The 72089-nt window shown below is 38.0% G+C and overlaps 1 protein-coding gene across 6 annotated transcripts; it reads right to left on the reverse strand.

Annotated features, from left to right (window-relative positions):
• Positions 1 to 40821: 40821 nt before the first annotated feature.
• On the reverse strand, positions 40822 to 56725 carry PEX2 (peroxisomal biogenesis factor 2). Of its 6 annotated transcripts, none has more exons than XM_045849395.1 (5): positions 56503 to 56725; positions 53705 to 53747; positions 44675 to 44840; positions 44196 to 44299; positions 40822 to 42724 (listed from the first exon to the last, which is right to left on the reverse strand). In XM_045849395.1, exon 5 carries the CDS (start codon positions 42705 to 42707, stop codon positions 41790 to 41792), a length of 918 nt encoding a protein of 305 aa, XP_045705351.1. In that variant the 5' UTR covers positions 42708 to 42724; positions 44196 to 44299; positions 44675 to 44840; positions 53705 to 53747; positions 56503 to 56725; the 3' UTR covers positions 40822 to 41789. The 6 variants fall into 6 exon arrangements, with proteins under 6 accessions (XP_045705351.1, XP_045705355.1, XP_045705353.1 ...); XM_045849399.1 differs by lacking the exon at positions 53705 to 53747 and adding an exon at positions 54435 to 54487; XM_045849397.1 differs by lacking the exon at positions 56503 to 56725 and adding an exon at positions 54435 to 54451.
• Between the last annotated feature and the right edge of the window lie 15364 nt (positions 56726 to 72089).

A 72089-nucleotide genomic window follows, 5' to 3' on the forward strand; every position in this document is an offset into this window, starting at 1 on the left:
TGGAGGAGGTGTATTCTTTGAGGCTTTTTTGTCTGGGAAGCTCCTGATTTGGCCTTCCATTTTAATTGAGAGTCTTGCTGGGTAGAGTAATCTTGGTTGCAGGCCTCTGGCTTTCATTACTTGTAATATTTCTTGCCATTCTCTTCTGGCTTGTAGTGTTTCTGTTGAGAAGTCAGCTGATAGCCTTATTGGGGGCTCCCTTTTATGTTTCTTCCTGTTTCTCCTTTGCTGCCTTTAAGATCCTCTCTTTGTCTTTGAACTGCACCATTTTAATTATGATGTGTCTTGAAGTGGGCCTCTTTGGGTGCCTCTTGATTGGGACCCTCTGTGCTTCCTGGACTTGTGTGACTTTTTCTCTCACCAAATTAGAGAAGTTTTCCATTATTACTTTTTCAAACAGGTTTTCTATTCCTTGCTCTTCTTATTCTCCTTCTGTTATCCTCCTTATATGGATATTGTTACATTTCATGTTGTCTTGTAGCTCCCTTACCACCTGATCGTTCTTTCTGAACCCCTTTTATTTTTCTTCCTCTTTATGGGTGTTTTTTCTACCATGTCTTCCAACTCACTGATTCAGTCCTCTGCTTCATCCAGCCTGCTTGTAATTCCTTCTAATGTGGTTTTTATTTCTGAGATTTTATTGTTCATTTCTTTCTGGTTTTTGTTTATAGTTTCTTTTTCATGCTGATGTAGTTCTCACTCAGGTCCTTGTAGTTGTCTGTGAGTTCCTTGAGCATCTTTATCACCCTTAATTTAAATTCTATATGTAATAGTTTGGTTACCTCCATTTTGATAGCTTTTTTTACTGGGGAGTCTTCTATTCCTTTTGATTGCATGTTCTTTTTTTTTTTTTGGTCTCCCCATTGTAGATGACTCTTTTTTTGTTTGTTTCTATGTGTTCTGATGTTTTGCTTTGCTAGTTGTCTTTGTAGGGTGAACTTCTATGGTAGCAATTCTATGAAGTTCAGTGGTTTGGTCTCTGATCTCCTTGTCTGGATACTCTAGTTTTGCCCTTTCTTCTGTTTGTGTGGGCTGTCTTGTTGTACTTTGGTTTTTATCTTTTGGTGGTTCCCTTGTTGGTGGTTTTTCTCCTCCAGCAGGTATACTGATGTTCACAGCTCCCACATGTTCTTGTGTGTGATCAGTAGCAGAGCACAGGCAAAATGGATTAAGACAGCAAGAGAGTAGTTTATGGGATTTGAAGTACCAGCAAGTAGAGAAGAGATAGGAGATTCTTTGGATAAGTATAGCATTAACTGTGATATTTCACCCAACTAGCCACTTTGTATAAGTGGTGAAAGAGAGTTAAGACTCTTGTTAGAGGGGAGGGTGATTTTGAGCTGAATCGAGAAAACAGAGTTGTGCAAGGTTAGATAATGAGATATAGTGAGATTAAACTATAGAGGGTAGGCGTAGTGCAAGAGAGAATAGAATTAACCACAATGATAATAATGCTCAGGATTAAAGTGAAGTGGGGTAAGATCAGGGAGGGTTGCTGTGTAGTATGTACAATTGTATGGAACAACAATTATTTACAATAGTACTGTAACAACAATAATATGACAAGAAATATATGATTTGAATAACCAGAATAGAAAGTATCTGATTGAGTTGTGTGTTATTGGAACACAGGTGAAGTGAAAGAAGGAAAATTAAAATATAATAAAGAGAGAATAAAGGAATCCAGTCAAACACCACAGTTAAACAAGGAAATAAAATGAGGAAAACTAAACATAAGGAAGAGAAATAAAAAAATACTAATAAAATAAAAGTGGTAAAAATTAATGACAAGATAATAATAATACACATACACAATAAAATTCCAGCTCTGTAGGATAGCAAAGTGACATTTGTCTCAGTTTCTCAGTTTTGGAGGTTAGCCTTGTGGCCCCCTTTTTGATCTGTCTCTGGACCCTTTGTAGCTCTGCATTTTATTGTCTCACTTTAGGGGGGGAGGAATAAAAAAAAAGAGGATCCAAAAAGAAAAAAGATAATAATAAGCCTCCTGCTGACTTTAAACCTGTTCAGTGAGTTCTGCTGGTCTTCCTGGATGCCACAGGAAGAGGGGGGCTGGGCTTCATTTTTCTCCCTTCCTTTGGTTCTGAAAGGATGGGGAACAGGTCTGGATCACAATATTCTCACTTTCCTGCAAGTCTTCTGTGAACTGCCAGGCTCAAATCAGTCACTCAGCTGCTCACAGCATGGGTCATTCTCTAGCCTGAGACAAGCAGGGCGCCACATAGTACTGCCCAGCCCCTCACTCTGAGCGTGCAGAGAGAGACAGGTGGGGTGCACGTTTCTGCTCCGCTACTGTTTCTGGGTTTGCAGTGTCAGACAGGCGGGGAGCACCGTATCCCTCAGCCACTCATTGTGGGCTCCTGCAGCTGAACCGCCCCCCACCCCTGGGGGTGTGCCAGCTGCTGCGTGAGAGTTCCTTACAAAGCAGCTGCCCTCAGTTCTCAACAAGGGCATGGCTTTTCACACAGCCCCATTTTCCAACCAGTCCAGAGGCTATCCGAGTCAGGGTCCTACATGGCCCAACTCCTCCCTTCTCCAGGTGTTGCCCGGCACCCCAATTTCTCTGGTGCCAGCGTCCACAGTCCCAGCAGATGTGTACCACCTATGTGAGTCTCCCACTTTGTCTGTATTCCTCCCAGTGACTTCAAGCATCTTGGTCCCTCCTGGTATCAGGCTGCCCTCCCTGGTCTGGCAGGGGAGGGATGTGATGATCTAACTCTCCTCCCCATATCTTGTGGCATGCACTGGGCTGAGGGCTGCAGCAGCCTTAGTCCTGATGCAGATCCCAGTTACCTTACCATCCCAGTGTAATCTCCTCGCTATAGGATTTCCAATGTCCTCTGCAATTTTTTGCCTCCAAACTTCCTCTAAGCTGGAATTCTGTAGGCTCTTCACTCTGTTCCTCAGAAGATCAGTTAGGTGTACCAGCTGGGTACAGGGAGAACTGGGTTCTGCTCCCACTTACCTCACTGCCACCTTCCAGTCATCCTGTTGACAATTTTAATACAATGATATTTATGTATCTAAACATATCAAAATAGAGAAAGAGGAAATCCTTCTATTTTTAACTTCTCTGGATAAAGGAGTTTTTTTAGTGAGGAAGAATATAAAGTTATTATTAGAATTAAATCTGGTCTTTATAGGTTATTTGTATATCATTTTGCCTCCATATATTAAAATAAATTCTCTTTTTGCACTTTTTAAAAACATTTTATTTATTTATTTTTAGTGTGAGGGTGGGGGAAGGAGAAATAGAGGGAAAGAAACATCTGTGTGAGAGAGAAATATCGATCATTTTCCTCTCATACATACCCTGCCTGGTGACGGAACCCACAACCTAGGTATGTGCCCTGGCCAGGAGCTGAACCAGCAACCTTTATCACTTTGCAGGTGACACCCAACCAACTGAGCCACACCTGTCAGGGCCCATTTTGCTCATTCTATAATATTCCAGTGATAAAAGCCCCAAGTTCAGTTATAAATATAGCAAGATATAGGGTCTTGATCATTTTCCATGACATTAAACCAGGTAGGCATCATGAGAGTGAGAAAAACAGGCAAGTAGTGCCTCTTTGGGGGCACTGATAGTTACCAGATTAGTTTCAGAGTGGGTGGAAATATATCTCTTAAGACCAAGAGTTCTTTTACCTGAAACCAGGGATCCAGTTGGACTCTATGCAGACCATATTTTTACCAATATTCTTAACTTGCTGAATATTTCTCTTGCATATGCAATTCTGACCTGGGTTCATTTAACTACCTACTTTTATTCTAGCAGTATCCCCCAAAAAGATGTTGTTTATCCTCTCACTTTCTCTTACTCCCCACAAGTAATTAAGGTCCAGCTACATTCAAATGTTTACTCTTCTTCAGTTACGTATATTCACCTAGTCTTCCCCAAAAGCAGATGCACACTTTCTGCTGGAAGCATGATGGTCTCCCAAGCCTAGATAAATGCTCACCAGGTGTGTTATTCCTAACAGGGTGCTTATTACATTGTATAAGCATGTATTTGTCTTCCCCTCTAACTAGACAGTAAGTTTATATGTCCAGGAACCAAGTTTGTATTATTCATCTTTTTATCTCAGAACTGAATACCAAGCCTCACTCATATTAACTACTCTATAAATACACACTGAATAAAATGAGTACTCATGATCTTTAATTTTTCTCATACTAATGATTAAGTGAAAGGGCTAAGAAAACAGAATCTTAGTGTAGCTAAACTATTTGTATATTGCTTAAGAGTTTTCTTAATCACTATTCACTATAGTCTGATTCTATTTTTAGTTTTGTACTAGTTAAGTACAAAGTTAAGTAAGGAATAAGACCAGACAGGAATATAATATATTCTCAGGATTTCTTTTAACCTCCCACTAGGAAACTAATAAGCTGAAGCAGAGGAAGTGGTAGGTAGAAAAAAAAAAGAATAAAATATCTTCTGAACAATAGCTCTGCTTAAATATTTCCTTAATAAATGCCACAGCATTTGAGAATTTGTTAAAGGAAAGAACACTCTTTTCTATATGTTAACTGCAGCTTCAGCAGTAAGAGACATAATTAAGAGAGTCTTCGAACAGAACCCAAATTTCTCAGCAGCAGACTAATAGCTTGATTTTCCCAAAAAAGGACTTTCCTAATAATGTATAAGCTTTCCTAATCCATAGTTAGGGCCTGTTTTCTGTCTATAAATAAATGTAAATAGTTCTAAAATCCAACCCTAAAGTGCTTAAAATTTAGAATCTTGAAAGAGAAGACAGATTAGCTAATATCTTCACTTGATGAATATTGTCCCTCTTGCTCCCATATCTAACCTATGCAGGGCTAGAAATTTCTAGCAATATGCATACATAATGTTTACCTTAAAATTGGGGTATATTTTAAGAAAGTTATATAATTTAGTTTTAAAATATTATTTGCTAACTAGTATTTGAAAGAAAGAAGATTTCAGATCAATAGAGTAGACTATAAAATAAACACACAATACTTGAAAAGTCTTTAGACCCTAGACTTATATAAGATCTTGTCAATATTGGGAAAATATTATGAAAATAATAAAATATAAAATAATAATATAAAATAAAATAATATTGGGAAAATATTTGGTTACAACACTATTAGCATTACATGATTCTATAGAATGTCCTAAGTATAGAAAATGAAACACAGAATTGGCAAGATGGTGGAGGAGTGAATAGAAGTCATACTAACCTCCTTGTAGGACCAATCTTGAATTACAACTAAGTTGTGGAAAAATCACCCAAAACAAACAACTGAACAATAATGAGAGAGAAGTCTTATAACCTTAGAAGGAAAGAAGAATCAGCTCCAGCACAACCTGACTGATAAGGGATATGGTGAAGACTCTCAAAGGCTGGCTAGACACCCACATGTGGCAGCACTGGGGGGATAATTAAGCAGCTGGTTGGATCTCTCTGAGAAAAAATGGGGTCTAAACGTTAAGCTGGGATCCCCAGCCTAGAGCACCAGATCCCCAAAAGTACACAGATAACAACCAGCAGCGAGAAGCAGCAAGGCTGCTCTCTACCAGAGAGAGATGGCTGGAGATGCAGAGCTTTTTAAAGGGCCAACATGCAAATTTTCATTTGTAGCCACTTACCCTGGGCTTCAGCAAAGGTGGGAGTAGAGTAGGCTAGAGATGCCTAAGGAGAGACTGAGAGTGGAAGCTTTGGGGAGACAGCAGAGAGAGTAGCCACAGGGATCCTGGTGCTAAGTCATCCCCAATAAGGCAGCAGCCATCCTACTTAGGCAGACCACTCCCCTCCGAACAGCAGCAGCCTGAGGTAAAACAATACCCCTGCTCCCAGGAGGGACTCTGCCCTGGCTCTGTGGTGCATAAGCCTGACTGCTGAGTGCAGAGTGACTAGATTAACAACTGAAGGAGTCAGCCACAGACAGTAGATCCCTGGCAAAGGTCGGGGTGAAGGGGATAGAATGGACTAGAGATGCTGGAGAAGACACTGGGGCAGAGGCTTTGGGGAGAAAACTGAGAGAGTAGCCACCAGGATTCCAGTGCTGAGTCATCCCCTATAAGGCAGCAGCCATCCGGCTCAGGCAGACCACTCCCCTCAGAGCAGCAGCAACCTAAGGGGGAACAATAGCTTCAGTCTCAGGAGGGATTCTGCTCTGCCCTATGGTGCTTAAGCATGACTGCTGAGTGCAGAGTGACTACATTAACAACTGAAGGAGACAGCAACAGACAGTAAATCCCTTGAAGTATCCAACTGGCTGCCTAAGGTCAGATGGGTCAACATCTGACATCACCAGAGGCAGATCCAGAAAGAAAAAATAGTGGTAAATACTACAGGCTACCAAGATGGAATCCACTGTGGTCTTCTCCATGATTTTCAGTGTTTTCTTTCTTGCATAGTTTTTAACATTCATTTCTTGGCCATCAAGTTTGTGCATATTTAGTCACTAGATTTTATACTATAGTTTATTTCTCTCTTTTCTTATAAAGTGTTAATCTCTTTACACCCTTACTAATACTGGTTCATTTGCTATTGATACTGAAATTGTGGGGGTGGGAGGAGAGATATTTTTGCAGATGTGGGTTTGTTTCCTAGGCTTTGTGGTTCTCCTCTGGTAGCACCTGCACAACTGCATATAAGATGCAGTGGGTGGAGTGACCCTCAGTCAACCAGCTGGAGGGAAGGACCCACCAAAAAATGACACAACAATCAGAACCCAATTATATCCAGAGAACCAACATAAACAGCATAAAGGGTATCCCAAGAGCATCAAGTTCAGAAGGTCAAGGAGGCAGCACCACTGAATCTCACGGGTCTTCTACCATAGAAGTTCACATCACAAAGTCAGGGAGTCAAAACAGATCAGTTTAAGAAGCATAAGCAAACAAGAAGAGTCTCACAAAGAATGGGAAGACAAAGAAACAACCCCCAATTGAAAGGAAAGGAGGGAATCCCCAGAAAGAGTGCTAAATGAAATAGAGGCAAGTAAACTATCAGATATTGAGTTCAAAACAATTGTTATAAGGAAGCTCAATGAGCTCACAGAGAATTGCAAAAACTACAGGGAAGCTATGAGGAACTTACTGCAAACTATATCAGCATGAAAAAGGACATAGAAAATATCAATAAGAGCCAAGAAGAAATGAAGAATACAATTTTTAAACTGAAGAACACAGTAGAAGGAATCAAAAGAAGGCTAGATGAAGCAGAGGATCAAATCAGCAAGCTGGAGGACAAGGTGGGAAAAAAAACTCGCAGAAAGAGCAAGACAAGGAAAAAAAGACTCAAAAAGAATGAAGAGGGATTAAGGTAACTACAGGACAACATGAAACATAATAATATACATATAATAGGGATACCAGAAGGAGAAGAAGAGCAAGGGATAGAAAACCTGTTTGAAAAAGTAATAATGGAAAACTTCTCTAATTTGGTGAGAGAAAAAGTCACACAAGTCCAGGAAGCACAGAGGGTCCCAATCAAGAGGCACCCAAAGAGGCCCACTTCAAGACACATCATAATTAAAATGGTGCAGTTCAAAGACAAAGAGAGGATCTTAAAGGCAGCAAAGGAGAAACAGGAAGAAACATAAAAGGGAGCCCCAATAAGGCTATCAGCTGACTTCTCAACAGAAACACTACAAGCCAGAAGAGAATGGCAAGAAATATTACAAGTAATGAAAGCCAGAGGCCTGCAACCAAGATTACTCTACCCAGCAAGACTCTCAATTAAAATGGAAGGCCAAATCAGGAGCTTCCCAGACAAAAAAGCCTCAAAGAATACACCTCCTCCAAACCAGCTCTGCAAGAGATACTAAAGGGACTCCTTTAAGAAAGGAAGGAAAAGAGTGTGAGAGAGAGAGGAACACAAGTATGAAGGAAGTAAAATGGCAATGAATAAGTACCTATCAATAATAAGCTTAAACATAAATGAATTAAATGATCCAATCAAAAGACATAGAGTAGCTGAATGGATAAGAAAACATGAACTGCACATATGTTGCCTACTCACCTCAGAACAAAAGACCTACACAGACTGAGAGTGAAGGGATGGAAAAAAATATTCCAAGCAAATGGACAGGAAAATAAGCTGAGGTAGCAATACTTATATCAGACATAACAGACTTCAAGAAAAGGTGATAAAAGGAGACACAGAGGGACACTTCATAATACTCAAGGGAAAAATTCAACAAGAAGGCATAAATACAGTAAACATATATGTACCCAACATAAGAGCACCCAAATATACATGAAAAAATCTTTGAGGATTTCAAGAAAGATATAGACAGCAACACAATTATAGTAGGGAATTTCCACACCCCACTGTAAAAAATGGATTGATTTTCCAAACAAAATATCAACAAAGATATTGCTGCATTGAACAATGTCCTAGATATAATGGACTTAACTGATATGTATAGAACCTTTGATCCCAACGAAACAAAATACACATTCTTTTCAAATGCACATGGAACATTTTCAAAGATAGGCCAGGTGATAGACACAAAACAAGCCTCAACAAATTCAAGAAAATTGAAATCATATCAAGCATTTTCTCGACCACAAGGGACTGAAACTAGAAACCAACCTCAAGGAGAAAACTCAAAAACACTCAAATTCATAGATACTGAATAGCATGTTAAATAATGAATGGTTAATAATTAGATCAAGGAAGAAATCAGAAAGTTTGGAAACAACTGAAACACAACAGTCCAAAGCCTATGGGACACAGTGAAGGCAGTCCTGAGAGGGAAGTTCATAGTGATACAGGACTACCTAAAAAAGATAGAAACATTTCAAATAAACAACCTAACCGTACATCTACAAGAACTGGAGAAACAAGAACAAAGACAGCCCAGAGCAAGTAGAAGGAAGGAAATAATGAAGACCAGAGCAAAATTAAATGACATTCAACATACTTTAACAAGTAGCCAGTTGTTGAAAAGCCTTTGTATGACTTTGAACAAGTCATTTAAATTCTTTGTTCTTCAGTTTTTTCATCTGTGCAATGAGGATTATTATATAAGGGTTAAATGAATTATTATGCAGCAAATATTTAAGCAAATGTCTGACAGAATACAACATAAATACTATATGGGTATTTATTTTTCAAAACATAAGCAATATATATATATACTGTGGAGGAGGGAAAGAAAGTGCATCTATATGCAAATAAGAAAACTTGATACAATCCTACAATCCTACAATCCTGGGATAATTATGTATATGTAGTACATATTATTCAGCATAATATTTATATTTATATATACAATTATAGTGTCTGGAGTCAGACAGACCTGTTTTGAATTCTAGCCCTATCCCATTCTTGTTTTGTGAACTTAGGCAAGTCATGTGAGCTATTGATAATTTCCTTGGTATTCTATCATTTGACTTTCTTCCTTTATGTGTGACCATGTTTATTCTTGGTTCCCCACTGTAGAATGTGAAAGCTTCCTAGAAGCTCACCCACACCTACCACCAGTGCCTGGACACATATGTAAAACTCTGCCTGGGCACATGGGAGTTTTTTGATAAATATTTGTTGAATGAATAAATGGTTAGACTAGACAGGCTTTCCTCAACCTTTAGGATGATATTATTCTTTATCTATAATTTTTTCACTTAAAGTCTATCAAAAATAATTTTTTCAATTATAAGCCAGTTGTTCCAATGTCACTTATTGAATAGAATTGTGGCTATTCCATTTGAATTACCACCTTATCATATTCTATATTGTTATGTATATTTGGTTCTGAGTTTTGTATTCTATTGTACTGACTTTTTTGACCTGACTTAATTGACCATAACAATATACTGTCTTCTCATTTCAGTTAGAGCAAATTTCCCTTTCTGCTTTTCTTCAGAATGGTGCTGCTTATTCTTATGTTTCATGTTCCACATGACCTTTGCAATAATTTAGCCAAGTTTAAATACAACTTGTTTTAGTATGTTGGGGAAAAACAAAATATTGACTCTTATACCTTACAAAAATAATAATTCAAAATGGATCACAGAACTACATATAAAAGCTAAAAACATAAGAGCTAGAAACCATATGCTAAGAGAGAATATAAGAGAAAATCTTCAGACAATATACCCTAAATCATAGAAGTAAAAAATGATAAATTACATTTATCAATATTTGACCTGTGTTCATCAAAAGATATAATTAAGAAAATATATGAAAAATCAAGTTACAAACTGAGGGAAATTATTTGCAAATCACATATGTGACCAAGGGCTTGTATCCAGAAATCCTAAAGTACTCTTACATTTGATATTACGAAGACAAAGAAAGGGACAAAAAATATAAGCACTTCAAAAAAGATATTCAAGCAATCAGTAGTACAGAAAAAGATATTCAACAGGTTTGGTCATTAGGGAAATGCAAATTAAATCTACAATGAAATAACAGCACATCCACTGGAAAGGCTAAAATTAAAGAGACTGTTTATGGACGGGAGCAAAAGAAAATCTCGTATTTTTGGTGAAATCTTATACACAAGTTAGTGGAAGCTCAAAATCATTGAGTCACTTCGGATAACAGAAGAAATTTGGGTCTCTGATATCTTCTGAGATCCATAAACCAACCCTTGATATTCACTTCTGTAATTTTGTTAAATGAGAGAAAAATGAACTTACCACCATTGCCCTATTGTCACCATAACACTTTCTATTTTAAAGACAAAATGAGATTATAACCCTTCTTTGTCCTAGGCACTATTAGTTGTCTTGAAATCTATGTTGTTATTGGTAGTGTTTTCTGGGTTTTTGGGTTTTGGGTTTTTTTTTTCCAGTTAGTATTATACACTGGTTACTAATATCTTTGGCTACACTTTTTTTTTTAACTTAAATCCTTGAAACAATAATAGATTTTGTTATAAGATACCAGGAATACTCTTGTCACCATTTTGCAGATGGGGAACTGAGGCTACAAAATGAAATGATTTGTCGAAGATAAAACATCCGCTAAAAAGCAGAGAAAACATTTGGGTCCAGATGTCTCTGAGTCCCAAGACTTGCTCTGCTGTCCCAGAGAGCTCATGACTTGAACACAGGTACTGTGGAAAGTACTCTTTTGTTAGTATGTGTGATTATCTTGTGCAATATTTTATTTATTTATTTATTTATTTATTTAACATTTGCTTTGCTCAAGTTTTCTTTTAATCTCTCTAATGAGATTCATATCCTGAGGACTGAACTGATAGAGACAGTCTAAGATTGTCAGAAAGAGTAAGATTGTTCATTTCTAGACCAAAACAGCTTGGGATAATAATCTTGTCAAGATGTTTGCTATTTAATGTAGGAAAAAAACCAATGAGCCATTCAAGTCTTATAAAATGAAATATAAGCAAAATATGAGTGGAAACCTTTAATTATTGTTTAATTTGTTGCCAGTGATTTAAGGTCAACATTCACTATTAAAATCCCTATTTTCTTCAGAAGATGTGCCACAGAAGGTGAAACTAGAGTAATTTCTTGTTTCCTTTGTTAAAATTTATTGTAATTAAATGATATTCTAACACTCACACAGTGAGTCCCTAGCCAAAACATTAAAATGTGCATGCAATGAGGACACTGGCTACCTTTAGTGACTTAAAAATATAAGAAGTGTATGTCAATGGGATAAAGAACACAGACAAATTCTCAGAGACTGAATTTTTAAAATCCAATTGTTTTTGCAAATAAGCACTTATTCATTAGACTCAGGTGATTATCAATTTTTGCTAGGGATATAATAATAAATGCTGATTTTATTTATTAATGATATAATTTGGGAACAGAAAACTGTTAAACTTGAAAGCAAATGTACATGATTTACATTTTTCTACATATATGATCAAGAATTACCAAAGAAAAGGAAAGTTTCAGCCCTACTCAAAAAGCGTATAATGTTACTCACAATCTTTGGCATCAACAGAATATTTTGCAAAGTATTATTCATGTCTTTCTGCTTCAGAGATTGCAAATAGGCACCTCCCTTTGCTTATAATTTTGCTACTGGAGGAAGGAGTAAGAAAAAATAGAATTAGAAATAGGGAAGAAAACATATTAAGATTAGCATTTGAAAATTGTGAAAGGACACTAAGGTGACAAGAGAATATTTTAAGTATAAATTATTAATTTCAAAGCTTATTTTCCTAGATTTATCTTAATGTGCAGGTAGTGTCCCCACAGCTAGACAATTTCTATTTATTTGAAAAAAATGACATAATGTGAGTGCACGAACTAACCTATTCAAGCTTAGAACACTTTATTATTGAAAATGTTTAAAATGATTACCTTTCAGAGTTATTTTGGATTGGAATTGACCTAAAATGAAGTTTATGACTTTTGGAAAATTAATCTTTTTAGATTTTCACCATGTTTTTAGTTTATGATAGTTCAAATTTTGGCAAAAGCCACATTAAAAACCAGTACAGAAAACAGCTTTTTGCTTGTGGAAAAAAAAAAAAAGGAAAGGCATTACTTTATGAGGAGGAGAATAAAGATAAGGTCATATCTTTAAGGATAAAGTCATAAGATAATAAAGTCATAAGATATGACCTTATCTTTATTCTCTTATGAATAGGATAAAAAGTATAACTTTTATTTTGGAAGTAATTATTCTATACTGTAGCCCAAGAAGTTTTGAATTAAGGTGAAAAACATTAAGTGAATACAAATAATTCCAAATTTGAAAACTTTCCACATGAAGAGAATAATGACTGTCAAAGAATCACCAGCATTCAAACCTAATATCCTATTATAAACACAGTATCCCTAGATACTGAGAGATTATAAAATATGCTCTCTATCTTCAAGGAACTTTCCATTGGGAAACATACAGAGTATAAAGTACAAATGGAATCATAAAAATTTCCCAGGCTCATTTGCAGGTGCATCCCCTGCGTGCCAGTCTCCTCCCTTGCCCACAAAAACTCACAACTTAGAGATTTTTCTATGTTGATATCCTTCAATGATTGGGTCCTTGGCTCTTATGCTATATATTCCCTGCACAATCTTTAGGCCAACAAGTTTTACATTTACATCATTCACAGACTTTTCCTTTGATCTTACATAAACCTTTTTAAAATTATTTAATTAATTTATTTAATTTTTTTTATTGTTGTTCAAGTACAGTTGTGTCCATTTTCCCACCACTCTCCCCCATTCCCACCACCCCCATGTAAACCTCAAACACAAGTTTCCCAAAACTGAAAGAATCTTTTTCCCTAGACCTGATCTCTTTCCAATGTTTGTAGTCTTGGTCAGATGACACCACCACTTGTGAGGCACAGTCCTGGAACACTGACAGCATATCAAACCATCACTATGTCCAGATAACTTTATGAGCTAAGTATTTCTCAATTCTGTGCTCTTCTCTTTATTACCACTGACACCACCATAACCCAATCTACCAATTTACACCTGAACTACTGCAATGGTCTTAATTACTGGTTAATCTGCTTCTACTTTTCTTATACTTAGATAATTTCCTGTACTACAACCAGAAAGTCCTTTATGAAACTATGTCACCTAGCCTGCTTAAAACTAATCAGAGGTATTCCATTTCTCTTTGAATAAAGACAAAATCTGCACACTCTTTATCACAACAGATACTATCATATTATTTGGACTCTGATTTCTGCTGAATTATTAATAGTATCCTTTTATAGAGAAGTTAAACTGCATGAGAATTGGGATGTAACCAATAGATTCTAAATGACCTTTTAAATTATTATCGCAATGATATTGCAATCAGTCATATGATTCAGTCAAGGGATTAAGAATGAAATGAGATATGAGAAAATAAAGTTTGTAAGTAATTAATATTTTCCTGAAAAAAATTTAGTAGTGATGGAAATAAAAGAAACGAATGACAAAGTTTTTTAATTAGATTTAGGAAACAACCAGACTCATAGCCAATGGTGTAAAAAACATGAAAGTTTCAAGAGAGAATAGGTAATTGATGAAAAAAATATCAAGACACTTGGGAAGCAGCAATGTCCTTAAAGTGGGTTAAAGTGGGTGGCAGAGTTTGCCAAAAACATAGGGACTGCCATTATAAGGAAGTTTGGAAGGGAATGAGTGATAACAATTGGGAGAGCTTGCATCTTGTGATCCTCATTTCTGCTGTGATGCACAGGTATATCTCAGGGATACTGTGGGTTTCATTTTACACCACAGCAATAAAGCAAATATTGCAATAAAGTGAGTCACATGGATTTTATTTTTGATTTCCCAGTGCATATAAAAGTTATGTTTACACTATACTGTAGCCCATTAAGTGTAAAATAGCATTATGCCTAAATGATGTAAATACCTTAGTTAAAAATATTTTATTGCTGCTCTGTCTGAGTCACTCAATTGGTTGGAGCTAAGGGTTGTCCAAACTTTTGGCGTCTCTGGGCCACACTGGAAGAATAGTTGTCTTAGGCCACGCATTAAATACATTGTAACATGTAATCACAAAAAAAATCTCATGTTTTAAGTAAATTTACAATTTTGTGATGGGCTTCATTCACAGCTATCCTGGGACCCATATGGTCTGTGGGCCACAGGTTCTGGGTTTGATCCCTGGTCGAGATGCATAAAGGAGGCAACTGATTAATGTTTCTCTCTTTCTTTCTCCCTCTCTCTCCTCTACCCCCTTCTTCTTTCTGTAAAATCAGTAAACATATCCTCTGGTGACAATAAAAAGAAATATATATGTATATTATTATTACTAAAAAATTCTAACCATCAACTGAGCCTTCAGCAAGTCATCAACTCTTTGCTGGTGGGGGGTCCTGCCTTGATGCTGATGGTTCTTGACTGACCAGTGGTGGTTCCTGAAGGCTGGGGTGGCTGTAGTAATTTCTTAAAATAAAAAAGTGTGCTGCATTGATTGACTCCTCCTTTAACAAAACATTTCTGTCTAGCACTCGCTGCCATTTGGTAGCATTTTACGCATAGAACTTCTTTCAACACAGCAGTCAATCCCCTCAAATTCTGTTGCTTTGCTGCTTCATCAACAAAGTTTATGTAATATTCTAAGCCCTTTGTTGTCATTTCAACAATCTCCACTGTACCTTCACCAGGAAGCTTCCAGCTCAAGAATCTGCTTCCTTTGCTCATCAGAAAGAAGCAACTTCTCATCCATTAAAGTTTTATCATGAGAGTGCAGCAATTTAGTCCCATCATGCAGCTCCACATCTAATTCTGTTTTAGGTCTCTTGTCATTTCCACCACACCTGCAGTTACTTCCTCCACTGAAGTCTTGAAACGCTCAAAGTCATCCATGAGAATTTAAGCAACTTCTAAAATCCTGTTAGTATAGATATTTTGACCTCTTCCCATTAATGATGGATGTTCTTAATAATATCTGGAAAGATGAATCCTTTCCAGAAGATTTTCAATGGAAAATCTTTGCCCAAATCAATCAGAAGAATCACTATAATGGGATGAATTTGCATTGTTATAGGAGATTGACAAACAAAATAAGATTGGCTCCTGGCTTCTACTACTTAATTCTATAAAGAGTCTAGAAATGATAGTCTTAGGCCTGGACCATAGTCCAGCTCATATAAAATTGCTCCAGAAAAAGGAAGGAAACCACCCCCACACCCAACACTGCATCTGAACCTTTCTTGATTTCATGGCAAAGATGATTTTCGATTCATCTTGTTTTCATTTTAATGCTACATGCCCCACTGGACTAGGGAAAGTGCCCCTGACAGGGATGAAAATAAGTGGGAGCATGCCTGCATTTTGCTTATAGGCAGTCAAGATCTTTCCCAGAATTTCCTTCTGGCAAAAGTAGATCTTTCAATTTACATAAAAGTGACTGTGTTTTTCCTTTTACTCATAAGCTTTTGATTTATATTCTTCCTTATTGACTCACTTCTTCCTGGCATGTTAAAAATCATTCCTCAAGTCTAGAGTGACTAAGAGTCTTTTTTGGTTCTTCTGCAGGCTACCCTTCTTCATGAGCACACTTTCTTTTGAAGATTTTATTTATTTATTTTTAGAGAGAGGGAAGGGAGGGAGAAAAAGAGGGAGAGAAACATTAATTGGTTGCCTGTTGCACAACCCCAGCTGGGGACCTGGCCTGCTGCCTATGCATGTACCCTGACCAGGAATCAAACTGGTCCGGGCACATGCACAGGTAGGATGCTGGAGTTCAGTCCACTGAGCAACACAAGCCAGAGCTTCATGAGCATACTTTGTAATCCCAGCTCTTTCACCCTGTGACTGGCCTGAAGAGTGGGGCTCACTCTCGGCTGGTCCCTGCAAACATAGTCCCTCTTGTGTTGGGGAAGTAAAAACACATTTATGACATAAGATTTAGTATAGTATTTTAGTGCCTACAATGTTTTAAAGTAGTATTATTTCTATTAGAGAATCAAATATATCAAACCTTTAACATACTAGGCCATAAAATGTCAATTTTTAAGAATAATGAATAAGGTTGGTTTGAGAAGTATGGCTGTGTTCCAATAAAACTTTATCTACAAAAGCAGATTTTAGGCAGGCCATCACTTGTCTGTCTCAGGTATAAGTAACTATATGATAGAGATTTGCACATGTGTAATGTTGAATATATATTGCTTAACTCTATTTCTCTTTTTTCATGTAGAGTACTTAGTTGAAACATACTCCACTAATCTTATATTTATATAACATTTATTTTTTCTAATAGAAAAATATGGTAATGTCATCGTCAATTAAAGAACTTAATAGAGAAAACAGAAGTATTAAATGTTGAAATACATTTAGTGACAAGAGAAATAGGAATATATCTGTGTATTATAATTTGTTAATAAATAAAAATACATGAATAATTCACATCAATAAAAATAATGGTTTGAGGAATACTTACAAAATAAATTCAGTAAATCTTTGTACATTTAATCCGACGAAAAGAAGCAGAACACATTAGTAAATGGATCACAGATTTTGAGACTAGATAGAACTGTTTGATGAGAATACAAATTCTATAACATATTAGCTCTTGAACCCTGGACTTAATACTTAACCTTTTTTGGGACTCAAGTTTATTTTATCTGTTTTGTCCATCTATAAATGGGGATGGTGATACCTACCCTACAAGGCAGTTGTGGAAAGGAATAAGACACAATAATCCCTGGCACACTGAACAACAGTTTGTGAAACTGTATGCCTGTTGAGGGTGAGAACTACATCTTGTCATTTTGTTTTTTCCATGCTAAACAGAGCAGCCATCTGGCAGACATGCAAATGATACACACTGAATGACTGAACAAGGGGAGCAGTGTGAGTAATCTAGAATAATGTCATGAAATGAATGTATTTCTAGTGAGAGTAGTTTACGTGTGGTTTTCCAGGGCATGAGATTTACACAATTCATGGACAGCAATATTTACAATTAGATTCCATTCCTTGGGAAGACACAAGTTGAGCAGAAAGCCATCCAAAACGTTGCTGAGCAATTAGGGGGCAATTGGCCTGGGATTAACAACCCTTATCAAAGTAAATAGAAGTCAATAATAATGCTAGTCCCTTTACATTCACTCCCCATTGCCCACACCTCTGGAATCAATGGATCTAGGCTGCCATCACTTAATATTATACTGCCATTAGGAGGTTATCTTACATCATGAAACTCTTCTTTTGGCATATCCAAATACAGTATATATATTTGGTAGAACAGTTTGGCAATTTTAAGGTTTTGGTCTTTTTTTTTCTCTTGAAACCACTGATCCCAGAATCAGGAATAAATTAAAAGCTAGAATTAATCAAAGATTGATTGGAATGGTGGCTTCAATTTATACCATCTAATTCCCATGGTTCTTATAACAGGATATTAACTTATTGGGAACCCTGTGGTGAGAACATCTTTGAGCTAAAACATGGAGATATTTTAAGAAATAAAGATGGTAACTCAAAGAGTTAAGACAAACAATGTTACCAGTGATCAGGAGAAGACAATCTTGAAAATAGTATTATAGGTATTACTAGTACTAGTTTTAATGTACTTTTTACAGTCAATATGCTTTGCTGTGGGTTTCATTCAACCAAAATGACTCAAATATTTTAAGGCCACATGCTTTGAGGACAGCTAATCAAATTTAAATACAGCAATTGTTTTAAAATGGCACATTTAAGCCTTCAGCTACAAGGGCTTCTTTTAAACAGTTACACAGGAAATACATATGAATCACTCTTAATTTTATTAATTTATTTGTTTCTCATTATTTGAATCAAAAATATGATGATGATCAAACTTTTAAGAAGCCTGCTGCTTCTCTCTTTTTATTTTTTGCAATAGTTTAAGAAATTCATAGCACATATGATTTGTGGCCACCTCCTATGATTCAAAGAAGTGATTAAAGACTTGTGATGACAAACATCTTTATATTTGAAAACATATAAGCTCAGTGGATTTAAGTGATGTAGCAAAGAACTTAGCGTATTATTTTATAGCAATAAATATGAAGAGAATCAGATTACAGTTTTTAAAAAGGAAAACAGAACAAACTTATTTATAACTAATTCAATTGATCCATTAGCTGTTTTATAACTAGCACACTAAGAAAAATATTGTTAAATAATTAAATATAGAGGCACTCAATATCACAATATTACACTGTTTTAATCAAGGTGTCAGCTCCAATAATGTCGATGAGGGTTAAAGATCTGGGACAAAGAAAGCTGAAGGGATTTAAGGGGCAGAAATGGTAGAAAGACAGAGAAATAAGTAATAAAGGTATGATTCAGTGGTGAAAGCTGAGTCAGTCTTCTGGAACCAAAACCAAATGCCTAGCAAGATAGGGGGACAGGGAAGAGAGGAAGTTTTTAACTTAAAAGGAAATATTCCTTGGTGATCTACATACATGGGTTCAAATCTTAGTTCCACTAATTACTTACAGCATGACCTTAGGGTCATATAAGAGCCAGTTTGCTTTTTTTTTTTCATTTGCAAATGGAGATAATACTTGCCTCTTATGGTTATTTCATGTGCATCCACCACTGGGCATCTTTGCACTGATTGCTTCTCTCCAGGAACTTGCATTTTAGCAGATAAGAAAATTTGTACACAAATAATGACAATAAAGTGTGATATAGTCAGTATGTTTAGGCAAGGTCCTCTAGTGACAGAAAAATTGGAGTCATGAACTCAGTTTGGACAGTGAAGGGGACCTGTGCAGAGAAAGGATCATTTAACACTTACATACTATTATTGATTATCCAGGGTAGGCACACCCATCTTAGCCCACTTGGGCTGCCATAATAAAATATGATAGGCTGGCGACTTAAACAACAGAATTGTATTTTCTTACAGTTCTAGATGTTGGAAGTTCGAGATCAGGATGCCAGCCAGGATGGTCAGGTCCTGGTGACAGCTTTCTCCATGGCTTAAAGATTGTTGCCTTCTCCCAGTGTGCTCACATGGTCTTCGTGTGTGTGTGTGTGTGTGTGTGTGTGTGTGTGTGTACACTCAGAGAGAGAACTCTCTGGTGTGTCTTCCTCTTCTTTAAGGCTACCAGTCCTATCAGATTAGGACCCCCCCAAGACCTCATTTAACCATAATTACTCCCTAAACTCCCTATCTCCAAATTTAATAACTTTGGAGGGTAAGGCTCCAACCTATGAATTGGGGGGGATTGATACATACAGTACACATCAGCATCTAGTTACAAGCAGGTGCTGAGACTATAAGAGTAAAGGACAATGGATACAGAATCCATAGAGAAGGCTGTATAAAAGGAATCAGTTGTAATACAGATTTCATTTCCATTTCATCTTCTGTTTACACAAGAAAACTGCATTGTGTATCCTTCCTTAGACTGGAACCACATGACCAAAGCTGCTCATGGGATGTGGGCAGAGGTAATATAAGCCACTTCCTGGTTGGGCCCTTAAATATGCCTTGTGTGGCTCTCAAACTCTCTCTCCACTGCTGCAGTAGCCCCCTGAGTTAGAGACCTCATGTTGTGCTTTCTGAAGTTGTAAGAAAGAGGATGCTTACCTAACATTAACTGGCTCTGTGTGAGTGTGAAAGAATTTTTTTGTATTGTGTTAAAGCCACTTAGATAACAATAATAGGTTAGTTCATCTTGACACCTTTCCATGTGTGAGGAAATTTGTTTTCTGTTCTGCTTAATTCTATTTTACTTTAGTTTTCTAAAATGCTGGTTCTAACCTATTAAACTGATTTAATGACCCTTAATAGGTCCTGATCCATAATTTGAAAAACACCCTTTCAAACAATGTGAGAAATTGCATAAGGTAATAGGATGCTTACCATTAAAACAGATGAATTGAATTACATTCTTAAAGACCTTGAAGCTCTGGTGCAGACTCATCACAACTAGGTGGTCCCACTGTCTTCTTAGGTAGCTAAAATCCTACCAGTCTTCCCATCACTGGTAACAATGGTAACCAACTCTGGAGACCTGTCTCTAGACAAAATAAGGCAAATATTATTCAAACAATGTAAATAACAAACTCCATAAAAGGACAAAAAGGTAATGAGATACTAATTTTGAAATTACTGTTTCTTTTCTTATTGATGGATGGTGGCCCGCACTGCCTTACTGGGTTTCATTTTCATGAAAAGTCTTCCTCATTCCAGGGTTCCCAACCTGTCACTTCACATCCATGGCTTCTTGGAGCTGTCTGGCTGTGGCACATCCTCACTATCTAAGACCTGTCCTGTTGCTCTTCCTCTGTGAGGCTGAAATCCTCAGGGATATACATGAAACCAGTTAGGTCCTGCCTTTTTAATTAACTCAACTACTTAAGCTCTCCCTGAGAAAGTTTATTCACTCCCTAGGCATGTGTTACCGTGTAGCTAAAACTTTCCATCCTGGGATCCTGGTACCCAGGCGTGCAACTGTTTCATGAAACTCTGAAACTGTTCTCAGGAAGAATATTGTCAGTGTAGTAGCCTCATCCCCTTTTCCTTGTTTTCAATCCTTTTTTTTTCTTCTTCAGGAACATACTGGTCAAGAGAAGGTACTAGGCTTAGAGACTGCAGATTTCCATCACTCCTAAAACACGCAGGAAGTATGGATACCCTCGTGCATTCTAGGTTTGGATCTGACTCAGCACACCCTCCAATCTGTGGGTTTCAAATTAGATGAAACTATAGGGAGATTTTTTGTTTTCCCTTTCTCTGCTTGAACTGTTAGGAGGTGTGATGACAGGAGCCAAGTATGCTATCTGCTGATAAGAATTTTTATTGTTAAATTTTTTTCATTAAACCATTGTCATATTTCTACATAACATATTAGGAGCAAATTTAAAACAGATTCAGACCTAATTTCTTCGCAGGTTAAAATCCTCTAATGTTACTTAGTTCCAGGAAAACATGACTCGTTAATGTTTTTGCTAACATAGTTAAAAGCCCTTGTATGAAGATTCTGTATTCTGTAGTCTTGCAGCCGAGGAAGAGGAATGTCCTTGCAGTGAGAAAGCATATAAACATCACCAAAGCACTAGAGGACAAGTAGAGGTACAAACAATTAAGACAGCTATTTCAGTGCTATTTATAAGGCAGAGTATATTGAGAGTAGAGTGATACAGTTATGTAAGACATTTAAAGAAAAAATACAGAGAAATCATGGGAAATTTTAAAGTATCATTCTGAGGGGATTTATTCTAGACACAATAACTTAATTCCTACTCTTGTTTCTCACCTTGATTGTGAAGTCTGATTATTGCTTACGGCCACTGATAACTGCTGTGGGCCACTGATAACTGCCGTGGACTAGAAACAAAGATAATTACATTATTGTGTTAATGACAGCTGCTGACTTTTGGGAAGAAGTAAGAATCACGAGTTATAAAGGTGTGGGAGTCATTTGATGTGCACAGGCATGGAAGTCAATGGTGTGTCCACTGTGGAGAGCAAAAGGGGGAACAGAATCCAAGACTCTTGAATTCTGTGCTAATGAATTAGACATGTTTCCTTTTACACATAAATGGAAAGCCATCATAGAGGCTTTATTGCAGTGGAGAAATTTTTATCATTTTTTCTTTATTTTTTATTATTGACATTATTACAGATATCCTCATTTGTACCTCCCCCTTTCCCTCCTCCACCCAGTCCCCACTCCCCATCCATCTGGCCATCACCACACTGCTGTTTGTGTCAATGGGTTATACATATATGTTCTTTGGCTAATCCCTCCCCCTTCTTTCAAGTAGTCCCTCTCCTGTCCCTCCTTCCCTCTGAGATCTGTTAGTCTGTTCCATGTGCCCATGCCTCAGTTTCTGTTTTGTTTGTCAGTTTATTCTATTTATCAGATTCCACATATAAGTGAAATAATGTGGTACTTGTCTTTCACCAACTGACTTATTTCATTTAGCATAATATTCTCCAGGTCCATTCATGATGTTGCAAAGGGTAAGAGTTTCTTATTGTTTATGGTCATGCAGTCTCCATTGTGTAGGTGTACCACAGGTTTTTTATGTATTCATCTACTAATAGGCACTTAGACTGTTTCCAGATCTTGACTATTATGAATAATGCTGCTATGAACATAGGAGTGTATACATTCTTTATGACTGGTGTTTTGAGATTCTTAGCATATATTCCCAGATGTGGGATTTCTGGGTCAAAAGGCAGTTCTCTTTTTAATTTTTGAGGAAACTCTATATTGTTTTCCACAGTGGTTGCATACCTTAAAATTTAGATGGCAATCCTCATTGTAAAAGTTGGATTGGAAGGCTGGTCTGGAAGCAAGAAAGTCAGAGATGACAGTCTAAATTCAGGCAGGGAAGTAGAAATGGAGAACAGTGGGTAGAAAGGATGTGACACAATGTACATGCAGAGGTCCCAGGGCTCAGAGACGATCAGCTGAACACGAGAGAGGGAGAGGTGGGAATCAAGAAATGATCCCAAGTTATTGCATCATTGTAATACAATGAAGAGAAAAGAAATGCATTGGGAACAAATGACAATCAGTTCAGTTTTAATCTGTTGAGTTAAATTTTCAGTTTTAGACCCAATTTATGATGGTCTTTGAAAACCAGGTCAAAGAGTTCAACTTTGATGCAGATATTAGGCAAGATCTATTGAAGACCTAAATTATGGTGTCATAAAGATGGTGTTAAAGTATCATTTATGGTATATACATATATAACTTTTAAGGAAAAATTTAGATTAAGAAAAATCCATCTTTGAGAAGTTAGTGATATAAGCATGGTGAGAGCAACAGAAAACTTCAGGAAAGTACTACAGAGGGGAGATTTCACATCATGCTGTGTAAGGAAAACAGATCCCCATGCCTATATAATATATATATGGGTGTGTATGTGACTATTCCTATATAATATAGATACACATGTGTGTGTGTGTGTGTGTGTGTGTGTGTGTGTGTGTGTGTGACTTTTTCAGATAATATGTCTTGCAGGTGGGAAGCTTGGTGAGTGGACTTAATAGGAGGTGCCTTTGTGAAAAAGGATAAAAAGGATAAAAGACACCTCCTTCAAGGTGTGGTGTGTGGCCTAATCCTGTTCCCATTCATCCCTCTGACTCCGCCTCTATTTACCTTGTGGGTACTCTAGGGAGGGTAGACAGGCCTGGGAGCCTTTGACTAGATAAGAGGAAAGGAAAAGAAGCAGATTTTGTTAATCATCTTAAGAAGATAAAGGATTCTCTGGAGGAAGGAAGCTCAGACTTTTTTAAGGGATTTACAGGGTAGAATTATGACCATCAGAGAACTATTTTGAAATGGCAGGTAAATGTCTTAAATAAATAAAACTGCTCAAAAGCATGACTGACTTTCTTGGGAGGTAGTGAATTCAGTCACTGAGAATAATAAAATTCAGTCTGGACATCTAATTGATAAGGATGATTCTTTCAACTCTGTGATTTGATGATTACTTGCCCAATGAGTGTTATGGCCAGTAAATCTATGACCACAGAGGAGAGCTGGCTTTGACTGGCATGAAAGAGGAAAAACTTGGTTTGGTTTTTATAACAACAATATTTCCTCAAATACCAAGATTTGAGGGAACATAGAAAAGCCTCCCCCCAGCCTCAAACACTTCATTTTTAATTACATAATTGTATAACATTTGCTACAGTTGCCTGTGACTTTATTAGAGATACCAAATCAGCTTTAACCTAAAAGTTGTACTTGAGTTGGTGGATTATTCTAGTAGTAATTATGGATGAAATTCTGATGGCTAGATTACGAGTCTGCTTTCCCCAGATTCTCTAGTAGACATAATTAGATAGCCAGTGATTGATTGTGTTTCTGAATTCAATGACTTTGATTTAGTATACTTTACAACTAGGACATCAATTTTATTTCAAAATGGAAGTCTTTAGTATGACCTAACCATGAATAAGTATACAGGTATGAGTATTTATACTTAACTGAAGTAAGAATAAATATCAAAGATGTCATCTTCATGTAATGTTAAATTCACCGGTTAACTAATTTAAAGAAAATAAAAATTTTCGACAAAAATAAGTTGATTAAAAATCAAGTTTTGTTCAAATACTTTAGCAGGGGAGAATATGGAAAGAAAATGCAAAAGGAAAAAGAAAACAGCTTACTAAGAAGAACGAAGAGGAACCTGAGCCAGCAGGTTAATCATACAGCAATGTCTCTTTTGTCTCTTTAAAGGATAAATAGAAGGTGGGGAAGATAAAAAACTAGTTTCCTGGTTCAGAAGGCTGCTGAATATCTTGGAACATATTCCACCTTCCAACTCATGAACCTCACTGGAGAGTAGATACAGGTTTTAAGAGATAAGACTGTCTAAAAGTTAACGTTCTTAGCAAGGTAAGTACACTGGGTCAAGCAATCATGTATACCAATACCCACTTCTAATGAAAGCAATGTCATCAGAATTATAAAAAATAGAGGAAAATAAACATTAGGAAGATCAGGGGTGCAGTAAACCTTTGAACTCAGTGAAACTCAGACTTTATCAGTTGAAACAAATGCATTTTAATTTAATTTATGGGAAATCCATTCATCAGTATCCATTCATAGAAGGTCTACTATGTGATCAGGCACTTACAATGAAAATAGGACCAGTAGTAATAAGCCCCAATGTCTATTTTTCTATTAATCGTTGTTGGCTTGATGTAACTATATAGCTAACTAAATCCATATTTCCATTCAAGTAGCTTTACTAATTTACTAGAAATGGGCATTTTCTAGTATACCAACTATTTATTCAATCTAGAATACTGTACTTTATCAGAAGTACTTTAGGTCAACATGCAGAAGAAAAACCAAAATAATGTTTCTTCTGTCTTATTTGTCAACCTTTCATAGTTAATTGCTACTTGGCATGAGTATAGGCTAAAATCAGCTTCAATATTGTAAGATATTAGTGTATGAGTTACCTATTGGTGCATAACAAATTACCACTTGAACATGGGTTCTTGTTTGCTAATTTCCAGAGCTGCAAATGCTTGAGGTATCAAAATAGTGTTGACTCATTAAATACTCATAGCATCAACTCTAACTATGTTTCCCTTAAAGATGAGAAGAAAACCTTTCTCTCCACTCTGGTCAGGTTTTGTCCCTCAGGTACCAGATCGACATTGCATATGCCAACATTGCACATCCCTGTTGCCTAACAGGGATGTCCTGAGAATATTTCCTTTGTCTTCTTCTGGCAGCCCCTCTATCATAGGGTGTGTTGGTTAATTTTATGTGCCAATTTGACTGGCACCATGGGGCAACCAGATATTGGGTCAAGCATTCTAGTGCTTCTGGGACAATGTTTTAGATGAGATCAGCAATAAAATTGGTGGGCTTTGAGTAAAGCAAATTGCCCTCCTAGTGTAGTGGGTCTCATGTGATCGGTTGAAGGCCTCAATAGGAGAAAAAAACCAGCCTTTCCCAAGCAAGAGGGAGTTCTTCAGCTGGCTCTCAGACTGGAATGGCAGCATTAGCTCTCCTGTGTCTCCAGCAGACACATGACTAGACACTATGCCATTCTCTCCATCACCCCTGTCTTTGACCCAGGACATAAATCCTCTTTTAGCTTCAGTCAAAACCCTTAAGTGAGTCAATATACATGTCCCTAAAGTTGATTCTATAAATTTATCTAATATATACATATGTGAATCCTTAGGACTACATATAACCTGGTGATGTACATACTTGTACAAAAATCATTGTTCCTATTTTGGACTGCTTTCCTAAAAAAGATTCTGAGCAGTGAAATTCCTGGGTCAAAGCTATAAGTTCTCTAAGGTTCTTCACTAATTCTGGAAAATTCTTTCCTGTAATATTTCATTATTGGGCTTCATCAACAATGAATATTCAAGTACATAATAGTGCATTGCATTTTTATGTTATTTATTTTTTTTAGTTTTTTTTTAAAGATTTGATTTATTTACTTATTTTAGACAGAGGGGAAGGGATGGAGAAAGAGAGGAAGAGAAACATCAATGTGTAGTTCCCTCTTGCATGCCACCTACTGGGGACCTGGCCTGCAACCCAGGCATGTGCCCTGACTGGGAATCAAACCAGTGACCCTTTGGGTAGAACACCAGTGCTCAATCCACTGAGCCATACCAGCCAGGGTATGCAATGTATTTTTAATTAGCATTTCTTTGATTGCTGGTTGAGTAGAACATATTTTAAATAAATTTATTAGACATTATTATTTCCTTTCCTGAGAATTGTATTTTTATGTCCTTTTAGTTATTCTTTTTTTTGGAGGGAGAAAGAATGGGGATTAAGAATATTAACCATTAGCAGGTCAACTTTTTCCTGGTGAAGTGCTCATGGCTTAAGAAACTGTTGGTCATTTAAAGGACTTTTAGTTTTGATTGATTAACAAGACTTGCTCCTCATGAAAGCCCTTAGGGGAAAGAGTTTTAAAAAAAAACAACACCTTTTTCCCATAGGCATAGTTGGATTTATCGGGCACACCTAAAATGTGCTCACAGCCAGATCATTTTTTCTCATTCCAGATTGCTGCCTTTGACATTTCCCACTGCTATATGTTACTTCTCTCTCTGTCTATTTTTTCCTTAGAACCTCTTGAAACTTGCCGAGATGATTAAATATAAATATTCTAGAAAATAATTTTGCTTTCCATTCAGTATGCTAGTTCTTGAGAACTGTGGTCAGAGGGTATTTGGTTATGAGTATCCTTTGTTTATAGTACTGAAAATTTGTGGATGTAACTTGCTGGACAAAACGTAATAGAAGCTTTTCATATCCCTTTATTCTTTTTTTAAAATATTTTATTTATTTATTTATTTTTAGAGAGGGAAGGGAGGGAGAAAGAGAGAGAAATATCAATGTGCAGTTGCTAGGGGTCATGGCCTCCAGCCCAGACATGTACCCTGACTGGGAATTGAACCTGTGACACTTTGGTTCACAGCCCACGCTCAATCCATCTTTATTTTTTTTACAGTATTCTTTCTACATGATCCTTTTTTTTCTGTACATCCAAGAATATTCTGATTACATAAAATAAGCCTGCTGATTTTGCTACTTTTTAAAAAATATATTTTATTGATTATGTTATTAGAGTTGTCCCACTTTTTTCTCCCCTTTATTCTCTTCCACCCTGTACTTCCCCTCCCACTGCTATTCCCCACCTCAGTTTATGTCCATGGGTTATATATTTACAGTTATATTAATTAATTAATTAATTACTATATATATATAAAGTTCTTTGGCTTGTCCATTCCCCATACTATTCTTAACCTCCCCCTATTTTGTACATACCATTTATGCTTCTTATTCCCTGTAACTTTTCCCCCATTCTACCCTTTAGCTTCCCCACCGATAACCCTCCACGTGATCTCTATTTCTGTGAATCTGTTCCTGTTCTAGTTGTTTGCTTTGTTCATTTTTTTTGTTTGTTTTTGTTTTTGTGTTGTTTTTTTTTTGGTTCGGCTATTGATAGTTGTGAGTTTGTTGTCATTTTACTGTTTGCATTTTGGATATTATTTTTTCTTAGATAAGTCCCTTTAACATTTCATATAATAAGGGCTTGGTGATAATGAACTCCTTTAACTTGACCTTATCTAGGAAGCACTTTATCTGCCCTTCCATTCTAAATGATAGCTTTGCTGGATAGAGTAATCTTGAATGTAGGTGCTTGCCTCTTACAACTTTGAATGCTTCTTTAAAGCCCCTTCTTGCCTACATGATTTCTTTTGAGAAATCAGCTGATAGTCTTACAGGAACTCCTTTGTAGATAACTCTCTCCTTTTCTCTTGCTGCTTTTAAGATTCTCTCCTTATCTTTAATCTTGGGCAATGAGCTTCCTGGACTTCCTGGAAGTCTATTTCCTTTGCCAGATTAGGCAAGTTCTCCTTCATTGTGTTTTCAAATAAGTTTTCAATTTCTTGCTCTTCTTCTTCTTCTTCTGGCACTCCTATGACTCAGTTGTTGGAATGTTTAAAGTTGTCCTGGAGGTTCCTAAACCTCTCCTCATTTTTCTGAATTCTTGTTTTTTTATTCTGTTCTGGTTGCATGTTTATTTCTTCCTTCTGCACCAAACTATTGATTTGAGTCCCACATTTCCTCCCTTCACTGTTGGTTCCCTGTACATTTTCCTTTATTTCACTTGTCATAGCCTTCCCTTTTTCCTCTGTTTTGTGACCATACTCAAGCATTTCGGTGAGCATCCTGATGACCAGTGTTTTGAACTGTGCATCTGATAGGTTGGCTATTTTTTCATTGCTTAGTTGCATTTTTTTTCTGGAGCTTTGATCTTTTCTTTCGTTTGGGCCATGTTTTTTTGTTTTGGCGTGCCAGTTACATAGTAAAGGGCAGAGAGTTAGGTATTTGCCAGGGTGGAACAAATCATGTTGCTATGTTACTGTGCTATATGTGTAGGAGGGGCCCAAAAGGGAACTTGCTCAGCTCTTGGTCTGCTTTCAGTCACTTTCTCCACTACACACAAGCAAATTGGGCCCCTCTGGTGCTGATTCCCGGGTAGGTGGTTTTGTGTACATTCTAGGACCCTGTGGGCTTCTCCAATGAATTCTCTTGTGAGGCTGGGAGTTTCTCCCCCTGCCTGAACCCCCACAGAGGTTTTGAGGCTTTATTCCCCCACCCTGGGGCCCTGGGTTGCATGGTCTGTCTTGCTCCCCTTTTGTTCCTCCCGGTTCATCTGCATGCAAATGTGGGACCTACTGGTATGCCAGTGTTACAGAACAGACAAGGGGGGCCTGGGACAATATACTATTATTGAAAGAAGGCCCCGGGTCCGTTATGTCCGCCGCCCTAGGAAAGACGTCTCTCAATGCCAGAGATTCGTGAAAAGGAAAGGAAATGTTTATTTAATGCTATACAGACTTCAAGTAGTGACCTAATGTCTTCATCAAAAATCCTAAAGTCCCTTAAAAAACCCACAGACAGTCCTTCCTTCCTTCCCCCTTTGCCCAGTCCAGAGTACCGTATCTCAGGAAAGGAAACAGAAGTCCACGGCTCAGGCAGTCCTCTGGTTCTTCCCAGTTAGTCCTCCATCTCGACTGGAGGACCTCCCTGGGTTCCCAGCACCCTCCGCTGAGTCACCGGGATCTCTGCTAAAACCAGGTGGTGGTTCCCCCTTCTAAAGCTGTGCATGGCTCTCCTTCTCAGGGCTGTGCATGGCTCTCCTTCTCAGGGCTGCGCATGGTTCTCTCTCCTAATGGTCGCCAAGTCTGGGTTTTACATCCCCGCGGCCAATCTTCCTCTGCAGCCTCATTTCCGACTCCTCCCACACTTGGCTTCACATGCCAGAATTCATATCCTTCCAGCTTTATTGGGCTGCCATCTTGAGTCTGAGCAGGCGTGGCCCCATGTCCTGGAGCCAATCTTCTCTGAGCTCTCACGCAGGCGCTGTAGCTTGGGGGATCTGCCCCCAGTCATTTCTTGGTGGGGAAGTTACTTCCATTCCCCTGGCTCAGGGAATGGCCACAGCTATTTAACATATCTAAGCGACCAGCCAAAGGCTATAGATATGTTAAATGACCACACCAGAGGGTAGCTGCAAGGCTGTTGCTATGCAAAACATCTCAATGGCCCTGCTCCATTTGTCCCTTCCCCCAACCCACACCCTGGGCGGAGGGGGTGGTTGGAGACATCTTAAAATCTCCTGGACACCTTAAGTTCTGGACCCCATTTCAAATGCCCATTTGGGGTCCCCCCTCTTGGCTGCACCCTGTAACACCAGCTGCTACCTTGCCCTGTCTGCCTGCCATGGTCCTGCTGCAAGTCCTCTCCACCCAGTTACCTGTCTCTACCTCCCCTACTGGTCTGGATGAATATTTCTTTTTAAACACCTTGGTTGTCAGACTTCCATACAGTTTGATTTTCTGGCAGTTCTGGTTGTTTTTTATTTTTAAATTTGTTTTTGTCCTTCTTTTGTTTGTGTGAGGAGGCACAGTGTATCAACCTATGCCTCCACCTTGTTTAGAAGTCTCTGATTGCTACTTTTTAAAATGGGTCTTCAAGTAAGTAAAAAAATATACATTATAGCTAAAGGAAAATGAACCTTAAGTTTGTATCTTCCCCCTAACAACCAAGCTGTAAACAGTTGACATATTTTATCTTAAAACACTTGGTTCAATATCTGCTGATTTGTTTTAAAACCTGTATCATCAAACTCTCATTAGATTTAAAATGCTGTTGAATATAAAACTTTTGAGGAGAGTGTACTCAGAACTCAAGTAGGATGCAGTAGGTCCAGTATGCTAAGTGTACAATAGACTTTCTAATTTTACACTGAAGACAAGGAAATATGGTCACTGAAAAATAAAAATACATATGCAGGTCTTATGTACTCCTGCTTTGTCAAGCTGTTTACTATAGCTTTCAAGATCATAATGTTACTCTAACTCAGAATAATGATGTAATCTGATAGTGATGTATTAGTTCAAATAAAGACATTTACATAAAAAACAAAATGAAAGAGGATATTAACCATTTATCTTTCTTTTTAAGGTTTTTTAAATGTATTTTTAGAGAGAGGGGAAGGGAGGGACAAAGAGAGGGAGAGAAACACTGAAGGAGGATCAGTTGCCTCGGCCCACACCATCCCATTCTCCCAGATGGGGACCTGGACTGCAACTCAGGTATGTACTCTGACTGGGAATCAAACTGACAACTTTTCAGCTTGCAGGCTGGCAATCAATCCACTGAGCTATATCAGCCAGGACTTAACCATTTATTTTTCATATAATAGAAAAATATTTTCCTAATTTTGTTGCTTGTGTTTACATTTTTATGAGTTGTTTGTTTTTATAAAAGAAATAATGTTTACTGTAGAAAAATTGAAAAATATAGAAATATAAAATATAAAATATAGAAAACCCATTTGAGAAATTTGGGTCATTTTTGTTTTCTTTTATTACCAATATTTTGCCACAAATTCCTCTAAGCTTTTGTTGTGATATATACATATGAATACAGTAGTGTCCCTTATCTACAGGGACATGTTCTTAGACCCCCAGTGGATTCCTGACACCACAGAGAATACTGAACCCTATATGTGCTATTTTTCTATACATATGTACCTATAATGAAGTTTAAGTTATAAAACAGGCATTGTGAAAAATTAACAATAAGCAATGACATAAGTTTTTATCTCTCAAAATATCTTATGTACTGTACTCCCCTTTCACTTAAAGCCATTTACAGCTTCTCTTCAGCATATATGAATTGCCAACATCTTATGCTTTGGGAACATCTAAAGTAAAATAAAGGTTATTTAAATACAAGCCTTGCCATACTGGGACAACTGATCTGATGACCCAGATGGCTACTTGGTGACTAACAGGTGAGGAGTGCCCACAGCATGGAGATACTGGACAAATGGGTGGTTCATGTCCCAGGTGGGATGGAACAGGATGTGAGATTTCATCATGCTACTCAGAATGGTGGGCAGTTTAAAACTTTTAACTGTTTATTTCTATAATTTTCCACTTAATATTTTCAAACCAATGTTGACTGTGGGTAACTGAAACCACAGGAAGCAAAATCATGGATAAGGCAGCATTACTGTATATACACATAAATATTTTGTTTCTAGGGAAATATAACATTACATATTCTGCCTGTAACATTTTCAGTTTTTACTCTAATACAATGAATCTTATCATGCTATTAAATATTTTTTCACAACATGATTTATCTAACCTATTTCCTGTTGAAGGTTTTTGGTTGTTGCCTACTTTTACCATAGTAAATATGGATGAACATCCTGATAAATAAATCTGTTTACATATCAGCAGTATTAAATTATAGATTTATACTTTCTTATAAATAATATTTTAAAACTTCTCATATAACAAATTTGTTCTCCAAAACAATTTCTACTTTTACAGTCATACCAGAAGATGCTCATTATCCTATACTCTCAACAATCTTTATCATGCCTATTGAAACAGCACCACCAGAAAATAACTTTGACAATATATAGGTTAAAATGACCATCTCTGAGGTTTTACCTTTTCCTTGACATTCAATTTTTTATTCATTCAACTAATAATTATTGAGTACAATCACAGACCAGGCACAATATGGAGTTCTGAGAAAACAATAATAACCATCTACATGTTTGGGTCAAATAAATTCTTGACATCAGCTTTTCCTCTCAAGCATCCAAGTATATGCAAAATACATGGTACCTCCCCTATTTCTCAGTTGCTTTACATATATGGTAGTTACTCAATTATTTTACATATACAGTAGTTACTCAAACAGGACATTCTAATCACTCTGTCCTATTATGGCTAATATTCTATTTGGTAGTTGTGTCTAACTTTTTTTCCTTGATATATTTCTGATTTATGTTGAGATCAATGCAATGCAGAGGGTGTAGACAAGCCAGTTGAACAGTGAGACTCTGGGAGAAAATGTGAAATAAAATTGAAAGGTTGTTAGGTATTGTAAAAAGGGGAATTTTGAGCCAGAAAGATCTTAGTTCTCACATCTGCAATGTAACCTTAAGCTGATTACTCAGTTGACTCTTTTGTGAAGTGTGGTTTATATAACATTTTTCTCACTGAATAAAAAATTCTAGAAGAGTATCAGCCACTGACAGCTTTGTTACTTGGTCTCTCACCTTTCCCCCATCTTATGCTTGGTTTTGCTGCCCAGTTTCTTCCCAGGCATCTTTAGCCTAACCCGCTGGCCCAAGAAGGCATGGATCTCCATTTGACATGACTAACTACAATTTCTTCTATAAATGACGGCTTGTATTTTGACCCTGCATTTGCCCTGTTTATGCACAAACCACTGTTCTGACTGAACCCTGTTTTCCACAGTGATAACTAGTTTTCAGGAAAACTGTGAGCTCCTTAAAGGCATGCTTACCTAGCACTGTATGGTACCCTGTAAGTTCTTAATGATCATCCATTGAATGATCATCCATTCACCTGAACTTGGATGTTAAGGGCTCATGTGTGAAATCTTAAGGGTATTTTTTCTCATTTTAATGTCCTTTTGTTTTACCTTAGGATATCCTACATAGCTACCAAGACTGAACCCAAATATCACCTTCCCAGGGAGGGTTTCTACATATCCCTTACAGAATACTTTACTCACTTCTCCATTTATCTATTTGCTCTCACCATCTTCTCCTTTGGTAGAGTCTAATCTCTTATTTCCTTTGATCCCCTGTGATCCACACACTAAAAAAGTGTTCATTAATTGTTTATCTGAAGTGAGGGGGCAGGGATGCTATGTTTAACCATTCCTATGACTTTAAAATTCAGTTTGCATAAGGAGAAGCCAATTAAAAAGTATTTGAAGGAATACTTTTCAGTACAACTAGGCAATGTGCAATAATTGGGGTGTGCAGAGGATGGGTAGATGGAATAGGTTTTAATTGGTGGTTCCACAGTTCATGTGTGCATTTCTAGGAGCCAAGTCTGTCCTTCCTCTGGCTGCTTCTAGTCTCTGCCTAGTGCCAGCAGGAAACCCACTATAGGTGACTCCACATTCCATGTAATTTCACATAGTAGAGATAAGGCTGTGCTTTTAGAGACATACTACTCTCCATTGAGGATGGAATTCTAGGTACCATGGCAGACTCATGGGCAGATAATACTACTTCTCAAAACATACTTGGGGCCTTGGCATCAGACGAGTCCTGATGAGACAAGTCCACAGGCCCTCCTTATGTAACTCATTAGAGGAAATGCGTGGGTAACCACAGCAAGGGCTGGCAGAAGGGCAAATAAGGATCAGTTTCACATTCTAATTGTTTTCATGAAAATCTGTCACATCACCCTTGCAATACCTCATAATTTTGTGTTAATAAATTCAATTATCATGCTTTTGATTCAACCTCTCAATCCAAAAATTTAGGTGTTTTGGAAAAGACTGGACTTAAACCTCCTAAGGCTTTTAGGAGACGTTTAACCTTTTCCTTGTTGTCATTTCTGAGAAAATTTCATTTATCATAGATGGCCTCAGACCATCACTGTATCTACATGCATTTCTTTTCTCTTAACTTCATATTTTATACTGGAATGCCCATTCCATCAGTCAACTTTGAAATACAGGAGAAAACTAAGCTCAAGTGTTGGTGGAAGTAATTTTCCCAGGGATCACTCTCAGGGGTTCCCTTGTTGACAGAAAGGTGAATGTGCTCTGTTTTCCACAGCCCCTTTACTCCTCCTTAACCATTGGGAAGAAATGAGGAAAAGGAAACAGTGAAAAGAAAGGATCTCAATTTGGGAAAATTTTTCTCTTAATGTTTTTAGTTTGACTTGGGGAAAAGAAGTGAATGTTATGTTTTCAGACATCAAGTGGCCTGGGGTCTTTGAATTTTCTACCAGCTATCTGTCCATGTGTGGAAACAACATATACAAAAAAGGAGACTGATTACTTAATTTTTAAAAATAAAACTAATGAGACAGCAAATGATACTCAATCCCATTAAAGGGACTAAACACAGACCTTAAAAAGAAAAAAAAATCCTTCCATTCCATATGCTAGGATTGTGTGATATGGTTTCACAATTCAGGGAGATTGGAAATTACGGAACATCTGCAATGAAATTGGTTTTCTGTGGAAAACTGATGAATCATTTACTGCCAATGACTAGAAAGAAAAGCACTTGTTTATACCCTTATGTAATGAATTTTTATGAGGTGAAGTTTGCTGTTTATAAAAAATATACTTTAAGCTGCTGTAGATGTAAAATAATAGAATTCAGAGTTCAGAGCAATGCATTACTGCAAAGACAGTTACTAGCAGAATATTATCTGCTTACAAAACACCAAAACAGGGCTATTACTTCTATAATGGAATTAAAAAAAATCTCATCTACCCAGTTGGATTCTAGAAGAAAAAGTATTTAAAGAGACATAGCTGAAATTGACAGCTCCAAAATTGCATGTATTTTCAAAGAGAAGTTATTAATTCTCTTGTTGTGCTCCTGAATTCCAACTGTTTTCCCTCAAAGCAAGAATGCCACAGAATGTTTTAAATTAAAAACGGCACTCCCAAGATATACTACAAAGACAAAATGGGACTGTTGGCCTCTCTACACTGCTACAGAAATGCATATGGAAGCATTCCCACAATACCATCAGTTGCTCTGTTCAGTTATTAGAGAGGGCCGTCATGCTCAAATCCCAAACTCCCTTGTCTTCTTCAACATTTACTGAGCATCTGATTTGTGCCAGTCAGTTTTTGGCTGTAGGAACACACACAACCCAGAAAGAAGAGAAGAAAGAGATACAACCTCTGCCCTCACTGAGCTCACAATCTATTCTAGTTGAAACCAAGGCATATTTTGGTTGATCTTAAAAGTGCATTAAGAAATAGTGCATGCAATACTGGATGGGGGTTCTTGCTTTCAAATTTATTTGCCCTTTGTATTTGGTCTGGAGCTAACCATTTTTAAAGCAATTAACCATACTGCAATATTTTATAATTTTTGTTTAAAAAGACACTCTTACAAATTGATGTGAATTTAAGTAAAGAGGCTTTTAGGAGAGGATGCTAAACATTTCTGAATGTTTAGTGAGATCTGTTTAACAGGGAACCATCCCAGACACCTCTCAGAACAGTAAAGGCCCTGGCTCCACTAATTCAGATTTATGACTATTTAAATAGTCTCAGCTGAAGTTCAAGTTTGCATTATGTCCTATTGGTGCAACTGAACCATAAAAATACCTCAGAAAAGTCAGCATTCTTGTGTCCACATTTGGCAGGCATACAAAATCCTGGGTCAAACCAAAGCCTATGTCTTGATTCTTAGTTGAGGAAATATTGTAATTTTATAGGCCAGGCAAAGTATTCATGTCAATTGTTTTGATGTGGTATACTAGTTTTAGATATTTTAAAGTAACTAAAACACACTTATAAATACTGCACTTTTATTTATACTTTACAAATACTTTTGGAAGATGGAGTGGGAACTTTTTACCTTTTCATTGCCTTAAGTGGTTAAAAATGTATATATTATATGGAATCAGACTTAATATATAACTTAGAATGTATGAGATAATTCATAATTTTTCAAGTTATGAGGGGCCATAAAGGCAGGCTCTATTGTAATACAAATAGGAATTAAAGGGTTTTTAGGATTTTCTGTGTCCTAAATTCACATATTTAAAAGACTTGTTTGTAAGCTATGCAGATTTTTCTTTCAGCTGAAACAAAATTGGCCCTCAGATTTTAAAATAAATAACTTGTTTTGGTGTAATTAAAAAGTATGGCATGCTTATTGCAGAAAATTTGGGAAATATAGAAAATGTAAAGAAAAAATCAAGACATTTATTATAAACATATGTATGTGCCTGTATATCTCATAGCTGAGATCATAGAGCACTTAATATCCCACTTCTCACTTTGACATTATATTGTACTTTCCCATCTTATTAAAAGTATTCATATATATTTTTATGTAACATTATTTCCCATAGTATTTTGACGACTTTTTTTAGTCCATTAAATAGCTATACTATTTTTGTTCATTCCCCTGTGGTTGAGCACTTGTATTGTGTCTCATCTTTATTTATTATTGTTACTAATTTCTTTATTATGAATGGTGCCATGCTGAACAGCATTTCAATAAATCTACATCCAAATTCTTATCAGTTCCTTGAGGTAAATTCTTAAGGTCAATGTATATAAACATGTCCACAAACATCTAACTTTAAAATCAGCTTAACTACATAAATTAATTAAGGTTCTAGGATTTCAGCAAAGGAATGAGTTGAATCTGTTGATGACAAGGTTACTCTACTGTTAAGGAGAGTCATTCATTGACACCTACCTATTAGGTACTGTATTTTGGATTTCCTGCCTTGGGAGGGACTTGGTTCAACCTTGTTTGACTTGTTTTAACTGGCAGAATAACAACTCAAGGCAGGATCCCATGAAGGCCATGTATAAAATAATGCTTTTTTTAAAATGAGTTTTAAATCATAGGCTTTTTCTTTTCTTTTTTAGAAGATTTTATTTATTTATTTTTAGAGAGGGAATGGAGGGAGAAAGAGAGAGGGAGAAACAATCAATGAGCGGTTGCTGGGGGTTATGGCCTGCAACCCAGGCATGTGCCCTGACTGGGAATCGAACCTGCGATACTTTGGTTCGCAGCCCACGCTCACTCCACTGAGCTATGCCAGCCAGGGTTTAGCTTTTTATAAGCTTTTCCTTGAAAATTTGAAATAAAAGACAACCTGGAAACCTGTAGGCATATTTTCTCATTTCAGCATTTATGTATTTTTTCACAAAAAAAACAAAACAGATGAACAAGTAAAATACTTGTTTATATTCACTTGTGGTGAATATAAACACACACTACACATTAGCTTCAATTTCAAAAAACCATTGAGCATCGGTTCCACGGACAAGATGGTTGATTGGTTTGGCTAAAAAGTATGTTTGGAATTGTTGTTACTGGAAATGTATTTTCTTCATATAGCAACACTTCATGTATCGAGTGCTGTTAAAACAAACAGCTTTTTGTCAAAAGCAAATGTCCCAGATGAATCACATTTTTGCCAACACATTTTGAAGGTTTCCTCAAATACAGCACTACTCATATCCCTGCCTTCTTACTCAAATGATACAGAATATAAAAGGTTACTTTTATTGGTGATGCAAGGTCATTTTTTAAGCCACAATTACTATTCTGTTAGTACTCAGATCCCATGTGTCATTAAATGTTATCAGATTATAGGTTTTTAAAAGTTATTTTTAGTTGATACAAGGTTTTCTAATAGTTTTTATTATAAACATACCTGCTTTTACTAGTTTTCTCCCTCTATCTTTTAACTTCTTGGTGAAAGTTCACTAGAATTCTGTTCAAAGTGAAGAATCGTCCAAGTGAAAACTTGAGGAACATCATCAGTAGAGCTTTGGTATATGGAATTTATACACATCTATTCTGGTTTCTCAAGGCTTGGCTAACTTCCAGGTTTCTGACCATGTCAGAGAGTGACGTTGTTAACGTACCACAATCTGAATAGCAGCAACAGTCATGGCTCAAACCAACTATTTGCTGTAGCCTTTGACCTGATTTTCTTGCTCTTACTCATTTCTCTCCACTATCACCCAGTCACTCTTTAAAAATGAAAATATGTCATTTTTCTGTTTAGATCTTCTAGTGGCTTCCTCATACTTAGAATAAATCTAGGCATGGTCTCAGCCTGGCCTGCAGGGCCTGGCCCTGGCCCCTCTCCTTACCCACTTCATTTCCTCCCAACCCCCCTCTCACCCCCTCTTGTTCACTCTTGATTTCTTGCTGTTCCAACAGGCAACGGGCTCATCTCAGTGTTGGGGCACCTGCCATTTTCTCATCCTGGCACTCTTCCCTACCTGGCTTTCTCCCTTGTTGCTTTCAGATTTCTTTTATCCTCATCTGAGGACATTTCTTCATTGCTTTTAGAGAGAAAGGAAGAGAGGAAGGGAGAGAAACATTGATGTGAAACAGAAGCATCAATCGGTTGCCTTCGGTGTCAGACTGGGGATCAAATCTACAACCTAGGCACATGCACTGAATGGGAATTGAACCCACAACCCTCTGGTTACTGGATGACAATCCAACAGAGCCACACAGGCCAGGGTGCATTTGTATCTCTCTTCAAATTTTGGGTCCTCAGAGACCTTCCAAGGGCATGCTCCAAATTCAAAACAGAATCCCTTGTCACTTTCCAATCTCCTAGTCAGTTATATTTTCTTCAGAATGTCTTCAGAGTACCTCCATCTGAAATGATCTTTTTTTTAAAAGATTTTATTTATTTACTTTTAGAGAGGGGAAGGGAGGGAGAGAGAAATATCAATGTGTGGTTGCCTCTCATGTGGTCCCCACTGGGGATGTGGCCTGCAACCCAGGCATGTGCCCTGACTGGGAATCAAACCTGCAATGCTTTGGTTCGAAGCCCGTGCTCAATCCACTGAGCTACACCAGCCAGGGCTGTGAAATGATCTTAATGTGGGTTTGTTGTCCATTACCTCTCCAAGAATGTAAACTCCATGAGAGCAGGCATTTTGTTTTTTTTTCCATGAATGCATCTGAGTACAGAAAATGCCTCTGTGGGCTAAAAAAGTAATTTTTGAAAGAATGAAAACTAATTTTTGAACTTTGAAAGTTATTTAATTCCCACTATAGTCCTAACACATCTGTGTAATACCCACTTCATAGGCTGTTCAAAGTGAATCTCTGAGAAGTTAAACAAACTTGTCTGAAACCCACAGTCACATAGTACTGAAGGTGGGAGAGTTGGGAGCTGGACAGGCCTGTATTAGCTTTGATGGATAGACTAGTATTTTAGATACGATCCCTGAAGCACTTGGATACACAAAAGACACTAGTAGCAAACCTGACTTGAGAACAAGTTGTATATAAGACAAAAGATAGATGTTAGTGTACTTCTTGTTTTCCTAAGGGATGTGTGCATAGCTGATGGTGAGGTTCTTGAGGCTAAAGTGAAAACAGATCATGTGGCTAAATATGACCCAGTTATCCTGAACCGTGAGCACCAAGACCACTGGGAAATGGGGACAGAAGCAAGTCTCCAGGAATTGCACAGGAGGGTGGGGATGAAGAAGTCGGGGCTGTCACAGCAAGCTGGCCTGCAGGCCTGGGTCTCTTGTAGTGAGGTGGAGTTCCTGGAGGCAGCACTCGAATAAACAATACCAGTCATAACCGTCCATTCTAAGTTGAACACTACTTACTACCAGTATGTTGTTTGCCAGATATACTTATAAAAAAGACAAACAAAAAAGGGAAACTGGAAAGAAAAACAATGAAGAGGGAATATTGATACATGTGAAAATAGCCATCCACCTTGCCCTTCAAGGATGGACTGTGGCACAGCTGTGGGGAGGGGTCACACCCATACCCGGTGCCTGAGAAAATAGGTAAAAAGGCCTGATGACTTGGGCCCAAACCAGGATAATCAATCTAGGACAATCCGGGACAGACAGCTCTCCTCCGGGTTCACCAAGGCTGTCAGGCTTGCACCATAGTTCTTTCCTTTCTACTTACTCCTGCTTCTTTGTCTTTTCCTTTCACAGGTGAGGATCCCTAAAGGCTGTCTTGCACTTCAAACACCTTTACACCCACTCCTACAGAACCCAATCTGCGATGTTGGGGTTAGTCATTTGGCTAATGAAGTGTCTGTACTGGTACACTGGAACTAAGGATAGGCTCTGGTTCTCCAGTGATGAGCAAAAGGCAGTCCCTGTCACAGAGGTTAAATTTGTGACATTTAACCTGCTAGGGTGGCGGTAGTTAAATAAAAATAAAAAAGTAAAAAAATATATATTGAACCATTAGGATCTGTAGGAAAAAAGCTCCCTTAGACAACTGTTAGCACACATGTCAAGTACAGTGTTTTCATGTTAAAAGTATGACAACATGGGCACCATCTCAGAATTCACTCTACTATCAAAATAATACTAACAAAATTGTTAGTGTAACAAAATCTCGTTGACTTTATTTAATCCTTTCATATCTGCAATGGAAGACCACCATTTGGTCACTCATTCATGTCTTTATCAGAATAGATCACTGATAAAATATTAAGAATGCACATAGACTTTGGGTATTAAGAAGGGTAACAGTGACTCTAGGAGGGACCTATCATGTCTACCAGACCATAACCCACTGTTCTTGTACCATCACCTCAGCTTCCTATGCTTTGCCTCCTCCTCTCCAACTTTAGGTTCACATGGTTTATATCAGGGCATGTCATCCATATTTGAATCATCAGGAGCAGAAATTTTCCTTCCTGGCTCAGGAATGTGCACACAATCCCAGGCAGACAAATGACAGCTGACTTCTGGATTTTGCTGAGCTTTGAGGCAAGAAGCTCTGATTCTAGCGGGATCAGAAAGCATATAGGATGTAAATCTTCAGCTTCTAGTGGCCATCATTCTGCCTGAGAAGGGAGTCAACTGAACCCTTTAAAAACTGGCTTCAGGGAAAAGCTTAAAATTACAACTGGGCCATCAGATCAGAAGATTCAAAGCAACAGGGTCGTACCACTGTCAGATTATGATGTTATAATACCATCTCTGAAAATAAATGCATGATCATCCCAAGGTCTTCAAAACCTTTTATTTTTAGAATCTAACCTTTTTCTAGGAAGTAGCAAAGTGAAGGAACATTGTTAGTAGTCATCTGACAAAAACTGTCCATTATTCCTGACATTAAAAATTGAATGCAATCATTAAAGAAAATACTACATTACCATCTACAGAATATATTTTGAATCCTGTGAATTCCAGTGATTAGATTTTAGACATGCTTGGCAAGGGCAGAAAGGTGGCTAAGAAGCACATGCTCTCATTAAAGACACCTAATTGGTATATTAGGGTGAATAATACTATAGATTTAAACATAATACAGTTTTCCTCAAAGGAAATAATTTTAGTTTCTAAAGAGCATTCACTTCTAACATCTCAATTCCTGATTTCAGTGGCTGCACACTGTGTACTTCAGTGCCACACTTAGGACAAGTAAAGTACATGTCAAACAAGAAACTGCTCTTAACACAGTAATAGCAGAAGATGTGCTCACAGCCTATAGTGTGGGGCATGGTGGGCCACTCTCCACACAGAGCACACTGTTTTCCGCTACTGGCTAATGAGCTGTCACCATCAGGAGCACCAGTGAGAGGGATGCACCACAAAGATAACTTGGCTTTCAACTTTTGGATGTTGATGAGTGGTAAGAGAAAAATGAGAAACTCTGCAAAACCATGCCAGAGAAGCTCCCTATTCATATACTCAAAGCCAACCTCACGCACATTCTGGGGCTTGCAAAATACAGACCGCATTCCTAGGAGACGTTCTGTCAAAGTTGCAAACTTGCCCTTTTGGAGGAAAATCAAGAAGTTAATCAATCCCCCTAATTTCAAAAGTCCAATCACAAAGTTCACACACTGTTTGGCTTTCCCAAATGATGCTAAGTGATGATTTCGAAACAAATCGTAGCACCGTTCTTCTAACCACTTCCCACCAATTGTACAGACAGCATACCAGAGCTTTTGGTTTTTACTCAGTGGCTGGTATCTCAGGGTTGGAGAAAAATCATTTTTGTACTGAATATTTAAAACTGACTGTCCCACAGTTGCATTTTTAGAGTAAATGGTGAATCGCCATAGAAAAAGCCACAAGAGGGCTTTTAGCTCAGGTTCAAACCGAACTAACAGCCCTGGCTGAAACCCATGGAAGCACTGAGTAACCTGGGACCACACCAGCTGCTCCAAGGCCTTATTCAATTCAAGTGCATCCAACTGACTTATCCTTAGCACCCTGTGTGTGCTCTTTGCAGTCTCTTCTCTGGAAGCCATGCCTTCTCCAAAGGGCTCTAGGAAAAAGCACAGTTAGGAAACATTGTCAGACAGTAGAGCATTTGTACCATCTCCACAACTCACACCCGGAAAACTGTGAGACAGGCCACACACAGGATGGGACTTTGCATGGTGTAAAAAGAGTGCACTGAACTGTCACTTCTTACTTTGAACTCATTTCTCTTTCTTCTCGCTTGTCCTCCCTCCCTCCTTTCTTTTGTGTTTTTCTTTTTTTCATTTGGCCCTCCTCACCAAAGGTTCTAGCAAGTTGCATCCTACTGCTACAAGTATACCTCTATGTAATCCTCCTTGCTCAGACAGTTTAACAGGGAGATAATAACAGTGCTGAGGCTGAATAAGAACATGGCTGATGGAGAAATATATGCACTTAATAAATACAATGAGCCATATGCAATGAACACTGCAATGAATAGTAAGTAAATCAAGATCTCAGTTTAATACCCAGCACTTCTACTGACTCCAAAGGTATGCTTTTCCATAAGTCACTCAATCCCCTACTTATTCACAAAGGAAGGTTAGGAGAAAAAAAGTAATGAACAATAAGTGTTTATTATTCTGTCACACAACTGCAGAAAAATAAACACTAGCACACAGCAATATGAATGTAGAAATGTCATTATTAAGGCACTAAAAAGGTGTATATCATACACTTTCTAATAAAAGAAAACTATGATGTCAAAATATGGTCTAAGATCATTTCACAAATACACTGAGGAAACAAATCAACTCTAAAGGGTCACAAAGTTTTTATAATGAAAGAGAGAAAGCTAGTTAATGGTTTGCTGGGCATGACTTACTGATTCCAAATGCATTTATTACATGCCAACTACATATAAGCCAGTATCAAATGGTGCCTCGACACTGTACACTTTTATCAATGAACTTGAAAATCCAGACAATGATACAAAACCTGTTTAAATTTAGTTTCTAAAATGGGCCCTCAAACAAAGCACTTGATCATGACCTCTAGGCCTTCGAAAGGCCTGACGCACTATCAGAAACACCACCAAATTACAGAGAGGTGGTGATCCTGCTGAAGTTCACTGCCACCACTGGCCATGTGATCTTAGACCAGTCATTTCAGCCTATCTCTGCCTTGGTTTCCTTACTTACAGAGTAAGGGCTGAAAACAAAATGACCTCCAAGGCCTATCAAATACTATTACTTTATGATTTTTATTAAAAAGATGTTAAGTGTAATTTCTTAGGAGTTAAAATGACTGTAAAGTTTATCCTAAAATAAAATTGTTCATTTTAAAAGTGCCATATCTTTACAATGAGGGAGTTTTTCTAGAAAGAAGATTTTAATTACCCATGAATCCCAGATGATTTGGGGTCAGGAAGTTCAAGTACAAGAAACAAAAATGACTGCTAAATAATAGGTTGTTTAGTGTTTTTTGTTTTTTTTTTTTTCTCCCAAACCAGGTCTATGACAGGAATGCTTCTCACCTATTCTGGGTGATCTCACCTTTTCCCCCTTCCTGTAGTTCTGTCAAGACTTCTAAGCCTATAGTAGTGGGGATTTTGGCTGTAAGTTCTTCTGTGAAATCCTTGCTTCATACTGGTCAGGAACTACAGGAGAGAAAAAAGGGGGTCAGGACAGTTTTCTTCACTCCTTCAGCAAATCTAATACCCAAGGCCTGTGCTTTGTCCAAAATAGTTTTCTAATCCACTCTTTCCTCTATCCCCAGAAGCCTTCCCCTAAATTCTACTGTTCTCCTCTCCCCTACATTTTATCTAACAGGTGTGTCCTACTTTCTGACTCTTTCAGTGCACTGCCTACCCTGCAACCCTTTGAAAACAAGCCTCCCTGAATCACCCCCAGCAGCTTGCCTATCTAATACTTTGACTTCATCATAAAGTGCCCCTTCTCTAGCTAAGGAATATTTTACTCCTTGTGCCCTTTGTTGTGAACAGTACATTCCCATTATTTAACTGATAACTCACCCCAAGTTCTTAAGCACTGAGGTAGGCATCACTTCCTCTGGACTCTCCACATCTGGTTAGCTGCCTCCTCTAGGTGCTCCCTGGCACTCTGTTCTTCCTCTGGACCTTGCTGAACTGTGCATACACTATTCTTTAATGGGTGATTTCCTCCAACAGAAGATAAGCCCTGTTGCAAAGATAATTTGAGTCTTCACAGTTGAATCTTAGCAACCAGTATAGCACCTGGCACACAGGATGTATTGTACAAATACTAGATGGATGGATCAATGGACAGAAAAAAGTCTTGGATGGGTGAATGGTAGAAAAAACAAATTCCCATCCATTTAAACTATTTCAAATGCTCACATCAAGACTGTTACTTATTACTTTTTTCAGCATGTGTTTCTTGTGCACCTGCTACTTAGTGGTTAATAGGAGAGAGTGAAAGAATGGTAGATCAGACGGACCATCTCAACCTCTGTGGAGACTATAATGTAACGGGATGATGAGTTGGGTAAGAGCGAGTTATTTAAAATGTCAGATAATTACAAGCAGGTACGATAAGTGATATGCAAGGGGAAATTCAGGGCATTATGTTTACAATCAGAAAAGGCTTCACGGAGAGGCAGTACTTAAGTACCCACTGAAAGGTAAGTGGTGTCAGGCCAGTAAAGGAAGGTAAGGACACGAGTTCAGGTAGAGGGAAGAGCAGGTGACAAGGACTGGAGGTGTAAGGACAAAAGATAAGGCTGGGAAGGAAAGCATGAGACCCATCCTCAAGACCCTAAAAGCCAAGTTGAGAAAGCTTTATTTTATCAAGAGAGTCATGGACAGCCACTGGATAGTTTGTAAGAAAATAATAATATTTTCATTTTACACAGCTTGTGCTGGCCACACTGAGAATGGATTTGAGGCTGAAAGACTGTAGGCACAGAGACCAGTTAAAATGATAATTAAAATGATCTAGTGATTAACTACTGATGATCTAAATTGGAAAGGTATCAGTGGGGATGGAGAGAGAGTTACCTCCAAAAGCTAGGAAGTGGTAGTAGAACTGATAAGATTTCATGAGCAATAACCCAAAACACTAATTTGAGTAATTGAGTGGATCATACCAGTAATTGAGAGAATGTACCAGTCTTCTGAAATGGAAAACATACAGAGATATATGTTTAAAGAGAAAGATAATAGATACATGTAACTTTGGAGATCTGAGGCTCCTATGAGACAGATACCTAAGTGGGTAAGTTCAGTAGGCATTTCTGTGAATATGGGAGAAAAAATCTGGGTGGGGAGGTTTAACATGGGGTCCCTCTCACTGGACTAACCTCTTTTAATTCTAGTTAAATGCTCAGACCAGGGAAGCAGTGATCCACACAAGACAAATAGATCTTGTCCATTTTACAACACATTTAAGTTTCTTGGTAACAATATTATCTTTTCATAGTTTCCCTATTTCAGCTACCATGGCATTTCATTGATTACGTTCACTGATATCACATATCTTTGGGCTTCCAATCTTTCTATGCTGTGTTCTTCAACATCAGAGTCCCATAGGCTCCTGTTCTTCTGGTCTAGTAGTTCTTAAATTGGAGCACTTATCAGAATCACTAAGAGGACTTGTTTGATAGTGGTGCCTCAGTTCCAGAGTTTCTGAATCAGGAGGCCTGGAATTAGGAGCCAAGAATTTGTATCTCTAACACGTTCCCTGGTGACGTTGACAATTACAGGGCTAGAGCATTTCAAACCACAATTTACAAACATTTTGGCATAAATAATCTGGCACCCATTCAGCTCAATGTTGTGTGCTGGCCCACCCACTCATTCCTGGTTTGTTCTCATCCTTATATCCAGAGGAATTGTTTAAACTGCACTGACTCAGGTGCTCCCTTTCTTCTGTTAAGTAGTCCTTGTGAAATTAGAGACCATTCATGGCTTCCACAAACTCTATGCACATCAATACACCCTAGCCCTGCAGGGTGCTTGGTATACACAGATAAAGACTCATCTTGGCCCCCAACCAAGTCTGCAGGGAGGAAACAAGTAAATTGGACAGCCACAAAGGTAGATGGTTTCACATGTTCTCAAAGACAATACATAGAATTTCAAAACCATCAGTAAGATTTTTTTCAGTTTTCCTACAGTTTACAAATTTTCTCTAAGTAACATATCATTTATGTGACTAAGAAGAAACTAAAACATTATTTGAAAAACCTCATAATCAAACCAAAATCTACACAATTAGTTCCCCACACTTACCATATCACTGCTTTCTTATTTTACCCCTGGGGTAAAGTACAAACTTCTTTAAATACAGACCCACCCAGGCCAAACTCTGTCTCCTCCCCTGCAATCATATAACGGTCATTCCCCAGTGGAGCCTTGCATGCAGATCATCTTTCAGTCCTGCCTCTGTCTTTTCCATGTACCTACCAACTTCCTGCAATGCCCTGACCTATCTGTCCTTCACATTCCAACTCCATTGCAAAATTCTCCACAAAATTCATAACTATCCCCAATTCCCATTATCACCATTTTTAAACTGTGATAGCAACTCCGTGACACGCACTCGAGCCCTCAACCACTTGTACTGTGATTTCAGTCATGTGAACACATCATCTTCTAACTTGCCTATAAACTACTTAAGGGAAAAGCCTTACCTTATATTTATTTCCCATAGTACCTGCCACTGACGCAGTGACTCTCATACTTAGCTCAGTTTTTGTCATGCAAAATTCTACAATCATTCGTGATATGTGGGGATACGGTATATGTAACTCGTCTACTGTAACACAGTGTCTACGATACAGACTTCACATTCTTTGATCAGCAAGGTAAAGGAAACTCTTTGATTGTCATAGTGCTCTTGAAAATCTCTGACCATACTGGACACCAACAGTAAGTCCAGGCTCCTCTCCTCTCCCCCTTCCCCATGTTAAACTGGAAGGACTGCTATTTTTTTTCAGATGAGTATAAGACAAAATATGTGGCTTGTGACAGAAGCCATTTGTACTAATTTATGTATCTTTGAATACTAGAGCCACAATCAGCTCAGATTATGGCTGATGAATAGCTTATTACCTTAGAGAGTTTACCACAAAGATGGGCTCATAGTAGCTGCTCAAAAAATGTGCTGAATGAATATACAATGGAATGAGTGATCTGGTAGCTCCTCAATGTGCCTGCTGAATACTGTGAGAACACCTACAGAAATGGGATGGGGAGGAAAGCTCTCTCTCCCTCAGGTTGCTTACTTATATTTAGTGAGAAACTGGTCACAGGGAGTGGTTACTAAGGAGAGTCATTTATTTGAAATCCCTTGCTTCTGGAGGAATCATACTGAGGATGATTTAGTAAAGATAGGAATTTTTGGTATCTGTCAGAAATAGAGACTTAACACTCTCTCTAACCAACCCAGTATTTTACAAAACTCTTTCTTATCCCTCCTGTTACAGTTTAACATTTTCCCCCTTTACTACCCAGACCTGGCCTCCCTGCAGATTAAGAACATCTGGGCCCTCAGACTCTTCATTGGACCAGCAGACTATTATTAAACTTCTCTTCAGCCTTTCCCCTTCCAGATGAAAAATCTGTTTCTCTATTTTTTGTTTTAGGTTTTATTTTGCAACACTGTAGTTATTTTTGTCACCTTCTTTAGTTGTAAGCATAGACCAGGCACTGTATTACACAACCCATGTTGAAAGCAGAACAATGCCTATTTAGGTGTCTGTGGCAAAATAAAAAAGGCATATTTAAAACCAATCAGACCTGGGCTCAAGTTCTAGCTTTGTCATTTATTTGCCATATGATCTTAAGAAAAGTCATTAGCCTCAGATTCTTCATAAGGTTGGAAATAACAGCCACCTTACAAAGTTGTTGAGATTAAACTTAGATAATGTTATGAAAGTGGTTAAGAAATAGGAAAGCAGTATTTTTTATTATATTATTTCTGCTTTGCCTGGGGCTGGGCATAAGAAGAAAAAGACTCTCAGTTTGTTTTGGCAAATCTCATTTCAAAAGACTGAAATCTTCAATATTACCCGTACTAAATGCTTCACTGAACCAGGAAGTACAGACAACAGCACTGAAACACAATTGTGACAGACGTGAACACGATGGCACCAGTATGTGCACATGTGTGTGGGCAGGCAGGAAGGGGCAGAGACAGAACTCAGTGGTCTCATCACACTCTTAAACATCATCTGGTCTGGAAGGAGACCAGGCAGGGGGATTCTGAGAGAATGAGGATGAGTCTTTTTGGTTAGTTAATGCCCACCAATATGGCTGTTTCTGCGGTTGGGAAGCAAAGAACCCTCAGGGATGAACATTGTCAATATCTGACTCTAGGGTGCTTCACTGCACAGGGTATGATACAGAAAGTCCAAGACGAACATATAATCTCTGTTCTTCACCAACACACTACATTCAATTCTTCCTCCTTTCCTCTCTCCCTTTCTGCCACATGCAGTTATTCTAGAATACTTACAGAAGAAATGGATGAAAGTGAAATAACTACAAGTTCAATTAATCTGATTATGAAACTTCTACCCTCCATGGCTGTACAATATTTGCTCATAAGGTGTGGAACACAGAAAAATGTCGTGACTTTAAATTACATAAAGTTCTCCTTGTATAATTAAGCAGTTTGTGTTTTAATGAATTCTAATTCTCTCACAAATGGCTACTCAATTTAACCAACAGCTACTGAGTGCCTACCAAATGCAAGTCATTCTCCAGAGGTACCAGAGATTCGATCCAAATATTTCTCTCAGTTAACTTCTTTTTATTAAAAAAAATTTAAAGAAATAGGATGCCACTGTAATTAAGATTAATTGTTGATGTCTGAGCCAAGAATTAATCTTGAAATGTGAAAACACAAAACTCCCCCAGGCAGAAAAGTGGAAAACGGTAGTTAAGGCAAAGAAACAGGCTGTGTAAACCCCAGAAGCATGCAAGCCGTGAGGCCTGGTCATGGTCTGACATGGGGATGGCATCCACCATGAGCTTCTTCCTGGGTTACTTAGTCCCCACCAGTGTGGTTGCTCTTGTTATGTGGAAGCAAAGAAACAAGTCATTTGCTGTGACCACAGCAGAATGGATTGGCAGGAGAGGCTGGATGAAGAGTCAACCTGGTGTAAAAAGATCTGTTTTAAGAAGATTGTGTTGATTTTGTAGGCATGAATAATCATTAATGGGAAGAGACATAACAGGATATACATTTTAGAGGATTGATTTGATGGCAGAGTTCAGTAAGACTGAACAAAGGGAGACCAGTTACAGGACCCCTCTGACAATTCAAGGGACTTAAAACTTTCTGGAAAAGTCCAAGTAATTTAACTTGCTTCATTGAGAACCATGAAACTCAAAAAGAAGATTATGGTGCACACACACATTTTCAAGTCAAAAATCTCCAAGTCATTTGATAAACCATACTTTCCTGACGCTGTTGCACTAACTGCTCTCCACGCCCACTCCTGGCCAGTCCAGGTCTACTTTACTTTCAAGTTTATGTAAACATTAACACTACCCACATTTATTGTTTCTTGGAGGTTAGTATCTAGTCTCATAAAAGTAGGCTCCATCTTAAATATTAAAAAAATACAAATTAATCTTTATTTTAAGAGTCGGGATTGTTTTGAATAGAAAGAAACATCATCAGATTTAATTCAAATTGAATTCTCCAGAATGCCAAAAACAAGCAATGCTTTTTTTTTTCCCCCTATTTTGCTGTGGAATCTCATTTCCTTTTTTTTAAAGATTTTATTTATTTATTTATTTTTTAGAGAGGGAAGGGGGGAGAAGGAGAGAGGGAGAGAGGGAGAGAGAAACATCAATGTGCGGTTGCTGGGGGTCAGGGCCTGCAACCCAGGCATGTACCCTGACTGGGAATCGAACCTGTGACACTTTGATTCACAGCCTGTGCTCAATCCACTGAGCTATGCCAGCCAGGGCTGGAATCTCATTTCTTTAATATAGACTCCATCACTCTTATCATCCCCAAACTATGCTAACTTAAGATTCTAAAAGGCTAACACTGGGGAAAACATTTATGACAAAGCAAAAAGATTTATAAAAATAATTAAAAGTATTAATTGGCATTAAATTATAGTAGTGTTTAGTGAAGGATAGGATATGTGAAAATGATGTTTAAGGCCCAATCAAGACCAAATAAGTACAGGAACTACTAGGGTTAGCATGATTAACTTGTCACATAAATATGTTTAAGACAAAATGATCTAGCAGTAAAAACTATTAAGATGGTCTTCTGCTGACATTTTATTACTAGACATGTCATACTAGTTTTCTTTCACAGAAACCTTCCACCCCCAAAATTTGTTTACTAAGGGCAGTGATACATAATCTTATCCCTTAAATAACTCGTTTTCCTTTTACACTTTTCATTCCCCCAAAGTAAAACTCTGTCTTCTCTATTTCATTCTAAAACCAACACAACTGGTTCTATCTCACTAAAGAGAGGAATGTTTCAGGATGTACTTCAGTGCTTTTATTCGTACAAATTATGAACAAATATATTTTATTTAAAGACATGTTATTGACAGAAATCTATCAATAATAATGTGGGTATTGTCAAGGGCCTGTCAATATTAATGTAATTATGATTAAGGGGATGACATGGATTTTTAGCTATAATACCAAGTAACATCTCCTACATTGCTGCTATCAATATACACATTATTATTGACCTGTTCTGAGACTCAGTACTAGATGTATTACCATTAGGCATATTAGTCAATGCATGCTGCCTACAAAATTCTACATTGAAATTCACAGTTCTGTAAACTTTGCAAGCAGTATTGTGTGATTCCTAAGTAACCTCTTGGGTATCAAACCCATCCATTCCCTCCATGCCTCACCCCCCACACTCACCAACCCCAGGCTATCTTTTTCAAGATCCTCAATAATCAACTAATTTTTAGTATGATAATGTTGCTGCCACACTATCCTAAGGGTTTCAGTAATCAAAATGGAGAGAGGGCACATAATCATTTTTTCCTTTTAGGTTTAAAAAAATTTTAAATTAATATTTTACATTATGAGTTTATTTGAATAAAGTTCTCAAACATGGAGATTTTAAGCTCTGAAACTCCAACCTACTATTTCCTTTGTGTGGTCACATAGATTTACTGTCCATTGTATTGAAATCAATACTAATAAATGGGACATGCATCAAAGAGGGATTTAACAGGATACCGATTCCCAGAACACATCTCAAAATGAGTAAGAGAGTAAAAGCCATGGCTGAGACCATTAGAACACTGTGACCTCTGACACTGCGAACAGCCCTACAAGTCAACGACACTAGGTTCAAATCCCACTTCTGCCACAGACTTGCTAAGTGACTTGTCACTATTCCTTTGTTGCTCTCTTTCATCAAACCTAAAACAAATTTATAGCACCAATTGTGCTCCTTTAGATATACACAAGACAAGCTGGATTTTAAAAATTCTGTTATGGACACTAGACCTCAAATTGCTCTTAAATGAAATCTTCATCAAATTTCAAACATGATTTTTTTTCTTTTTTGGGGTGGGTACACAACAGAAGGTTTCCAGAATATATTTTAAGAAAAACTTCAAAATATCTTAAGTTTCTCAAAAAGATGAACACTAACAAGTAAGCGGACCTAGCAGAGGGGACATATTTTACTTGGAGAAAAGAGGGAACTCAACTCAAATACTACCATCTCAAAGACAGTAATTTACCATTACACAGTTGAGCACCTTATCTATTTCATTTTCAGTATGTTTACTCAGGTATCTAAAACTAATGTAAAATACTTTTTAAACCTTAAAACAGAATTCCCAGTATCTTGAGCTATCTTCACAAAGACATTTTTAAGAGTATGATGTTCATAATCTTCTCTTTCAAAAAGTTGATACTTCTGAGTCTCAAAGAGAGAAAGTATCTTGTGAAAATAGAGCACAGATGTGAGTGAATATGGGGTGATGGGTCTGATCAGTTCTACGTTCCAGCCCAGCTTCATCAACAGGCTGTGTGACTATTTGGACAAGTCATTGTACTACACTATACTTTTCTGCAGTTTAAAAAGAAAGCAACTATAAAAATTTTATCTAAAATTCTTTTAGAAATTATTTTGGGAAATCTTGGAAGAGGCAGAAAATGAATGAAAGACAGCCATTTCCAAATGCAGATATGGTAATGTTGAACTTGAGCCTGGAAAAGGCTAGGGAAAGTGGAGAAATCAGAACAGCACACGGAAGACAGAGAAACAATCCTCACGAACAAACAGCGAAGCTTATGGAACACAATCCCCACCAGCTTGTGAGTGTATGGCTGCAGTAAACACATGCCACTTCTTTACCAGTTATTGAGTGCTAATAAGTGACTGCTGTAGCTAAGTGCCCTTTGCAAAATTAAATAGTAAATCATTTCATCCTTACAATATGATGAGAAAGGTTCTTTTATTATTTGTTTCAAAACAGGGAAACTGAGGCACAAAGAGATTAGCTGACTACTGTAAAACCACACAGCCAGAAATAACAGAGCCATGTTCTGAACTAATGTATTACACTGATAAGTGGTGATGGGCCTAAAAAATCAACAACAAAGGAAAGGTGAACATGGACATTTTCGGATGACACCACAGAACATGCAGATGGGGCTGTTTTGGGAGGCTGAGTACTAAGAGATTGAGAGTACAGGCATGAACTACAGCAAAAATGCCAATGCAAGGATGAACAAATAAGCCATGTGAAACACGAAGCAACCATCTTTAAGTACTTTATACATTTAGAGAAAGGCTCTAGGATCTAATGGCCAAAGAAGAAACTTCTAAATGAAGTGAAAATTAACTGAAACATGCATTTCATTGCACATTTTATGACAATAGAGAGATGTGGAAACATCTACAGAAGAATGGAGATCTTAGCAATGGGAGAGGAGCAGATATGGTATGGCACATATTATGTGCTTTACATTCTTTATCTCACTGAATTCTCATAACACAGTATTATCATGTCCATTTTAGAAGACCAAAATTAAGGCTTGAGAAGATTACCAGTAACTCACCTGTTTAAGACCGAGCTGGCAATTAGTATATTTCTGGTCAACACTAGAGAAATTGTGGAACATACAAAAGGAAGTTAGTAGTATGGATATTTTGTAAGCTTGGATCCAACTCAGTACTACAGAGTTCAAAGCATGATTTTTTTCCCACTCAAGACCAGACTGCTAGTCACTCTCAGGACTGCAGATCAGAAAAGAAATGACAGGAACGTGGTTAAGTTGCCCATGCTGCATGTCATCCACATTCCTTCTCCCTGCTTCTATACAAGTGGCCAGAGAAGCAGTCTGAGACTGCCAAATCTGTACAAAGAGAATATGTGGGTGCAAAAATGAGGCGTGAACATTCATTTAATGATTAGGAACACATACTAAATGCAACAGAGGCAATGCCAACTCATCTAACAGTGGAAAGGAATGGTTATGCATAATCACAACAAAATTAGTATGTTTTAACAAGTTATGTTTTAACAAGTAAGCAGAAAAGTCACATAGATGAAATTTTATCTCACCTTACTGACAGGCAGGTAAGAAGGGGGTGCTCCAATAAAAAGAAAAGATTGAACAGAATAAAAATACAGGAAGGGCATTTAGTTGTATAGATGGGAAAGGCTGGGGAGAAGTGATTAACAATCCACAGTGGAAGGGACAAAGGGTGCCCATATTCCCTCGCCAGGCCTCCAGTTGCATGTATGGGAATTACAGCTCTAGCATTTGCAGCACCAATATTACAGACCTGGGGCCAGAGAAGCAGTCAGGGATTCTGTTCCTGGAGGGTTCTTCCGCAGTCTGAAGGAATTGAAGAGGATCATGGGACATTTAGAAACTGCTGTCATTTCACAGGAAAGAGATAAAAGGAACATCCAGTATGCTTTTAGGTTCCCCAATCCAGATAATTAAGGGAGGAAAAAAAAGGAGCGAGTGATTCAGAGCAGAACTTTTTGTCCAGAAAGACAGTGTGGATGGCACACATTTCCCTTGTGCTATGGAAACCAAGTACATGTGATGTTGTGAGGAAAACATACAGCTAGGACTAAGAACTTCACTAGTGATGTGATGCTGGGCAAGCCAGCTAACATCTGTGAGGTTCACCTACCAAATACGTCAAATGAAAATACCTGCCTTCCTATTGCAAAGGTGCTTACAACCTTCGAATATAAGTAAAAATTTTATGGCTAAAATAAAAGGGGGGGGGGGAGAAAGAATTATGATTCTGACCCTAAAGAAAGAATTAAATTTGAAATCTGTATCTATTAAACAAGTGAAATTGAATAGGGACATGTTTATGGCTTTTAGTAATGAATTGTGAACATGTATCGTTAATTGTTAAAAATATAAATAAGTGCGCATTAAATACAAGTGAATAACTATACCAAGAAACAATCTAAATGCTAGAAGGAAACACACGTTATCTATTTAAGACATGAACTTAATTTTCTTAACAGAAACCCTGTTTTTCAAGCTAAATATATAAAATGGCTGTTGAGGGTATGTTTGCTTTACTTTTCCCCTACAAAGCTCCAAGAAATTTCTACAGCTTTTCCATGGAACAGTTTTAAAACCAGAAATTGGGTGTTATCCCTAATTTCTGAAAATGAGGAGAATAAGGCCAAGAGGTAGAGTTGGTCAAAGGAAAACCAATCAGATCTGGAACTCCATTTCCTTGACTTAGTGTAACATTCTCTCTACTATGTCCTGTAACTTTTATTTTGCTTCTGTTTTCTTTTTCTTTAAAGAAAAAAATTGAAGGATTCTCTTTTTGACTTTGTAAATAATTCCATTCACTCTCTTCTTTCAAATCTACTTCTCGTTTACGAGCATTCAACTCTAATCTTTCTGTATACAAGTAATTGATAACGGGTCAGATGAGAGAATACAAGTGAAAGAGAAAAATGACGAGTCAATTATCCCAAGTTTATATTCTATTGAGATTTAACTAAAGGTAAAACATTAAGGGAAAGTGTTCAGACTACAAACTGTGGTGTGGATAAAGCCTCAGCCTCCCCTTAATTGCTTTTAAATGTTAAGGCAAAAATTTACTCCCAAGGCCATCAAGGAACATGTTAGACCCAAACGTTCAACTGGTATCATTCTGTGAAATGCCCTTTTTTCCACAAATTGTTTTATGTTTGGAAAATGGAACCTAAAGAAATGAACAAACATAACTTTTAACTTCAGGCCCCCAGGCCCCAGAGGAAAAATGACAATGATTCTTATATTTCTTATTAGAAATCAATAAATATAAAGAACTTATAACAAGCAATTTTAGGAAAATTCTCGGTAACCCTTCCTCCACAAGAAAATTAAAACTGCTTTCAAGTACACAGGTTTTCAAAATTGTTAGAACCTTCAGCAGTTTTTTGTTTTTTTTTTTTTTTTTGGTACCAAATATAACACTATGCAGGAACCACTGCTAAGATGTGAAGTGTGGACCCTGTATAATAGAGAAGCCCTTCAAAAGTTAACTTACAGGAATCATCGAGCGCGGGGCAAACACTTAAGTTTGTCTCTAGAAACTCACTTCATGGAATGCACCGAGTTCCGTCTGGGTTTTTTTTTTTTTTTTTCCCCTCCCCCTTTCTTTCTTTTACTGGTGCGACCCTAAGCCTAATTTCCGGAGTTTAGGTTTGCTTCCTTGCCTTTCCCAAACTCATACTCTGATTTGCCTCCTCCAGGAAGTCAGGAAGCGAAGGGACAGGGGAAATGAAGCAAAGGGCGACCATGACAAGGCGGTGAAACTACACGCCTTCCCAGCTGCAAGGCTGACCTCGGGTTGCAATACGGCTCCTCGGGTGGACACTGACCTTACACGTCCCACTCCACGGAACTTTCTGTGCAACATTCTCTAGGATGCTTGGCTTTTCCTAGCAGAACCAGAGCTACCCAAGCTTCTGGAACTTGCGGGCTTCCTGGGGGGTGGGACGCAGGACCCGGAAGTGCCTGGAAAAAATACGGGAAATTAAACCAACAAGAACTACGCTTAGGCTCGAGTAGGAAGGTCCGGGAAGGCCCTGGAGGCCCAGCAATGGCGAACGCGGAAGAGCCGAAGGGCCGAAAAGCCGAAGGGCCGAAATGTCGAAGGGCCGAAGAGCCGAAGAATGTACGGCGCCCGACGATTGGTCATTAGGCCTGTCGGAGAAAAACCGTATCTGATTGGCCGGAGAGTCGCAAACCCGCCTGCCCCAAGTCTGGGCCGCCCGGGAGGAGGCCTCAGGGGTCAAAGGGCAGTTGCAGGGCCGAGTTCCTTCGGCCTGGGTTTTCCCGGACTTCAGCTGCCGCCGAGAGACCGGAACCGCGGGGTGGCGTTCGGGTGCTTTTGCATTCAGGGCTCCTTTTTCGCACGCCTTGGGTGGAGGGTCTACTGCAGGATGTTTTCGTGTGGAGGAGCCCTTAGGGTGGGGCGGCAGCCTGTAGGCAGGGTACCCGTGCCTTGCGTATGGGTTTGCAGATCGCTGCGGGTTCGGGAAAGCCGGTGGCCAGGTGCAGACTGAGGGCCTGCGGGTCTGGCTGGACGCGCTATAGCCGGCTTGGGGCACTGAGTCAGGCCGCAGGGTTGGTCAGAGAAACACCACATCTATATGAAACATTGCGGGTCGTCAACCCCTGGGCAACCGAGGCAAGATTTTGAGCGTTCACCCGGCAATTTTGTGTAGCTTGCGCTAGAATCGCCACTGCCTCCTTCTCATATAGTGTGCAAGGCAATGGCCACCTTGAGAGGTCTGCTCGGTGAGCTAGGTAGAACTGCCTGCACATAGTAGGTCTACACAACCTTTTAGCTTTTGATTTCTCCACCCCCCCCGTCTTAGGACAACTGTATCGTTAGCTTATTTTGTACAACCAGTGTCACAAGAAAATTTTTGTTCCTCTTTTAAAATTATGTAACAGTTGTTACTCAATTTGAAACATGAGCAAGATAAAAAAAACTTTAATTCTAATACTGTTTAAGTTTGTCTTTACCATAAGAGATGTATAGTTTAACATCATTCATGCCTGAAATTTTGTTGTCTTCCACACATTGAAGAAAAATAAGGATAGACATTATACACGGGTAGTACTAATTCCTTTTTAAAAGATTTTTAAAAATCACTAAAAATAAAAGTGATTTTATTTTTGGAAGGGAAGGGGAGAGAGGGAATGTGTGGTTGCCTTTCATGCGTCGCCCACTGGGGGCTTGGCCCACAACCCAGATGTGTCTTGACTGGGAGTCAAACCAGCGAACCTTTGGTTCCCACACCAGCCAGGGTTAAATGTTTTAAATTATTTTATTCTTATATGTTCAAAGTATAACTCTAGAAAGCAATACCGGTATCTGTATGCAAAATAATACCCTGGAATACAATAATCAGTGTTGTTTCTAAATATAAGTAAATAATTGAGTTAAAAAATTAAAACGAAACATTTTTTCCTGAAAGGTTGGGCCAAAAATGTAAGTGTGCATTATACACAGCAAAATATGGCATATCAACTACAGGGGACAATGCCGCAATGAGTTGGAGGAACAAATTGAAGTTTTGCTCCCTTCCTCTCTCTAAAATCAATAAATAGCACTGCCCGGGTGGCTCAGCTGGTTAGATCATTGTCCCATACATGAAATGGTTGCCCGTTTGATTCTCAGGGCACATACCTTGATTGCATGTTCTGTCCATGTTGGGGTGTGTAAGGTTGGCAAAAGTGATTGAAGTTTTTCTCTCCCCCTTCCTCTCTAAAAAAATAAATAAATAATAAACATACCCTCAGGTGTGGATTAAAAAATAGCAATAAATAAAAAAATCAATAAAAACATGTTTAAACCAGTTGAGAGACTTGGTAAATGAGGTGTATGGTGCTGCCTCCAGCATAGCATGGCCACAGTGTTACAGCAAACATTTTCTAATAAGTAGGAAGAGTCTACTCTAAAATAATTATAGTAAGTATATATAGTAAATACATACCAGTACCAGAGTTGTTATTATCAGTAATATGTGCTAATAAATAAATAATAGTAATAAATAATTGTATGGGCTATAATTTTATACGACAGGCAGCACAGTAGGTTTGTTTATATCAGCATCAACATAAACACATGGATAATTGGTTGCATTACAACCCCACTAGACGATAAGAATGTTTCAGTTCATTATGATATGGGACAACTGCCCTATATGTGGTCATTGATCAAAATGTCCTATTGCAGCACATCACCAATTGCTCACCTGGAGTAAGAAGACTGAGTCTCACTTGGCATTTATGAAGAAAGGCAGCCATCTCACACTTCTCAGGTAGGCTCCACTGTGCTTCACTTAATTTTTATGAAAAGGGGTGGGGGGAGCTTCAAAAGATTGACATTTTCAGAAGGCAAGTTCTAGTTCATGGAGCCTTACGTATGATTCATGAACATGACAATATCTGTTGATAAAAATAAAGATACCAAGCCATCCCAAAATTTGAATTAATGTTTAATGAACCTAATTAAGAATATAATGAAACATGTAGAACATTAAGATTTTTTTTGAAAATGTTTAAAATAAGTTCTGGTTTTTATCATTTAATCTCTAAATACAGAATGCCTTTTTAGATTTCCAGTAAACTAGTAAGCTGAGGTTTCAGGGAAGCTTTGTGTCCCATTTTTTGAATTTGCTTTATATTTACTTTTCATTCATTTATTTAACAAAAGCTGCTAGGGGCCAGAAATATTGCTAGACTGTGTTGATAGAATTGTGAATTATGCAGACATGGACCTTACTCTCTGAGAGCTAATGAATATCAATTCAGAGACAGTGCAAAAATAGATAATGACCAGAACAAAGTGTATTTTTGTCTTTGATTAATTGCTGTACCCATGTAAATTCAACACATTAATTGCTTTAAACCTAGAATTTATATATTCCTGCCTACATGTTAAGAAAAAGTCCCTTGAGGGGGTAGAGGGATGAAGTAAAAAAGAATAAAAAGATAACTCATGGACAAGGACAACAGTGTGGTGATTGTGGTGGGGGAAGGGGTGGAGGTGGAAGAGGGCATGGGGGCATAAGTGGTAATGGAAAAAATAAAATGGAAATAAGAAAGTCTTTAGGATTTGGCTGTGGGCTTAAATATATTAGTAAAGAGAATCAAAGTATATTTATTCATGCATTAATGATGAGAAACAAAGAATAAAAATTGAAATTAGAATATTTATTTATCTTTAAATATGAAAAAGATGAAAAATTATAGTGCCATCTTAAAGCCTTTTTTTTTAAGCCCTTTAGCAACTTTTAGGTTTTTAGGAATTTAATAATATTGTACATATGTAAAGGAGACATTGATTTATGCCCCTAACATTGTTTAAAATTGCTGGCTTTAAAAAGTTAAATTTACTTTAGCATATTATATACTTCTTAAATCAATATATTTGAGTCTTTAAGGAAAAAGTGAAACAGACCTTATCTTAGTTTACTACATAACAGCTTACCACAAAGTTAGCTGCTCAAAACAACACCAGTGGTTTATCTTACACTCAGAAGTCCAACTCGGGTCTCACTGGGCTGAAATCCAAGTGTCTTCATGTCTGTGTTTCTTTTAAAGGGTCTAGAGAAGAATCTGGTTTTTGTTACTGTTGTTTTGCTCATGCAAGTGGTTGACCAAATTCTGTTCCTTGCATTGATGTCCTCAGTTCCTTGTAGGCTTTCATCTGAGGGGATGGTCCCAGCTTCTGGAAGCTGTCCACATTCCTTGTGTCCTTCTTCATCTTCAAAGCCAGCAGTGGTGTGTTGATACCCTCTCCCCCTTCCAGTTTCTTTTACCTGTTCTGTTGTTTGATCACCCTAAGTGGTCAAACTGTAAGTTTTGTATTGGTGACATTTAACCAGAGATTTTTAACTCTCAATGATTGTTAATATCTTATATCATAGAATGACCATCTACAAGGTCTGTCCATGGGGTATCCAGCCACATTATATGAAACATAGGGATATTATTTGAAGAAGATACAAGGTACAAGAATCATGGTGCATAGGACAATGATGCCTCAGTCCCATAAAAGTAGGCACCTGGGGACCTCACACAGTTCTCCCAATCACTATCAACTCTCCTGTCATATTTTCCTGAATCTAATCGACAGTCTGAAATCTCTTCCCTTTCAAAAGTGATTTTAGTTTTGGGGAAAAGCCAGAAATCACAATGTGTTAAATCTGGAGTGTGGGAGGGCTGAGTCACCTGGGTGATTTGATGTTTCACCAAAAGCTCTGCACGAGATGGAATCCACAAGTGGGCATGTTGTCGTGATGAAGCTGCCAGTCACCAGTTACCCACAGCTGCAGCCTTTGAATCATCCAAATAGTTTTCGTAGAGGAATGTTTAAGCTTAATGCAAAATTTAATGCAGATTTGTTGCTCTGCTTGCTCAGATATTTTAAATATGACAGCCACACAGTACACATGATCACTCAGTGGTGTCTACCACCCCCACTGACTACTACAGTGAAGTCATCATTGATCACACATGCACATTTCAATCCACTCTCCTTGGCTGCCAGGTTACATTGATGTCACACAAACTGTTCTCATTAAATTAATAATGGCTGGACTTTTTCTAGACAGACCTCATATATTCAGTAAATATTTAGAGAGTTCTGTGTATGATCCCTCTCATGAGTCATTTTACATATTTTCTATTTGCATTACCTTTGTTATTTGCTGTAATAATACAAATGACTACAAGTTTATGGCATAAAATATCAGAAATTTATTATCTTAGTTTCTATAGGTTGGAAGTCCTACAATAATCTCACTAGGCTAAGATCTAAGGAAGAATCTATTTTCTTGTCTTTTCTAGCTTCTAGGAGGTATCCACATTCCTTGGCTTGTGGCCCCTTTCTCCACCTTCAAATCCAGCAATGTTTTGTCTAACTAATTTGCAGTTATACCTCTTTCTCTGACTATAGATAGGGAAGGTTCCCAACTTTTAAAAATTCCTGTGATAGATTAGGTCCACTTGGATAATCTAGGTTAGTCTTTCATCTCAAAATCCTTAATTGCAAAGGTGCCTTTGCCATGTAATTTATTAAAAGTTTCTAGGGGTTCAGATAAGGGCATCTTTGGAGGACCATTATTCTGCCTACCATATTTTTGTATTGTAAATGAATCACTGCTGAAAGGTGCATAGGTTGAACTTTCTGGAAGTGGAGGCCATGTTAACTAAATTGTAAGCAATTGTGTAAGTATCATTTATAATTTCTTCCTCCAGTGGTTGGTGAGAGCCATATCTGATTAGCAGAGTGCCAGGGTACTGCAGGGCTTACTGGTCAATGTCCTTGTTTTCCATGACTTTTATTCTAGCATGAAGGGAAGAATCCACTCATATTAGTTGAATGTCTGTTACGGGTTAAGCATTTTACAATGAATTTCAGATACATTAGTCCTGTTTAATTTCTACAATAACTTTTTAAGGTACAGTAGGTAAGCAGCCTCAAGATGACCCTCAATGATCTCTACCATGTAGTCTTCATGCCCTTGTGTAATCTTGTCTCTTTAAGTGTGAGCTGGATGTAGTGACTCTCCCAGTGAATGGAGTAGGACAATAGTGAAAGACTATCATTTCTTGGATGAGGTTACAAAGGACTGTGGTATCTCTCTTATTCGCACTATGTCTGCTTCCCTTTTACTGGCTTGTTTTGATGAACAAGCTGCGGTATGGCATATTGCCCTATAGAGAGGCCAACATGTCGAGAAAGTGAAGGCAGCTACCAGTCAATAGCCAGAAAGAAAACAAGGCCCTCAGTTCAACAACTTGTAAGGAAGTGAGCCTCGCCAACAACCAGAGCATGAACTTACAAGCATCCATTCTCTAGGTGAGCCTTGAGATAACTGTAGCCTCACTGGGAACCTTGATTGCAGCCTGTATGAGATTGTGACTCAGGGAATGCTGCTGAACCATGCCCAGATCCTGACCCATCGAACTTTAGAGATAATAAATATATTTAAAGTCATTCAGTTTGAGGTAATTTGTTATGGAGTAATAGCTAACTAATACTAAGACATTAATACTGTTTTAGTATAAATAAGGAAATAAACCTTGAAATGACAAGGTAACTTTGTAGGTCTCCCAGTTATTAGTGAAAGCTTTTTCCACTATAAATGATGATGATAACAATGAAATTAGGATACTGGTAGTAGCTTACATTTCTTGAGTACTTACTAGGTGTTAGGCACCTTTCAGATGTATGTGTGTGTCTCTGTGTGTGTGTGTGTGTATACATACATACATACATACATACATACATACATATAAAGCTAGATCATTACCATAACTCTATGAGACTGGTACTGTAATTATCTCCATTTTATATTTAATGTAGTTGGAACTAAGATAGCTAAAGGACATGTTTAAGATCCCGAGTTAATCTGTGTATTGTCAGGGTTTGAACCCTTTTGTATGACTCCAGAGTTTTCACTCTTAACCAATCTAGTAAACTGTTTCCTAGAGATTCTTGTTACTGGTCAAAAGGTGATGAGTGCAGCGGGAAGAAAGGGAAGGATTCTAAGAGTTCACAGGCAGAGAAGTTGATTCTGATTAGGGTTATGAAGAAATGCTAGGTTGTCAGGAGGCATTTGATCTGACTTAAGGCAGGGTATGATTTAGACATGAGGCTCTTAGAGGAAGGAGTATGTCCTCTGAGCAAGTGGGGTGGAAAAGCATGACTAGAGCTGGGGAAGGATGAGGGAAAGTGGGAGACAGTACTAGAAAAATAATTTGGAGCCCAGGCATAGTTATGTAAAAGATTAAGAATATTTTTTATTAAAAATTGATTCTTCAGTTTTTTGACTAGTAGTTTAAATCAACTACATCTTAGTTTAAACTATACACAGGACTACTATGGAGATAATATTCTGGTGAACTTGAAATACAGGGGATCTGATTGTATGGATTGTATGAAAATCAGAAATTCAGCTCTAGTGAAGTGCAAAAGAAAAATAGGAAGGCACAAAGACATTTTGTGTGGTTCAGTTTCTTAACACATTCAAAGGGGTATTCAGTTTATATTTAGTTTTAGTAAAGCTACATGAACATCAAAATTTGCAGGTCTTTTTATTTCCTTTTAAAAATAATACCAGCAGTGGTTACCTTCAAAGTACATTCAGTATTTCACTAAAAATAGAGCATATAGAAATTAAGAAAAATCATTATGATTGTGTTGTCAGTACCTGGGTATGGACCTTAAAAACAGTACTATGGAAAGAAAGTCATATGAAGTAGGGCTTAAAATATTATCCTCTCTTTTTCTCAAACCATTATTCAAATTCACTAGATGAAAATGTACTTTTGTAAGATGTCTGTGCTGTTCAAATTTGTTTATGGTGTGAGCTTTCAATTTAGACGATTTATCATTACTTGGAGAGGAACTTTTTCTCTCAAACCAGATTGAGTTTCCTTTCCTGGGATTAGATGAATCCAGGAAAAATGTTTCCACATCTCATGCCTTGCCTAAAGCAGTGGCCATGGAGAAATGGAGAGTTCATTGAATAATGACAGAGGAAAATATGTAACCTTTTTTTCCATTGCACCTCTGTGTCCGTGACATGTCTCAAAACTCTCCAGCCCATAGACGCAAGCAGTTTACCTTCTGATGCTTAAATTTAGGGATTGAACTTCTGTTTCACAACAGTATTAAGCAAGTGATTACAAATATAAAATATATACAGAGGCCTGACTTTGATTTGTTTCTGATAGTCGTATGAACTTTGGAAGGTCTCTTAATTTTATGAGCCTCAGTTTCTTTTTTTTTTTTAATACTCACCCAAGGACATTTTTTTGTTGCTTTTAGAGAGAGAGAGGAAGCGAGAGAGGAAGAGAGAAAAAGAAACATCAGTGTGAGCAAGAAACAACATTTGGTGGCTTCCTGTATGCCCCTGTATGGGATTGTAAGCACCCAGACTGGGGATTGAACCTGCAACCTATGTATGTGTCCTGCCTGACCAAAAATCAAACCCGTAATGTTTCACCTACAGGGTGATGCTCCAACTACCTGAGCCTCACTGTCCAGGGCATGAGCCTCAGTCTCTTAATCTCTCATCTGTTTGACATTCCTCTAAGATTTCTTTGTTTTAATGGGTTGGGATTCTAAACGCCAATATTATATGACTGGTTTTAACTCAGTTCTACTTAAATGTGGCCCTATATGCTGTCTATATGTATTTTATGAAGCCATCTTTTCTTTGTCTGCAGGTTTTCTGCAATAACATAATTATATCTGTAAGAGAAGTTGAGTCTCCTAAATTGTTAGTCTAGACCAAATTTGACTCCTCTTGTTATTTTTGACCTCATAATTTAGGATGGAGTGCTCCCTGCACCTCTGAGGCAGACAGATTCTGCAACAGCCTTAGAGGAATAAGCTTGAATTCCTTTCTGGATGTATTTAAGTGTTTGTTGTATATGTTACTGCTGTAACAGAGGAAGTCTGTGAGGAAAAGAAAGAAAATATATGGTGATATTTTAACCTGATTTAATTTAACCTGACACAATTAACCTTAGCAAGCTCAGCATCCAATGCCTAGCTTCACCCTCCACCCTACTCCCAACCCTGGAGGACTGCGGTGATCTCAGGGGAGCACCTTCCTTCAGAAAATAGCCTTTGAAACCATGAGGTGTTCCAGACAAGAGCTATTCACTTATTGCATCAGAGCTCCAGTACTGGTCTGCAGCAATATTCTTTTTTTTTTATTTTTTGATAGGTCCCACACTACAAGATTTCAGTTTATTTATTTATTTTTTAATTACTTTATTGTTCAATTACATTTTCTCCCCACCGCTGCCCCAAACCCCAGCCAAACCAACCTCCTTCCTGTTTCCACCCCACCCTTGTTATTGTCCATGTGTCCTTTATACTTGTTTCTGCAAATCCTTCCCCTTTTCCCCTGAAATTCCCTCCCCTCTCCCCTCTGGTCACTGTCAGGCTGTTCTCTATTTCAGTGTCTTTGGTTATATTTTGCTTCTTTGTTTGTTTTGTTGATTAGGTTCCTGTTAAAGGTGAGATCATGTGGTATTTGTCTTTCACCGCCTGGCTTATTTCGCTTAGCATAATGCTTTCCAGTTCCATCCATGCTGTTGCAAAGGGTAGGAGATACTTCTTTCTGTTGCATAGAATTCTATTGTATAAATGTACCATAGTTTTTTGATCCATTCATTTACTGATGGGCACTTAGGTTGCTTCCAGCACTTGGCTGTTGTAAATTGTGCTGCTATGAACATTGGGGTGCATAGGTTCATTTGGATTGGTGTTTCAGGGTTCTTAGGATATAATCCTAACAGTGGAATTGCTGGGTCAAAAGGCAGATCCATTTTTAGTTTTCTGAGAAAATTCCATATTGTTTTCCATAGTGGTTGAACAAGTCTGCATTCCCAACAACAGTTCACCAGGGTCCCTTTTCTTCAAAACCTCTCCAACACTTGTTTGTTGCTTTATTTATGATGGCCATTCTGACCCAGGTGAAGTGGTAACTCATTGTGGTTTTAATTTGCATCTCTCTGATGGCTAGCAATATTGAGCATCTTTTCACATGTCTCTGGACCCTCAGTATGTTCTTGGAGAAGTGTCTGTTCAAGTTTTTGCCCATTTTTTAATTGGGTTGCTTGTCTTCTTAGAGTGGAGTCATGTGAGTTCTTTATATATTTTGGAGATTAAACCTTTGTCTGAGATATCATTGGCAAATGTGTTTTCCCATTTGATTGGTTCTGTTTTTATTTGAATACTGTTTTCTTTTGCCATGCAGAAGCTTTTTATTTTGATGAGATCCCATTTGTTTATTCTTTCCTTTATGTCCCTTGCTCTAGAGGACATATCAGTGAAAGTATTGCTGCATGAAATATCTGAGATTTTCCTGCCTATCTTCTCCTGCAGCAATATTCTTGTATCCCTCAAAATGTGGGAAGTGGAGTAAAGGTTTATATAAGTACACCAGAGTTGTACATGATTTCTAAACAGTCTGGAAAGCATCCAGAAGTCCTGATTCTTCTTGAGTTTCTCAGTGCATTGTCCCTCCTATGACTCATTTTAGAAGGCTCTGATAACTGCACATTGCTCCTGATTCTCTCTGGGTCATGGACTTCCCTGAAAGTTCGATAAAGATGATGCTGTGGAGTTACAAGAGCCAAGCTGGTTGTTAAAGAGACCTGACTGCTTGTGTTCACCAGATGCACTGAGTTGAGTACCCATTGGGTGAATCATAAAACTCCTGAGGACCTCAGTACCTCAGGTGAAAATGAAATGTGTGGGCTTGAGAAATCTTGAGAACTTTCCTGGTTCTAAAGTTATATACTTCTAAGAGTAAGTTGCCACATGACTATAGATACTCTGGACCAGAGACCAAGGTGAAGAAATGTCCAAGGACAATGCTGCTTAGCTAGGCTTTGACAGTACTCAGACTTATAGGACACAGGTTTAATTCATCTTGACTCCAAAATTTCTGAGAAGAAAAGCAGCCCTGAGAATATGTTAGGTTTGCTGTTGTTATAACATCTATAAGTGCTTTGTTTTATATGTTCAACTTAGAGATTTTATAACTTCAAAGTGTACTTTTTAGCCATTATTACAGAAAGACAATATAAAAATCTATGATTTCTATATTTACTTCTTGCAAATGCTATCATTTAAAAATTTATCCTTGTTAGAAAAGCCTACTAAAGCTCGCTAGTTCGATGACAATCGGTGAAAGAAGATTTTTACCACATACATGACACTATGTTGTCACTTTGGAAGGATATAAGCCCCTATGAAAAAGTGCTCATCCTTTAGTAGATGGTGTGCTAGGAGAGGAGCAGAGCCCAAATAAATAAAAATAGGGATGGCAGTGACAGAATCAAAATGCTGAGGATATTTTTTCCAAGAGAATGGAATTAACCTAAAAGGGAAAACACATGCTTTGGTTTGCTAATAAAATAATTTTGTAAGTACTTGGTTAAATTAAAGATTATCCCACTTAGAAGCAGTTTGAAATATTTCTTTTTCAAAGCTCTCTTTACATGTAAGTCTTGCAGGGTTATTTTAATTATTGGAACTGGACACTTATTTCCTTCTTATATTCACATACTTCCAAAAGGGATTTGGAACATGAAAGTGTTTCATAGCTGTTTACAGAAGTGAGAACTTAGGTCTTTCTAGTCACAAGCAATACTTCCAGGTTCTGAGTTCAGGCTCTATACTATACGGTACTGAACCTTCCAGGTTGTGTCACATCTGTAGGGTGTATGATCTGTGTGTACGGAATGTCCCAACGTTTGTGAGTCACTAGGATACATTAGGGCAAGATTGTTTTAGCTAGCTTTGTTGTGTGTTATTGTTTTCTGTGTGGTTAGTGAATTATCAGGTCAACATATGGTTTAGAGAATAAAATTTTATAAATGTCTCCTTATTCCTAAGTAATTGTAGCTCAAACACAGTGCAGCAGTTATAAAGTCTGGCTCTGTATAGGCTGATTTTTGAGCATGTTATTCAGATGACCAGAAAATGCTCATTTTGGGGTAACATCATAGATTCCAACTCACCCATCAAAATATTAAACAGTAACATGTATGTTCAAGTAGTGTTTAGTGGAAGTTTATATTTCTAAGTGTTGTGATATATAATTTTTAAAAATAATGCTAATTTATAATGAAGTATAGGTGGTTTATATTTTTGATTAAGGTTAGGCTGTTTCCCTCTATTTTTTGAAAAATAGTAATGGCTAATATTTATATAGTACCAACTATATGCCAGACTCCATTCTAAGTGTTTTACACATATTAGCTCAATTAATATTTACAATTCTATATATTAGTCATTGTTATGATTACCATACCATTTTACAGATGAAGAATATGAGGCACAGAGAAATTAAGTAATCTGCTGCAGGTCATAAAGGTGACGAGTCACAATATGCACTCAGGCACTCTGATTGGCATTTCTGCTCTCAGTTACCATAATATGCTTCCTCCTATACCTCAGCTGCCCTTAACTGGAGGCCTAGAACCCAAAACCGTTTTTTACTTAATCATTCAATTATGAATGAGTGAGGTGGGAAGGAGACAAGTAACTGGCTTGCAGCCAGAGTTGATCACCTAATTTGCAGAGCTTGGTCCAATCTGAAAATGTGAGGCCTCTTGTTCAAAAAGTAGAAATAAGTGCCATTTAAGTTACTAAAACATAAAGCCAATTCCTTTTCTTCATAGTCTCTGTCATCATGATATTTTTAATTTGCCATTTCATGTTCTAAGTAAAGAAAAAAGTTTAAATTATTAGTATGAATTTTACCACTCACTTTTGTTTTGTGAAATATCTATTTTAAATGCTAATATGAGAGTATTTAACTTATATGTGTAATCACCCAAATTACATGATACTTTTTTTGTAGCTTGCTCCTGAATAATAGTGTGCACAACCATTGTTAATATAATGAGAGCGGTTTGCACAATATCAGTGTAACCCGGAGCCAAGAAGAGTGGACTGGAATGTGCATGTGTGAACAATGATGACTTCACTGTGTTAGTCAGTGGGGGTGGTAAACACCAATGAGTGAGTATGTGTACTGTGTGGCTGTCACCTTCAAAATAACTGAGCAAGTAAAGCAATGAACCTGCATTAAATTTTGCGTTGAGTATGAACATTCCTCCACAGAAACTATTTGGATGATTCAGAAGGCCACAGCTATGGGCAACTGATGATTGGCAGCTTCATCATGATAACACACCCACTCATGCATCACATCTTGTTCAGAGTTTTTTGGTGAAACAGCAAATCACCGAGGTGACTTGGCCTCCCTACAGCCCAGATTTGGTGCCCTGTGACTTCTCGATTTTGTCAAAACTAAAATCACCTTTGAAAGGGAAGAGATTTCAGACTATTGATGAGATTTAGGAAAAATACAACGGGGCGGTCGTTCTCAATTAGAACTGTGTGAGGTCCCAAGGTACATACTTTGAAGGGGACTGAGGCATCATTGTCCCATGTACAATGTTTCTTGTATTTTGTATCTTCTTCACTAAATGTCTCTATTTTTCATATTACATGGCTGAATACCTTCTGGACAGACCATATATATGGTCTTTATTTCACTCCTTGACACATACACATTGTACCAACATTTCTACCTCTGTCTTACTAATGAGTAAGGAAGGACTGACTGGAAAAGGAAATGTGGGTTGTCCCATGTTTTTCTTTACTTCTATGTCATCATTTTCAAAGTAAAGTAGTTTACTAATATGGGGAAAATATGAGTAAAAAAGATATAATAAAGTTCCTTGGTTGTCCATGTTTTTTAGTGTGAGGGGGGCTCTACCTACAGGGCCTCTCTGGCTGCCACAGATGAGAATAAATCTACCAAGACATGATCTGCTTGGGGACGAAAGGTGGCCAATCTGTCAAAGGAGAAGGGCCAAAAGCCTGTCCCTCAGTGGGCTTTTATTTGGTTTAATTTGCATAGGAATACAGGGCATACATGTAAAGCTCAGCAATCATCGTCAGGCAGTAATAATCAAACAATGGATAACATTCTAAGAACTCTGAGGGCTTATTTTGAGTCAGGGTCAGATAGCTAAAGGGCCATAAAACTTTGGGGAAACAAACTCATTTCATGCTTGGACCCTTATCATTTAAATAGATGGTATTAGCAAAGTAGGTTTCACAGGATTTTATGCTTTATTTTTTTAGGCCTGATCACCTCCAGGAACCTGCCCTTTCCAGCACAGGGCCATGCCCACCTCCCCACATTGTTTTAGGCTTAAGTCAGCCAGGGGAAGTAAGGCAGCCAAGCGATCAAGAAACTTCTTGCAGACAGAATGAGGACTTAGGCTATGTCAAAGCCAAGTGGTGAGGGTCCATCACCCCCTTTTTCTATACCCCCCCAAATCCTTCCTTGAAGGTCCCTTCATGCCATGTCTTAGGCCTTCCCTCCTTTGAGGAATCTTACTCGTCATTGACTAACCAGTCATCCACTTAGGGCCAAGCAGGATGAAGTAAAGGGGGCAGAGGCAGCACCCCTGCCAGGGAGATAAGCTTTGTCTCCTTAGTGGCTTATGGTCCCAAGGTCTCTCACTCAGCCTTAGCTATGGGAGGTTAGAGCTTCTGAAACCAGGCAGGGCAGTTCCCAACATTTTAGAACATCAGTTTTCTTTCTGTTTGAAGTAGTTTTGGTTTGAACAGAAAACAGCTTCTTGGGGCTATTGGTGTCCTTGTTCACTCAGTTGTAGATGTGACACACTGACTATGTCCTTGAGACTCATTGAACTTTCACTTACTGTGGGTCCCTGTGCTCATGGGTATCACAGAACAGAGTAGGATGACATGTATTATGCTGACACCTCCTCTGGTCATTGGCCCATTAAATGTCATTTACAAAACTTCACTTACAAGTTCAAATATGAAGTTATTGAGAATTTTATGATGGCTATAGCAGAACTCTTTGAAATGCAAGACCCTGGAAAGGTCACATGCCTGTGAAGCAGGTCCTGCTTTGGGCCATTAGATGAGACAGAAACTGGTCTGAAATCATTTTTCCAGTCAACCCCAAACCTCTCAAACATTGTACTAAAAATGTAAGGGATTGGCCTGTGAGGGTTAGGTGTGGTCACAGGTGCTCAACACAGGTTAGCCATGCCTGCAGAGACAGTGCAGTTGACTGGCCACTGTGGTATGGAAATGACACCCTGCATGACTTCAGGGTGAATGAATGAATGACTTCCTACCACTAACAGGTAGTTAATGGCTAAGAGTGGAACCAGAGAGCTTGGGTGGTTTCAGCATATTCAAAGGTCAGGTAAAGTCAAATGAGAGAGAGAAGAACAAACTGTGAGAATTGTAGCCATTGCAGATCTGTTATGCAGAGTTCAGAGCCCTAGCAGGGAAAACTAGAGATTGGGAGAAGTGGGACGGGGCTCCCTGGATGTCCCTGAGGATATGGATTCTACAATCCCTCTGGACCCTCTAGATGTGCAGAGGTGACAACCACTCCCTTCTGTAGAGGGAGGTAGCACTTGGGCTGTGTTAGAAGATACTGCAGAAGCAACTAGGGCCCTATTCAGATTTAGCCCTCATCACCTCTCCTGGCTGCCAGGCCAATGTCTGAGAATTGGCTTTTTAAGAGTGCTTGGCCAAGGGGCCAGAATGTAAGTCCAAACAACAATTTATGAACTTGGGGGTACTTTCTTAGGAAATGAGGATCAACACCCTAGCAAAGACTCTAGGCATGGGCATATGCACTACTGGAGTGGCTCCTAAATAACTGAAAACAATGACCAACTCTCAGAATGCCTGCAATGGCCTGGCAGATGGTAGAGGAAGAAGAAAAATACTAGAGATAAGTGGGTATGTTGGAGTGGATATATTTACATAAGGCCAGCAAACTCACCTTGACATTATATTGTACAAGAGGGCTAAGAGGACTCACTATTCCCCAAAACCACCAGG

The sequence above is a fragment of the Phyllostomus hastatus genome, unplaced genomic scaffold (genome assembly GCF_019186645.2).
Source record: "Phyllostomus hastatus isolate PE091 unplaced genomic scaffold, TTU_PhHast_1.1 phas_contig_65, whole genome shotgun sequence".
NCBI lineage: Eukaryota > Metazoa > Chordata > Mammalia > Chiroptera > Phyllostomidae > Phyllostomus > Phyllostomus hastatus.

Bases quoted from the DNA above. Each gene is read 5' to 3' on its own strand.
- PEX2 (XM_045849394.1), bottom strand. From the start codon at position 42,707: ATGGCTTCCAGAGAAGAGACTGCAAAGAGCACACACAGGGTGCTAAGG.